This window comes from Biomphalaria glabrata, chromosome 9 (assembly GCF_947242115.1).
Source record: "Biomphalaria glabrata chromosome 9, xgBioGlab47.1, whole genome shotgun sequence".
In the NCBI taxonomy this organism is placed as follows: Eukaryota; Metazoa; Mollusca; class Gastropoda; family Planorbidae; genus Biomphalaria; species Biomphalaria glabrata.
In genome coordinates, this window is record NC_074719.1 from 45,855,744 (window position 1) to 45,927,832 (window position 72,089).

General features: G+C 37.3%; 2 protein-coding genes across 2 annotated transcripts in view; one reads left to right on the forward strand and one right to left on the reverse strand.

The window, feature by feature from the left end:
• Positions 1-1,419: 1,419 nt before the first annotated feature.
• LOC106064203 (acid-sensing ion channel 2-like) lies at positions 1,420-33,722 on the reverse strand. Its single transcript, XM_056040776.1, has 16 exons — positions 33,644-33,722; positions 26,149-26,439; positions 24,868-24,985; positions 23,198-23,256; positions 22,190-22,205; positions 20,833-20,915; positions 17,159-17,236; positions 16,260-16,348; positions 14,446-14,609; positions 13,319-13,414; positions 10,283-10,409; positions 7,340-7,406; positions 6,189-6,246; positions 4,647-4,729; positions 3,003-3,078; positions 1,420-1,643 (listed from the first exon to the last, which is right to left on the reverse strand). The coding sequence occupies exons 2-16, from the start codon at positions 26,424-26,426 to the stop codon at positions 1,500-1,502; spliced, it is 1,536 nt and encodes a 511-aa protein (XP_055896751.1). The 5' UTR covers positions 26,427-26,439; positions 33,644-33,722; the 3' UTR covers positions 1,420-1,499.
• A 36,477-nt stretch (positions 33,723-70,199) lies between these two features.
• The window catches only part of LOC106068328 (mucin-5AC-like), a 19,396-nt gene continuing 17,506 nt past the window's right edge, over positions 70,200-72,089 (forward strand). The window contains exon 1 of the mRNA XM_056040773.1: positions 70,200-70,386. Within this exon, the coding sequence (XP_055896748.1) occupies positions 70,341-70,386 (46 nt within the window). The 5' untranslated portion in view covers positions 70,200-70,340. The remainder of the gene's footprint in view (positions 70,387-72,089) is intronic.

Sequence of the window (72,089 nt, forward strand, 5' to 3'; positions counted from 1 at the left end):
CGGCTTCCTTCGACCGGGCTATCACTGAATGAACTCTGTATGTTGTGTCTGTTCTATTTATGTGTTATGTTTCTGTTGTGTTGTTTTTATATGAGAAGAGAATCATTATAATCACAACAAATTTCCATATGGATCAATAAAGCAGTCTTAGTCTTAGCCTTCTAGATATGTCTTTAATTTCCACTCCGAGTTCGGACACCGGTGCATTCAATCCAGACCCATCGTTACAGTGAGCCGGAACACTGACCTGCGACGTCGCAACATGTGAGCAGCTTAGACCAATAGCTCGTTGCCACGTTACAAGTAGGCAGGTCAGTGTTCAGGCTTACTATAATGCAGGGGTTCTCAACCTGTGGGTCGCGACCCCCCTTTGGGATTGACGATCGCCTAAGACCATCAAAAATAAGGATTGTTATTGTCTATTCTTCTATTGCTGTGTGTGTCTATGGGGTGGGGGGTCGCGGCAGAGTGGTATATGTCGTGCGCATCTGGTAGGGTATTTTCGTTTGAGCACCATAAGGTCTTATTAGTTCTGTTTCTAAGGATGCGCTATATTGGTGTCATTGTTCTTTTGTTGTGCCTTGAGATGAGTCTCTTTGTGTTCTCTTGGTGTGCCTTGAGATTGAGTTATCTGTGTGGTGTTATTCCCCAGTATTGGGGACGCAGGCTTGGGACTCTGCTGGAGTCAAGTCTGAGTTGTAGGCTTGGTAGTTGACTATTGCCCGTGGCGTTGGGTTGGCGTTGTGAGGCCTGATTGACTATGGCACTGAGATTAATGTAATCTGTAATTGCCATTGATATTTATTCATAATGTATGCCTCATAATATCATATATATCATTAACTCATTAAACCTTTGTTGTTATATGCAATATTGTTATTCACTAGTATACGTTAATATTTGGTTTATTCGTTCCTAGATATTTATTGCATAAATTGATTACTAGACTGTTAGGGGTGCCCAGGCAGACGAGCCAAGGCTAAATTATAACCCCGGCATAAAGTTAATAAACACTGCTCAGGTGGGGAGCCCGGCGGAGTACATCATACCCTAGATGAGCGCGAGGACAAAACCCACCTGACAGTATATTGTATAAAGGGGTCGCCGAGCTTAAAAGGTTGAGAACCGCTGCTATAATGATTGGTCTCAATTAAATGCGTGGCTTTTACGCTCCCAGAGCTTAGTCTTGCTGTTCACATCCACTTCTGCTACAGAGCTACTTCAGTTTTAAGAAAAACTCAGTGAGTTCCTTATTAGCAAACATACATTCTTCAGAGACTAGGAGATATTTAGATCTGCACGAGACACTAACATTACATATAATGCGTTTGTACTCATTTTTTTTTGTATGTGTGAATATTAAGAGTTGTACAGTAAAATAATGACAGTATTAATAACATATATAATAAATATAACAGTTTGTATTAAAGACACGTTTAAAAAATATTATTCTATAATTTGTTTTAATGACATTATCGTAAAATGTCCATATTTTAGTGTCATTCTTGTCGACTCAACAGACAAATTCTGCAAAATGCCAAAAACAGTTCTGTTACAAGCTGAACCACCTCAAACACACTTATGATGGAGAGTCCGATCCACAGGCCGATACATCCGCCGAAGTTACACAAGAAATCAGTCAGCTGAAATAGAAGAGGAAACCGTTAAAAAAATATTAGAACTCAATACATGAAGACTGATGACTTGGGAGGATGATTGAATTTTGAATCATTTATATTGAACGTTATTCTTTACAATAAAGCAGTTGCTTATTCACTTTTACTTGACTATCAGTTACATTTTTTTTTTAGGAAAATGGTATCCTAAGAAATATCCCGAGTACTGGATTGAAAGATCTATCTTGAATTCAGTGGGAAGCGTGGTCGAGAGGCCAAGTGCGCTTGAACTTGGCTTGGCTTGGCTAGAAGGGGGCTCGAGGTTCGACACCCGACTCGGACAGAGTTTTGTTTACTGAGCGCCTAAAGGCAGCACGGAAAGCCAACTCCTAGAATAATATGTTTTTTAAATACCCCCCCCCCCACACTCAACTGGTCCACAAATGAGATTGGATCGAAAGTGCTATAAGTACTATGCAAGTAGCGCTGTATAAAAGTTATAATAATATAAAAGCTATAACAATAATCCCCATAACTACATTTTTAAAGTATTTTTTTTCAAATTGATACATACAATATTGTCCATTTTTTTCAGCCGTTTTAAGAGATTTTTTGAAAGGTTTGGATTAGGCGATTGAAAAAAAAAAGTCTACATCAAGCATGTCATAATCATAAGATTCAGCCACGACACAGACTGGGTTTTAAATCTCGGGGTATTTAGGGCTCCCCTGAGTCCACCCAACTCAAATTGGGTACCTGACTATGGGGAAAGTAAAGGCGACTTGTCGTTGCGCTGCTCGTCAACTGTTGATCAAAGAAACAGATGATCTTTAACTCTTTCTCCACGTTATTATTTTCCCACGCTTCGAAGTTCTTCTTTTAGCTCATGACTATTTCACTCCCCTGTTATGATTAAGCTTCAATAGCTTTGTTGCTTGTTATCAGAAAATGTTCTATTTGGTATAGATCTAGAATTAAATGCTCTTTTTTATATAACACAAAGTCCAGTTTATTAATTAAATCACATATCGGTATCGACTATGAATAATAACTCAAAATTTCAACTTGATCCCAGAATGGGAAGTAGGAGAATAACGTGGCAAAAGTATTAGGAGAATTAAATCCATATATACATCCACATCTCTCATTAAATAGCAGTTATTTCCCTTATTTCGATATCAAAAAAAAATAATAATAAGTAATCACCAATAATGAGCTAACTTATTAATTATTTTTTTAATTGATTCGTGTCTTGTCAGGTACTATGAATAATTGTGCAAAGTTTTAACTTGATCCGAGAATGGGAAATGGGAGAAAAAAAAATGTTCAAACTTTTTACCAGACAGACAGAGTGAGTTGATATAAGCTTCGCAAAAAGATACTCACTGTGACCGCAGGGTCCGTAGTGAAACTGTCTACGTAAAATGATTCATAGAAGATGTTGGCTGACACAAAATTCTCTCTGCGAGATGGAAACCATTATTAGCCAAGTATACTAACAAAGTTAATCACAATTCAAAGATGACATTTTCTACATATTAAGTTTAAGGAGTTTGTTTTGGTTTACAGAATAGAGAACTAAAGAACAAGGAATTGTTTGGAAGTAATAGGAATATAGAGTAGTATTTGAGTGAAAAACATTTTTTTTATCGACAATTGACATGTTTCGCCACCTTTGAGGAAGATAAAGCAGATAAACCGTTGTCAGCTGATAGAGTTAATACAAGTTCTCTTTTCGGCCGTCTGCTGGGAGTTGAAGTTAAAATACATTCTTTTTTTCGGCCGTCTTCTGGGAGTTGAAGTTAAAATACTGTTACGATTCTATCTCCTACTCAGGCCTTCTGTAAACACTGCTAAACACAACACATCAAGAACTTGACAACAAGGCTCCAAATAATCTGGTACTTTAATAAGGGTCAAATAAAACAGCCAATACGACACAATTGGCAACAAAATAAACTACTACTACCGTACTGAACTCTACTGTCTCTATTTCTTCCTGGACTCGTACATAACACTTGAGGACTCGACCAGGACCGACTTCATGGCTGACTAACAGTCCCGGTCTCAACTCTCTCCGGTCTTGAACTGCCGCTTTCTTACACACTGTGTCTCTGGTCCACGCCGGCTTATGATCAGATGGCCATAACACGGGCCCTATTCACGTGCAAAGTTCATGCCAGTACTGTCCCTTACCCTTCAATATGGCACACTAAACTGTATTACTGGCTTGTGTCACATATGTCAGCTGAGCCTACATTTAACCATTTCGCGCCGCCAATAGGGTCATAATAATACATTCTCTTTTTGGCCGTCTGCTGGGATTTGAAGTTAAAATACATTCTCTTTTTGATCTATGCGCCTTTCTTCAACTACAAACTTTCATCGAGACTCGAATGTCAATTTTGATCTATTCTGTCTCAATTGACATTCAACGTATTGGGGAGGGGGGGGCCCACCAACATATTCTTGCACCCGGGCCTATGGGTACCTTGCTACGCCACTGCGCATAGGTTGCAGTGACCCTAAAGGCCGGCCCTGAATGCAACATACATCAAGGTCACTCAAATCTTGTATAGAATTTAATTATAAAACGAAATTACCTTCATTGACCACGGGGCCACAGAACATAAACTTTTGACCAACCTTCTCCATTCCCTTGTCTTTCTCCTTGACTTGAATCTTTTGAAAGTCCAGTCCATTCTTTGATGTTGTTTTCAAATCGGTTTCTCGGTCTGCCCCCTTTATCTCTTCACTGGTAGCTTATTGTTCCCTAAAACAATTTATTTGCAAACCCGTTGGCCCTCATGCTATGCCTATACAGTTCAAGCTTACATTGTTTGCCAAAAGTCAGAAGGTCATAATGGGACCCAATAGCCAATGTGATCCTCTTTCGATTTTTTCTCCATTGTGAGAAGATCATGTTAACCTTCTGTAGCATCTCAGTTCCAGTTTCCTCTCTAGTTCTGCAGTTAGCGTCCAAGATTCACAAGCAAACAAAAAAATAAATAAATATAATTTGTTGATTACCTTAGTTCCGATTCAGACTGATTTCTCAGTCGCGCGCACCTGTCTGCAGACATTTTCCCACAGACTTGATCAAGGTAACCTTTCTGAAAATGTTAAAGAGAATTTTTTGTTTTAAGACAACGATTACGGATAGAGATAGGAATGGATAGAAGTTAGTAGAGTCCCCGGGACCAAAGTTTTTGTAGATGTCCCCCCCCCACTTTTTTGAAAGCTTTAATACAATTCCACTTATTATTAAAATTATGGCTTTTATATAGCGCTGCTTTCATGCTTATAGCATGCTCAGAGCGCTTTGGTCCAATCTCAGTTGTGGACCAGTTGGGGGGGGGGGTATCCGTGCTGCTTTTAGGCGCTCAGTAAACACAACTCTGCCCGAGTCGGGTGTCGAACCCCGAGCCCCCTTCATAGGTAGCCAAGCCAAGCCAAGTTCAAGCGCACTTAGCCTCTCGACCACGCTTCCCTAATAATATTAATATCTTAAAGCATACCATATTTGAGAACCATCGTCAGTTTAATCTCATTTTCCTTCTTTAACTCTCTCTCTCTCCTAATTGACGACGCCAATGTTGATCAGACCCCCATTGAACTAAATATAGTTTTGGATTTATAAACTTGAACTTGTGCTGTGTAAAAAAGAGCACACATTCCCCTACAATTCAATACCAAATACAACATTTTCTGATAACAAACAAAAAAGTTATTGAAGTTTAATCATAACAGGAGAGTGAAATACACATGAGCAAAACGAATAGGCTACTACCGAAACGAGCAAAATAATTAAGGAGAGAGAGTTTAAATAGCATTTATTTCTATATTGTAATTTTGGAAGACCTTGATGACCACTTTGTCATCCAGGGGGCTGAGGGGTTTGCACTGGGGTTTTATGCCTCCTCCTGTGGCTGGTAAGACCTATGTGAGCTCGGTATGTTAGGCCGCACACTGTGCAGGTTATTCCAGCTGGAGCTAGTGTCCTTGACCTTGCTTTTCTTCTCTGGCGTTTTTCTTCTGCCAGTGTGGTTCTCTTTTCCTCAGCAACCTGTGCCCCAGTTTTCACAGCGCGACGCCATGATGCTCTGTCATGTGCCTCTGTCTCCCAGGTGCCTGGGTCTATGCTGAACGCCTTCAGAGAAGCTTTGAGGTTGTCCCTGAAGCGCTTTCTTTGACCACCTTGCGAGCGCTTTCCTTCCCTTAGTTACAAGAGTGACAAGTGACATGCGCTGAAATTTGGATTAAAGTGAGGAGGATTCGCGCAACACGTCGACCTCACTCTCTCGCCCTAAAGCCCATCCTTTTCCGGAAGCAAGATTTGGTAGTATACAGTACACTCGAAATGTGTCAAGACCGTGACAACAATGATGTGACTTCATTAATTAACGACAATAATGTCATCTGATTTATTTACGACAAGGATGTCCATAAATTAAGTATTGACCTAAATAAAACAATATACAATGACATCACTGAATTTGATGTCATATTGGACGTTTTGATTAGCCAATTTTTTTGTTTGTTTTACTTTCACAGGCAATAAATAGTACTTACCAGAGCCTTAGAGTTTGGCCAAATGGAGGAGCTGATCTTGTAGTTGTACGTATTGAGGCTGTAGACAGAAATAGAAAGTTCATGTCAGTGAAAAATAATCACAGAAGAGTAAAAACAACAACAGCTCGTCCCATATGCTAGGACAAATTTGTACAAGTGCTCCTTCTTCCCTAGTGCTATCAGAGCATGGAATGGGTTGCCTGAGCCAGCCAGGAAAAACCTGTCATCCCTTCATGGTAGAGTGGAGGAAGCAGGAAGACAGCTGAACTATGAAAAAAAAAATGGACTGGTCTTTCTCTTGATATCTTGATGGATGCTGACCGGGAAAAAAGTGGAGAGATTTGGTGACGCAAACTGTCACAGCTTCCCTTTGTGTGTGCGTAGCAGAACAACACCAGTCCACTACGGGCCTGACTACGGAATGTTGACCCAACTGACCCCTTACCCGGCATCATGGCCTTAGTTATTTTGAAATGTTTTATTTTTTATTGTTATGACAGTTATGGTACAGCGTTTCAACTGTTATTGTTACTTAACTTTTAGTTCAGTCTTCGCCTTTGACTTGTACACATTTAATAATGCTAAAGGTCATGACCTCAACACACCCTTTTCTGCCCTGTTTCAACACTGCAAATATATTTCGACATCCTAAAGCTAAAGACCTCCACGTCCGTCATTTCCGTGTGATTGTTAAAAGAGCTGAGCTGAAGGCTCTTCGAACTCTAGGCGTGTAAAAGCCTGCTTGAACAAACCGTTCTGTCTGGAAGAGGTCCAAGTCAATGCCTATGTTAGACATTGCTATGTCCGACGTATCTGGCACTCCGGGCGCATGGACTAGAATACATGGCCGAAGGTCGAGCACAGCGGGAACCCCCGCCATTTTCCTATGTTGTACCAGGCATTGATATAACGGTCCCTTGAGGAACGTCGTATGGATTATCGACAAGGACGTGGGAGCTCTCTTTCAACTCAAGCTCTCGCATTCCCTTGAACACTCACACAGGAGTTTTGTTTTGCTATTCATTTCTCAAGTAATCGTTTCCACCCGGATGCCACGTTGAGGCAGAATAGCGTACCCGGGTCAGTCATTTCCTACTCGTCATCTAGATATTAAGGAACACGGTTTCGTTATTATAGTAAGCTCCCTTTACCTGCAATCAGACTGACACTCATCACACGGGGGATCACTATTGTCTTCTTTTTTCCAACATTGGTACACTGGAGATAAAGATAGAGATGTTATATTGGTATATTGGAGATAAAGATAGAGATTATGTATTGGTACAATGCAGATAAAGATATAGATTTCAGAATTGGTACATTGATGCACTGGAGATAAAGATTGAGCTTTTTGGAACATAGGTACACTTTATATAAAAATAGAGTTGTTATACTGGTACATTGGTACGCTGTAGATAAAGATAGAGATGTTATATTGTGGTACATTGGTACGCTGTATATAAAGATAGAGATGTTATATTGTGGTACATTGGTACGCTGTAGATAAAGATAGAGATGTCATAGTGGTACATTGGTACGCTGTAGATAAAGATAGAGATGTTGTATTAATACCTTCCAAATTTACCTTCAATTCCTAAGACACAGCTTCGCACGGGTTTGTCAACTACTGATGTATTTTGTTTATAATAGTCTTACCTCAATGAGTGTCCGTTGAGGGTCAAGATTGTGCCTATAGCTGAACTTTGACCAAAGGCCATGGATTAGAGATGATTATTGAAATACATGCGAGACATCGCCTGAGGTATCTTATCTTATCTTATAAAATACAGTCGTTACTTAAAAAAAGAAGATGATTACGTCATATGCGTGTCCCACTAGATCTCCTAGATCAAACTAGTCTCTAATGTTAATCAATGACTTAAACTCCATAACCGAGAGGCCCGGAGATCCCCGCGAGAGAAGCCTGCGTATTCATATATTGTACTGACACTAACCGTGCGAGAGTAACCACCACAATGTATTGCCCCCCCCCCCCAGTGAAAACTGGAGTCAAATTAGGACGGTCTGACGGAGCCTTTTGTTTTCATTTGCCCCGCGTGCAGTGCGCGTGTTTGCTGGAACGAGCTGTGGGAGCCCACTGAAGGAAATGTTTCCTTTTAGCCTTTCTGTCTCCCTTATCAGAAATCTTTTCGGGGGTGGTACGATGAGACCTGGAATGTAACACCGAAATAGTCCCCCCCAAACAGCCTTGACAATACGTCAGTTGTTAAGAATAGATCTGGCTGATTGCATTGCATTGTAAGCGAACAGCCATTTAATCAGATCAAAAATACAACGGACCGCACCTTAAAAAGGGTCCTCCTCACATCAGCCCACACGTTAATAAGGCCACCGGTACATCAGAGCACTAGTTAATAGGGTCACCAGTACACCGTACCTCAAATTAATAGGATGACCAGTATATCAGAGAATTAGTTAACTGGACAACCATAACATCGGACCGTCGGCTAAGAGGACAACCACTACATCAGACCACCCGTTAATGTGACCACTATTCGACCTACTAGTTAAAAGGAACACTGGTACAATGAACCACCAGTTCCCGGTACATGAGACCACTAATCAATGGGGCCACCGGTAAATATGACAATTATTCAATAGGATCATTGGACCATCTGTTAATAGCACTACTGGTACGTTGGACCATCTGTTGATAGCACTACTGGTACATTGGACCATCTGTTGATAGCACTACTGGTACATTGGACCATCTGTTGATAGCACTACTGGTACATTGGACCATCTGTTGATAGCACTACTGGTACATTGGACCATCTGTTGATAGCACTACTGGTACATTGGACCATCTGTTGATAGCACTACTGGTACATTGGACCATCTGTTGATAGCACTACTGGTACATTGGACTATCAGTTAATAAAACAAACGGCAATTCTTCTAATTAACATTAGTACCAGTGTGTCAAACCCTTTTAAAACACATTCTTTTCATATTAATGCTTTTGAAAAAGAGAATTTGTACCATAATATTTGGGGTCGTTTGGGAATATGAGGTAGAATCATAATGTAAGAAAGGGACACCCGGACATTACTCTAATTAAATGATTAGCAATGGTTAACCTTGTGGCTAATTAATATAAACAATACAGGGCCTTTCTGATAGATGAGCACAAACTCTCGTTTTGAGAATAACAATGTATTATTTGAAAAGAGAGTTAATGCTCGCCTGCGTTTTGGATTAGTTTGTAGCGGTTTGGATTAGTTTGTAGCGGTTTGGATTAGTTTGTAGCGGTTTGGATTAGTTTGTAGCGGTTTGGATTAGTTTGTACCAGCTAAGTGAATGTTCTAGTGTTTTCTTAAGTGAATATGTTATATGTGGAATATATCATTATAGCTTATTTATGGATATTAAAGTTTATTAATGGTATCAAATATTTGTAACATATATACAAATTGATCCAATGATCCAATGATTGATTGATTGATCTAGATCTATTGTGCATGGACTTTCATTGTGTTGCTATTCTCTGCAGTAAAATCTCTAGACTCTACTGTTAAGTTGCATACATTGTGTCATTAAAACAAGTTATAAAATATAAATATATGTATAACAGAAACAACAATAATAAGGCTGCTACAATTGTTCCAAACATACTTTTACTAGACAAACATTTTCTATACAAACATTTTGATATTCAAACATTTCCAAGGCATACATTTTCTATACAAACAATTTCCCGATACAAACATTTCCAAGGCATATATTTTTTATAGTGGAAAGTATGGTCGAGAGGCCAAGTGCGCTTGAACTTGGCTTGGCTTGGCTACCTAGAAGGGGGCTCGAGGTTCGACACCCGACTCGGGCAGAGTTGTGTTTACTGAGCGCCTAAAGGCAACATGGAAAAGATACTCCCAGATACCCCCTCCCCCCACTGGTCCACAAAAGGGATTGGACCAAAAGCGCTCTGAGCATGCTATAAGCACGAAAGTAGCGCTATATAAAAGCGATAATTATTATTATACAAACAATCACATTCAAACATTTCCAACGCATACAATTCCTATGCAAACATTTCCTAAACTTTTCCTAGACAAATATTTTGACCTACTTACGTTCATCGTTGTCGCCACAGTAGTCGACCGTTTCAAATCCTTCAGGCAGATCCACATTGTCGTAAAAGGTTGTTTTACAGTGACATTTTTCAAGGGCGTTTCTCGCGGAGCACAAAGCCATGCAAAACTGAAAAAAGGCACCATTACGATACGTGTTTGTGGTATCTACTTTTTGGTAATTAGCCAATACAAGTGAAACTATTTGACAAGTTAAATCACGCAATAAAACCTGAAGACATATTGACCCATTTTCGTGTGACCTTCGACCTAAAGGTATTTAGTAAAGTAAAGTTCCCCTTTCAGACCTTGTGGTCTATTGAGCAGATGATGAAAGGGTCATCTGTTTCTGTGACCGGTTAACAAGGGTGTCATGTGGCCAGCACAACGACCAACCGCCTTTACTTTCCCCCAACTAATGTCAAGTACCCATTAGAGCTGGGTGGACTCAAGAGGCGCCAGAAGATCCCGAAATTAAAAATCCCAGTCTTCACCAGGATTCGAACCCCGGTCTCCGGTTCGGAAGCCAAGCGCTTTACCGCTCAGCCATCGCGCCTCCTCCTCAAGGTATTTAGGCTACGTAAATTTGGTTTATAATTTCCTAGTCATTGAATCAAAAGAGATATGAGTGGCTAAGAGGCAGACACAATTAATTAATTAGTTAATTAGTTAATTCCTGATAATATATTGTTATAAACCTGGTGGTGGCACAGATGGGGGTAGTGGTGTGTGTGTAGTCAGCCGCCGCTAATCGCCCCAGGCCAGCGCTAAACGAGCGGTCAACCGTGACGAGTTACGACGGTCAGCCGAGTCCAGTGATAACAGGACGGTTCGGGAAGGATCGCCGTCGTGAACAGAGCTCAGGAGCGTCACGAGAGTTGTAGTCATCTGACCACCTAGAAACGTCCAGCGGCGTTCTGTCCGGTTCGAGAAGGCCAGTAGGGACCCTATATAAGAGCGGAGGTGTCGCAGTCAAGACGGTCGAGAAAAGGAGCTCAATACAGCAAGGTTCAGAGCCCGGTTCACTACAGTCCGGTCGACTACAGCACAGTTCAGCGGTTAGGTTCTGTACGGAGCATTACGACGGTTCAGTGCGGAGTACTATCAAGTACAGTTGAGACGAACGGCGTCTTGATCTTAGTCTGCGATCGAGTCCGACACAACGAACCTAGTGTGTGAAGTCAGTCCGGAATTGTTGAACCCAGTGCAAGCCCGGAACGAGACGGAGAGGGCAAGTGCAAGAGTTGATACGGCGGAACGGTGTTATCGCAGAGATATTTGTACAGTGTAAGTGTTGCCAATTGTACAGTATTGGCTGTTATTTATCAACTATTAAAGTGTAACGTTACTTTGGAGCCCTGAGTTGTCAAGTTCTTTAAGTTGGTGGTGTATGGTGCAGTTTGCAGAGAGCCTGGATAGTGAGATTCGTAACAATATTATAATGTATCAAATGTTTCTTGGAGTCGGGTTTTTAGTGAACTGGTTTCCCTTTTACACAGATTTATCTTACACCTCTGAACGATCCCAGCGTTTTTACGTCCACAAATGTTCATGTTTTTTCTGCCTGGAAAGCCAACACCATGGGACAGACAAGCTAATCCTAAGCGTATGTGTGTTCCATATTTGTATTTTTTCGTTTGTTTGTTAGCGAAGGAAGGCCGCGTGGCCCAAACGTCCAGTGTTTTTACTGGGCTGGTGAGTTGGCTATGTCTATTGTATCTATATTCATGGATGTTCAGCCCAGCAAAAGTAAATATTTTTTTTTATCTCATGGTTTTGATTATGGACATAGCCAGAGGGGTCGAAGATCAATTCCCCATCCCCCGAAATGAAATACCTCCCCTCCCCCTTCCAAGCAGGGAGTGGTGTTGGAACTTTGAGATTGTTTTTTTTTTCTCTTTAATTTTCTTTTGAAATTTTAACGTTAAACCATCATTTACCTCGGCGCCATGGGCGTAAATAAGTTTGGCACCCCCCCCCCCTGCCCCCAAGTTCTGAAAGGGATACTTTTTTTTTTTTGCTGGCATATTAAATAACGAAGGCGTTTGGTCGTTGTGTTTGTCACATGACACCCTCGTTAATGGTAGGCCATAGAAACAGGCGAACCATGCACCATTTACCGATATAGGTCAAAATGTCTTATAAAGGAACTTTTACTTTTTACTTTACTTTTTACTTTCCTTTTTTACTTTACTTTTTTACTTTACTTTTTACTTTACTTACTTTACTTTATTTACTTTACTTACTTTACTTTTTACTTTACTTTTTTACTTTCCTTTTTAATTTACTTTTAATTTACTTTTTACTTTACTTTTTTACTTTACTTTTTACTTTACTTTTTACTTTACTTTTTACTTTACTTTTTTACTTTACTTACTTTACTTTTTACTTTACTATTTGCTTTACTTTTTACTTTACTTTTTACTTTACTTTTTACTTTACTTTTTACTTTACTTTTTACTTTACTTTTTACTTTACTTTTTACTTTACTTTTTAATTTAATTTTTACCTTACTTGTAGCGTGATTACCTGGAAGCGTGCATATCTGTTTCATTATCTCATTCAATCAAATGAAAGGTGAAATATGGGTTGCCGAGAGAGAAAACCGCTTGGCTACCTTTCATCGGGGCACGAGTTGGAAATCCGACTATAGCTGTGTTGTGTTTACTGAGTGGCTAGAAACAGCACGGAAAACCTTCTCCCCCCCCCCCCCCCACACACACTCCAAAAAAAAAAAAGACTGGACCAGACCACACTGAGCGTGCTATAAGCTGTGTGGGATGCATTGGACGACAGTACGCTTGAACTTGGCTTGGAAAACCTTAAGAACGGGGTTTGAGGTTCGACACCCGACTTGAGCAGAGTTTTCTGAGACTAAAGGCAGCACGGAAAACCTTCTCCCGGATACCCCCCTTCTCCCACTAGTCCACAAATGAGATTTGACCATAGCGCGGTGAGTAAGCTATAAGCATGAAAGTAGTGCGATATAAAAGGCTATAATTATTTAAAGTAATTAGAAGACGAAATGCTCTAACTTACTGTTTCAGTGTAGACGTAGTCGTAATTCTCAAAGTAATCGCTGTTACTGTGGTCGACGCAGTCTCCATAAGGCTGGGGTAAATACTGCGTCTGAAGCTGATTGAAATACGTGGCAACATTTTATTTCTATGAACATTGAAACTGTTTAAATCGACATTCCATTGGGAATTAAAGTTATCTACTCTTTGTTTACACTTTGAAATTATATTATTCAAGATTCTGTTTACCATTTGTAAACAACAAAATACTTGAAAAAATAGCTTGATAAAAAAAAAATAATTACGCGCAAAGTGGGAACTGCATACACACTATAACAACATCTAAATGAGTGGATATTGATCTTCGCATTTAATCCTATTCATTATTATTACTTATCATTCTAATCTAAATAAATGCAAAGTCTTCGGGCGCCTCTGAGTCCGCCCAGCTCTAATGGGTACCTGACATTAGTTGGGGAAACGTAAAGGCGATTGGTCGTTGTGCTGGCCACATGACACCCTCGGCCACTGAAACAGATGACCTTTACATCATCTGCCCTATAGACCACAAGGTCTGAAACGGTAAATTAGTGTTGTTTTTTTTTTTACATAGAGTCGAAGTCGAAATCAAATGCTTCCTCTATATTGAAATTGCTTTGAGCTATAAACTCGAGAGCTTAGAAAATTGTATTTTTTCTGAGCTAAAAAATGGAAACAGGAATGATCATAGATCTTTCAAGACGTACATGTTATAACACTTCCTTTTTTTTTGTACGCCGGATACACCAATAATATAGGTATTTAAAAGTGTTTCCGCCATGCGTGAAAGACATAACGATTTGAGGCCATGAGGTCGCCATAATTAATTGGATTTGAGGCCATGAGGTCGCCATAATTAATTGGATTTGAGGCCATGAGGTCGCCATAATTAATTGGATTTGAGGCCATGTATGTGAACTAATGCTGTGTACTAGATGGTATGTGAACTAATGCTGTGTACTAGATGGTATGTGAACTAATGATGTGTACTAGATGGTATGTGAACTAATGCTGTGTACTAGATGGTATGTGAACTAATGCTGTGTACTAGATGGTATGTGAACTAATGCTGTGTACTAGATGGTATGTGTACTAATGCTGTGTACCTACCAATCTGAGGGCGATGTTTGACTGAGTTCCTGGTAAAATTTGAAATCCTTCAAACTCCGGGTTCGGCATTGAATTCGGATCATGCAATATAATTTTAAATCCGATACTTTCACGTATCTCTTCAATGTATTCATCGATTTCCAAGAAAAACTGGAGAAGAATACCTGCAACAAAGAGACACAATACACATGACTTAAATCTATGACCATAGGAGATAAACTTACAAATACACATGATATAAATATACGGATCCAGGAGATAAATAGACAAATACACATGCTATAAAGATATAGATCATTACATCTGAGACAAAAAATAAATGTACTTGAGACATAAAAATACACCTGAGAAAAATACATAGTTCAATACATATAAATACATCTGGGACAAATAAGTACATCTAAAACATATAAATACATATGAGGCACATCTTTTATTCCATACGCTAGAAGAAATTCGTACAAGTGCTCAATCTTCCTTAGTGCCATTAGAGAATGGAATGGGTTGCCTGAATCAGCCAGGAAAACCAGTGACTTAACAGAGTTTAAGTCATTGATGTACATGTATGACTAGATTGACTAATGCGTAGGACGTAATTATCTCCTTTTTAAAGTAACGTCTGCAGTATATTAGATAAGGAAAGACTGATGCACCTGAGAGAAATTTAATGGAAAGATGTCATAAATAAATTAATGACATTTTGTGTTTCTGACTATGGAAAAATGTGAGAAAACAGAAAGTATTGATCAACAACAACAACAATAACAACACCAAAAGCAACAAAAGCAACAACAGCAGCAACAACAACAGATGCTACAACAACAACAGCCATAGCAACAACAACAACAAAACACAGAGCAACAACAGCAACATCAGCAAATACAAAAGTAACAGCAACAGTACCAACAGCAGCAGCAACAACAACAACAGCAACAACAACAGCAGCAACAACAACAGCATCAGCAACAGCTACAACAGCAACAGCTACACCAACAGCAGCAGCAGCAACAACAACACCTACAACAACAACAACAGCAGTAACAACAACAGCAACATCAACAATAACAACAACAGAAGCAACATCAACAACAACAGCAGCAGCAGCAGCAGCAACAACAACAACAAAACAGCATAAACAACAACAACAACAACAGCAACAACAAAAAATATAAATGTATTTTTCTTAGGAAAGATTTCTTCTGACTCAAAATATTCGCACAAGCGTATAACTAACGGGCATCTTTTTTTTTAGAGACCAATATCTTAGTAAAAGACCAGTCTCCTTTAATTGACTTTTTTACGTTCACCTATCCCTTAGTCTATTGGTCCGTTGGGGCACTATGCAAGACTCATCAACCGTCTTTCTCCATTCCTCTCTTTCTTTCGTCTTAGTAAGAAACCATTTCAATGGCAGGCCCGTCCATTCTTTTATCTTGTCATCCATCTCTTTCTTTGTCTGCCTCTTCTTCTTGTTCCCTGAAGGAAGGTCTTTGCGAGCCCTGAAGATCTTGTAATATGACCATAAATTTTAAGCTTGGCTAGCAATGGCTGATTTTGAACCTTGTGGATGAGCCACAGACCTGGACGACATGGCAACGAGCTGTTGTTCTCCACTGCCCACAGGTCGCAGGTCAGTGTTGGGGCCTTCTAGAACTTATTGTCTTGGCCTCCCCACGCTCCCCCACGTATAGTTAAAGTATACATGGGGTGGTTAGTGCCAGCGCGAGAGTCGCTGTGATAAAATACTCAAACTCGACAATGACGGCTTAATAGTTGTTAAAGTTTTAAAAATAGAGACTATGAATACTCTCTACCTCCTTGGGTCCCATCGTTAATCTCAAACCATGTGGTGTCCAGAGTGTAGCAGTTTCCATAGTAGATATTCTGGAACACCGTAATGTTACTGCAAAAATATTGGCACTCATGCATTAGTTAAACATCTAGCACTAAACCATAATTTTTACACATATTTAATCTTTAATTTCTAGTCTTCCATTTTCTAATCTGCGGGGCACACACAGGAACTATGATAATGCTTAATTTAACAATATTATATATATATATATATATATATATATATATATATATTGTGTTTTTATGTAAAAAAAATATGTGCCGGTACTCAGAGATGGATTGCCTAACTTTTGACTACTAATAAATTAATAATAAACGTTAAAATACAAGAAAAGTCATACTTTTTTCCTCAAATTTTACCGTCACATAAAAGTATATATATATATGTGTGTGTGTGTGTGTTTGTATGTGTCAGTTGTCAGGTAAAAGAAAAAAAATGTAATAAGCCTCGAACGACACTATATAAAGGGGACTAATTCAGCCTAAATGACCACATCAGTCAAGTAGTATTTCTTTCCATTGTTTGAGATACTAAACAAACAAAAAATATTACCAATAGATAAGTTAATTAACTAATTGGTTGTTTTTTTTTAATTGATTGTTGGGTAAAAAAAATATATTTTTGCAAAATTTTAGCTTGATCTTAGAGGCAAAGTGGGTGAACAAGATTTTTACCAGACAAACCAACACATAGACATACAGACAGAGTGAGTTGATATAATCTCTTGCAAACATATGTTTTATAATAAATAACATTCTTAATATTTAAAAAAATATCATTTCCAAAAACTTATTTTAAAAGGTGTATTCTACTAAGTCTATAAAAAAATGTATTTTACCACAATGATACTATACTTACCTTTGGCCACAACCGTTTGTACCGCCACAGTATACAAGTATGTCCTCAAGCTGGTGTCCTACTTTTGCTCGTATCTCACTGTAGATAAAAACATAAAGTAAAGGTCTACCTTTTAGACCAGGGGCGGCCAAACTTTAAACCCTATGCGTCAATTATGTTCACTTCTAATGTAATTGCGGCACACAAACTTGTAATCCATTTCTTTGAAATATGATCATTTTGACATATTTGGCAGTTTCATATACACAGTATAATCGTTTTTATGGAAATCATACATTTATAATAGAATGGGAAGTGGTAGCAGAGAGGTAGCAGAGAGGTAGCAGAGAGGTAGCTATTGTAGAGGAAGGAATTTCAAACACATACACAAAATACAAGATAAATCGTACTTACTATATGGGCATTTCTGTAGGAGTATTGATAATTTTAATTGATCCTTTATGAATATACTACTAATTAATTATGAATACTGTTCGCAGTTTTAAATTTAAACAAATATTTCTTATGCAGGCAAGTTAATTAGCCTAATGAGGTTTAAATTTGTTTTGTTTTGAATAAAAATGAAATAGTATTACTTAAGTTCGCAACTGAAAGCCATTGACACTTCTTCATTTTTGTACCAGACAGTCGCGACCTCAGTTTTGTTTACCATTATTTGCAAGTATGTAATGCAGGGGTTCTCAACCTGTGGCTCGCGACCCCTTTGGGGGGTCGATTGGCGATTTGCCAGGGGTCGCCTAAGACCCTCCGAAAAATGGATAGTTATTATCTACTCTTCTATTGCTGTGTGTGTGTGCGGGAGGGGGGGGGGTCGCGTCAGAGTGGGGGATTGTAAAAAGGGGTCGCCGAGACTAAAAGGTTTGATGTAATGATGTAATGGGTTCGCTTTGTTGATCCAAAGCGACAGGAATAATTTTGGGTTACTGGTTCAAGTACTTCTACCTATCATTGGTGGTGCTCTATGAGTACAGACACTAAAGAGTTTACTAAATTTAATTGATAGTTTTCCAAACATGACTCTGCTTTCTGAAATATGTTGGGTTCTATTATTTTTGTATGAAGTGAATCGAGGTCAATAAGTCCTTTGAAGATGTTTTAATTACTATCCATTTCTCTTATAAAATGCTACTGCTAGGTAATATCACAAATTTCAGAAGAGTCGTCAAGGAGAATTGCTTCTTTCACAACTTTTCCTACCAAAGAGATTTTAAATCCTATTTGTTTCCTATTCTTATCTTATATAATACAGACGTTACTTCAAAAAAAGAAGATGATTACGTCCTAGGCGTCATGCATTTAGTCATGCATGTTAACCAATGACTTAAATTCTGTCAAGTCACTGGTTTTCATGGCTAGCTCAGGCAACCCATTCCATGCTCTAATAGCACTAGGGAAAAAGGAGTATTTGTACCAATATAACAATAATGGTCTTTCGATATCCTGCTAGGGTCAGCTGGTCAGCGTAGAAGGGGGATTTTTTTTTTTACGCAAACCATCACAGCAGCCCTACGATTCACAATAGAGATAACAGATGTCGATGAAAAGGATAATGAGAGAAGGAAGAGGAGGATATATGTGAGATTTATTTCACAATTTGATTGCGATTTAAATTAGAACATGTATAAAAAAAACATCGATATTTAAAGATTTGTAAATTAAAAAAAAATAAGAGAAAGAGAAAGAGAGAGAGAGAGAGAGAGAGAAAGAGAGGGAGAGATAGCAAGAGAGACAGAGAGAGATACAGAGAGGGATGCAGAGAGGGAGAGATATAGAGAAAGAGAGAATTAAAGAGGGAGAGATAGCAAAGAGACAGAGAGAGATACAGAGAGGCAGAGAAAGAGACAGAGATACAGAGAGGGAGATATAAAGAGAGAGACAGAGAGATACAGAGAGGGAGAGATAAAGAGAGAGAGAGAGAGAGGGAGAGATAGCAAGAGACACAGAAAGAGATACAGAGATGGAGAGAAATAGAAAAAGAGAGACAGAGAAGAAGAGTTAGAGAGAGACAGAGAGAGATACACAGAGAGAGAGAGAGTTAAAGACAAAGAGACACAGAGAGAGATAAAGAGAGGGAAAGATAGAAAAAAAAGAGAAATGAAAGAGTTGAAACGCGAGACAGTGATTGTCACGAGACGTAACGCGAGAGAGAAAGAGCGAGAGAAAGACAAATAAACAACTGACACAAACAACAAATGAGACGAAAAAGAGACAGAGAAGAAAAAAAAAACAGGTTACAAAGACAGTCTGTGTAGAAACACAAACTCAAAATCGGCCCCCAAAGTTGTTCACCCAGGCAGGACAAAAAAAGACAGGCTTCAATATTTTCAGAAAGAATATCATAATGAGATTCTATCAAAGGCAAATGACAGAGAAGAATGGAGAAAGAAGTTTGACAGATCCTGTGTGGTGCCCCAAAGTCCAGCAGACCAAGGGATAGGTGAAACTGAATGTGAAGTTAGATGTGAACCTGGCCTAACTGATGTCTTATAATGATTATCTACTTGATCTAATTGTTTTGTAAAGGGTCAATCTCTTATTCAAAGCCTCAAGAAAAACACATTTCCTTGAAAAAATAAATTCCTTTAGTTTTCTGTACTGTGTGGGGTCTGCATTCCTGCAGCTCACGCGATAATATGAAAAAATACTTATTAATTGTTGTTTTAAATTAGGTTCAACTTATTTGCATAGTAAATAGATTTTTTTCCTCTTTAAAAAATGTTAACTAGTTATTTGTAAATGTAGTAGTTTGTATGACAGAACTTACATAACTTAGCAATACAACTGTAAAAAAAACAACAATTTTGTTTACCAAAAGTCTAAAACCATTTGCATAAATGTGTTAATGAATTAGTAGATATATATAGTTTGTGGTATAGAAAAACAACAACTCCAGTATTTGTTACTATTAATAGTGAATAGTTGTAAAAATGGTGTATTTTTATGAAAAAAACTGCTTGCATAATTGATTTAAAAAATTAGATTTTTCGCTTTCAGAAAAAAAAAAAAGTAGCCGTTGCATCAGAACTTGAATGCTCTAAAATACCATGATGTCCAATTTTCATTTTCTCTTCTAGTTTCTGACATTTAAACGTTACGGACACACAAAACTGATAGCGTCTTTCCCCCGCTAAAAAGATGAAAATGAGTCTTGTATTTTATGTGGTACAGTCGGAAGGTTCTGGTTTTTATGTTTGATGAAAATACCGACAATGATTACATATATTGATCTTTGATGAAAATACCAGCAATGATTAGATATATTGATCTTTGATAAAAATACCGACAATGATTACATATATTGATCTTTGATGAAAATACCAGCAATGATTAGATATATTGATCTTTGATAAAAATACCGACAATGATTACATATATTGATCTTTGATGAAAATACCAGCAATGATTAGATATATTGATCTTTGATAAAAAATACCGACAATGATTACATATATTGATCTTTGATGAAAATACCAGCAATGATTAGATATATTGATCTTTGATAAAAATACCGACAATGATTACATATATTGATCTTTGATGAAAATACCAGCAATGATTAGATATATTGATCTTTGATAAAAATACCAGCAATGATTAGATATATTGATCTTTGATAAAAATACCGACAATGTTCAAATGTGTTGATGATTGATGGGCATATAAACATGAACTACCTGCTCAGGTGTTCCAATCCATAATAGACTATATCACCCGTTGTATTGGGAATATTTTCCAAAGCCTTGTATTCTACAACACTCTGCGTACGTAGAACAAGCAATTAGAACAAACAAAGATTATCTAAGGGAAACAACTGCCAATTACTGCCATTTATATGAAAATGGCAAGGTTTAGTTCCCTTAAAATGAAACACAATTCATTAATTAGTACTAAATGATTAAAAAAAATTTTTTCTTGGATTGATTCGTGTATTGTAAATAATTATACACAATTTTAACTTGATCCGAGAATGGGATAAATAAGAGAAAACGTGTCAAAAAAGTAATGATGGTACTAAATCCATATATACATACACATCTCTCATTCCCCTTATTTCGATATCAAACAAAATAATTAATCACCAATAATTAATTTATTAATTGATGAACTATTTTTATTGATTCCTGTCTTGTCAGGTCTAATGAACAATCGTGAAAAGTTTTAGCTTGATCCGAAAATGGCAGGTGTGAGAAAAAAAACATGTTTAAAAGTTTTTACTTGACAGACAGACTGAACGACAGTCAGACTGACAGACTGAGTTGATTTAAGCTTTGTACAAATATTTTCCTATCAAATAAATCAAACTATGTTTTACAAGAGGAGTTATACAGTTGACCAAGGATCTATATCTTTTTGTTCTTGAAGGCTTTAAGCATATCTCAGCTAATGATAGATTGTAAAGTAATAAACTAATGAAAATGGACCTCATTCACCAATCGTAAACAAACAACATTTAGTCACATGATCTTATTGATAAAAGAACGAAAAAAAAAACTGTCACGTGACAACCACATGAATTAAACATGAGATCGTAAATTATAGAGAAGAGATAGAGCACCACGTGGCTAAATGTTGTTTGTTTACGGTTGGTGAATGAGGTCCATTGTAAATTATTATTTTATTAGCTACCGTTGAGAATCCAAACTTTTAAAGTACTTTTATTAGAAACGTATGTTCTTAAAACACATAAAAACTACCGAATCAAAATCTAAACATGTTTAGTCTGCATGACTGTAGTTCTCTCTGTACCAAATGATGGAGCCCCACGTGTCTTAGGTCATCTAAGTTTGTCTTTTCAATGTTTATACTCGGTGACCTAGTGACGTCAATATTACTCTCTAAGCGTTTTCATAATTATTATAGAGCATGTAAAAGATTAGAGATTACTACACAAAATAAAACATAACTATATATTTGGTAGATTCAGTAAATATCAATTGCGTCATTTGTTCGTCTACATTAGCCAGCGCTCTAAGTGAATGAATTTAAAATACAAAGGAACAATAAAAGAGCAGTATTTAAAATGTACATTACCTCAGAAGATGGGTTCCTTGAATAGGATAAAAAAACAACAACCAAGAATATAATATTTATATAAATGTGGGTGGGTGGGGGGGTGAAAGAGAAGAGAGAGGAGGGGGGGGGAGAAAATGAGAAAGACAGAGAGGGAGAGAGGGAGATGGTTGGAGGAAGAAAGAGGGAGAAAAAATGGAGAAAGAGAGGGGAAGAGAGAGTAAGAGAGAGAGAGAAGGAAATAATAGAAAGAGAGAGAAGGGAGAGGGAAAGGGTGGGAGGAAAAAGAGAGGTGAGAGAGAGAGAGAGAGAGAGAGAGAGAGAGAGAGAGGTATATAGAAATATTTATCAATTCGTTTAGCTATACCTAAGACATTAACTTGGTTATGTTTGTGCATATAAAATTAAGTAAATAATTATAAACAAAACAAAGATTCTATCAATGGTAAGTAAAAAAAAAAAGAAAGTACATTAAAGATATCAGATCCGACCTCCCTATCTAAAGGGGTAGATGATGTCACTCTATTCTGTTTCTATTACCGACGGTTAAGTTTCGTGTGACCAGCACAACGACCAACCTCCTTTACTCTCCCATCGTATGCCATGTACCCATAAGAGTTGGGCAGACACTGTGGGATTCCCTTGTGTCTCGAAGCCAAGTGTTTCCCCACGCAGCCTCCTCGTTCCTTTCTTTCTAAAGACTTCAACATTAATGCACTAAGTGAGTGTTTCCCAAACTGTGTTCTTCGGAACCCTGGTGTTCCACGAGGTCTGAATAGGTGTTCCACAAACTACTGGAACAATTATCCATTACCCCCAGACGTGAATTAATCTCTCTAGAAACATTAACACACTATTCCGCTAAATACTCAGAATGGGCGAAGTGTTACGTTTATTAAAAAAAAAGTTTGAGAACCACTGCACCAAGTAATAGAAATATATCTAACAGCATACTTTGTAACGAAAGGACTAAAGAGCCTGCACATTTATTTTCATTTCCCTAATCCCTTACAGTATCAGCTGACTTACCCGTACTTGGCTTGCTCTCTCTGTATATACTCTATTATTATTGAATTCGTCTCGTTCAGCTGGAACGAAGATTTGAACTCAATAAAAACATTGTGCCGGGCTTTTTGTAAATTTTGTTGAAAAACAATAAAATATAATAAATATATATATATGTGCTAAAAGTTCCGTAAAAAAAAGGTTGGGAAGCACTTGTCTAGAGTAACATCATTAGTGAAATCACTACATTAAGAGACACTTCAGGTACAAGGTTGATGTTGATATACAAGATTGGTGATGATATACAAAATTGATGTTAATATAAAAGGTTGATGTTGATATAAAAGATTGGTGATGATATACAAGGTTGATGTTGATATAAAAGAATGGTGATGATATACAAGGTTGATGTTGATATACAAGATTGGTGATGATATACAATGTTGGTGTTGATATACAAGATTGGTGATGATTTACAAGGTTGAGGTTGATATACAAGGATGATGTTGATATTCAAGGTTGATGTCGACATACAAGATTGATGTTGATATACAAGGTTGATGTTAATATACAAGGTTGATGTTGATATACAAGATAGGTGATGATATACAAGGTTGATGTTGATATACAAGATTGGTGATGATATACAAAATTGATGTTAATATACAAGGTTGATGTTGATATACAAGATTGGTGATGATATACAAGGTTGATGTTGATATACACGATTGGTGATGATATACAAGGTTGATGTTGATATACAAGATTGGTGATGATATACAATGTTGATGTCGATGTACAAGATTGGTGATGATATACAAGATTGGTGATGATATACAAGGTTAATGTTGATATACAAGATTGATGTTGATATACAATGTTGGTGTTGATATACAAGATTGGTGATGATTTACAAGGTTGAGGTTGATATACAAGGATGATGTTGATATACAAGATTGGTGATGATATACAAGGTTGATGTTGATATAAAAGAATGGTGATGATATACAAGGTTGATGTTGATATACAAGATTGGTGATGATATACAATGTTGGTGTTGATATACAAGATTGGTGATGATTTACAAGGTTGAGGTTGATATACAAGGATGATGTTGATATTCAAGGTTGATGTCGACATACAAGATTGATGTTGATATACAAGGTTGATGTTAATATACAAGGTTGATGTTGATATACAAGATAGGTGATGATATACAAGGTTGATGTTGATATACAAGATTGGTGATGATATACAAAATTGATGTTAATATACAAGGTTGATGTTGATATACAAGATTGGTGATGATATACAAGGTTGATGTTGATATACAAGATTGGTGATAATATACAAGGTTGATGTTGATATACAATGTTGATGTCGATGTACAAGATTGGTGATGATATACAAGATTGGTGATGATATACAAGGTTGATGTTGATATACAATGTTGATGTCGATGTACAAGATTGGTGATGATATACAAGATTGGTGATGATATACAAGGTTGATGTTGATATACAAGATTTGTGATGATATACACGGTTGATGTTGATATACAATGTTGATGTCGATGTACAAGATTGGTGATGATATACAAGGTTGATGTTGATATACAAGATTGGTGATGATATACAAGGTTGATGTTGATATACAAGGTTGATGTTGATATACAAGGTTGTTAAATGGTTTACCTTTGATTGCCGTATTGGGTTTTCAAGACAAATTGTTATAAAGGGCATCTGGATATTTTGGTCTAAAGTTCGTTGTACAGACGTCGTAGTCTGGTAACTCAAATAGTCCACAACAATGCTAAACCATTGAAAAGCGAAAACAAACATTTTAATCAGTTAAAAAATATAGAAAAAATCGTTTGTCATTCAAACACTTTACAAGCCTTTTTGGAGCGCTAATTTGTTTTCTTAAATCGACGGTCTCCACTCCTTTTAGTTAGAAGCCAAAACACTACACTATCAGAAAAACAAACTGGTTCTTCTCTTTCTCATTGATCTACAGGCTTCTTATATCTATTATGTGAGAGACTTAGTATTATTAGTTATTATTATAGAGACGCACCGTAGTTGATGGACTTTGAACGCGACTTCATTGCGTCACGACTTAGTTGGGTTAGAGATTATTTATGTACATAGAGTCAGTGGGTGCTAGGATTTCATAGGGATAACTTGGTATTATAGACATAGACTCGATTGTGGCCTTTTCAGTATTAAAACATTATATGTATTTTACAACGGTTTGGACTTAAGTCCTTTCTACTTGTTACATGTATGGGCTTTTGTTTTTGTTAGTAAGTTTCATCGAATACACCCGCACAAGCAACTGTGACATCTCCAGAGTAACCTGTCGAAGTCAGACAGGCATCATCAACTACAAGGCAAGGGCTATGCCACTTATTACGGCCACTGCTCTCGAACTGTGATACGCGTATCACTTGTAGTACTTTAAGTCATATTGGTGATGAAGCAGTACTGTGGGAGTACTGGAGTAGTACTCAAGTACTAGTAAAATAATAATCCCCTTTTAGATTTTGCGATCTCTAGGGCAGATGATGTAAATGTCATCAGTTTCTGTGTACCACGGTTAACGCGGGTGTCATGTGGCCAGCACACCGACCAACCGCCCTTTCTTTTCCCCCAACGATACGATACGATACGATAAGATACGATACGATACGATACGATAAGATAAGATAAGATAAGATAAGATACGATACGATAAGATAAGATAAGATAAGATACGATACAAGACGATATGATACTATACGATCCGATACTATACTATATGATATGATACGATACTAGACGACACGATAAAATACGATACGATAAGATACGCTACGATACGAAGCGATAAGATAGCCTGTAGTATGAAAATCTTCATCTGAATAAAAAAAACTAAACTAAAATGTAAACTAAAAAGTGAAACTAAAGAACGAAACAAAACGATTTTGTTTTTACCTATACGAATGAAATGTCAAGGCCCCTACTGCAGCTAAGAACACGACGACCCAGAAGAACCTGGCCCCGAAACTGTTGGACGTCTTGATCATCAGTATACCGTTGAGGGAAGTTTTATCAGCGAACTCTGACACAACAGACAGCATCGTGGCATCTCTTTCTTTGACAAGCGCCTTCTTCTTCTCGCTCCGTGGTTCTTGTTTTGTCGATTTCATTTCCCCTCCAGGTTTGAACCCTAGCGTGGAGCGTGGTTCAGCTGGTTGCACGTCAATTTTCATGATGAGAAATAGTCTGTGAATTTGATAAGTTAAAACAGTAGTGTTTGAAATGGTTTGGATACAACAAGATTACCTGGCCAAGACTTCTATCTTTAAATTTTAGTTCAGAAAAAGAGGCCAGAAAAACTCTCTAAAAAAATACTTATATAATGAAATAGTAAAAAGTTTACAAAGCGGACTTTAATTGAGCGATTCCAGACAACGGTTTTGTCTGCGTTGCATGCTTCAAAATATTTAGATCACTGCTAGAACTGCATTCCTTATTAATGTTTACATACGAAGACAAATATTATAGATTCTTTATCTTACTGCCGTTTCCCAAGGTTGTCGTTGCCGGAAGAGGTAATGACTATAAGCACTCCACTAACTATACAATGCTTCCTAATGGCATGCGTCTCAAATAGCTTCTGATAACCATTCCAACTCCTGGCCTTCACGTGTGGCTCAGATATTGTGTCCGGCGAAACTGTTTTAACTAACTGAAGGGGCGAAGGCGAGCAACTGGCGTCTAAACCAGTAAGCTTCAAGCAGGAGGAGCTCTTTGGCCATGGCTGTCTACTCACCTAGGAGAAGGAAGACTCTGAATTCAAACATCTGCTGCCTTGCAGCTAAACATGGGAAAGGTTTCGTACTTCAACGCTGAGTCAACGCTGCTCAAAGTGCTACACCCTGGCAGAGCCTGCGACGCCGTTGACCCCAAACTGTATCGGCCATTGCCGCTCCCTTGCCGACACCAACTAGAGAGGAGGAAACTGCTGTGTGGGTGGCATCTTTCCGACCATAGGTAATGCCCAGGCATTCATCTAATTCCATGAGATGACCCGTACTTATTTCATGAATGAAGGAGTTCATCTACATATATCTTAATGAAGCATGTAGCCTATGTCCCAAATGGAGGCGCGGTGACTGAGCGGTAAAGCGCTTGGCTATCGAACCGGGGTCCGGGGTTCGAAACCTGGTGAAGACTGGGATTTTTTTATATCAGAATCTTTTGGAGTCCACCCAGCTCTAATGAGTACCTGACGTCGGGGAAAAGTAAAGGCGGTTGGTCGTTGTGCTGGTCACATGACACTCTCGTTAACCGTAGGCCACAGAATCAGATGGCCTTTACATCATATGCCACAAGGTCTGAAAGGGGAACTTTACTTTTTTTTTTTAAGTATGTCACAAATAAGTCTTACAGAAAGTTTTATTGTATCCAGACTACATTGAAAATTATGACACTACCGCACTCTGTTTCGGTCCACTGATTTTCTAAGCTTGTCTTTAAGATTATTCACACTTGTTCATTCTCTTGTCTTATTTGTTCTGTCTGACCTTTCTGACCTGAGTTTGTTCTATACTTGATAGAGATAACTTTAAGACATTGAGTAAATCAAAGTAAAGAGACCCTAGTCGACTCTTTCAAGTGCATATGCAGAATATTTGCTTGAATTTGTACAAATGCTCCTTCTTCCCTAGTGCTATTAGAGCATGGAATGGGTTGCCTGAGCTAGCCAGGAAAACCAGTGACTTGGCAGAATTTAAGTCATTGGTTAATATGCATGAGTGAATGCATGATGCGTAGGACGTAATCATCTTCTTTTTTGAAGTAACGTCATAAGATGAGAATTAGTTTAAGCACAAATCAAGATCAAGTAGAGTATGTGATGTACACTAATCAGACCTTGCGCTCTATTGGGGGGGGGGGGTTGGGCAGATGATGTAAGGCTTATTTATTTCTATGGCCGACGTTTAACGAGGATGTCATGTGGCCAGCACAACGACCAACCATATTTTCTTCATCAACGAATTCTAGGTACATTTTAAAGCCGGGTCAACACATGAGCGCCCTATAGATCCCAAATTTAAAAAAAAATGCCAGTCTTCACTGGGTTTCAAATTCGAGACCGCTCAGCACGGAAGTCAAACTCTTTACCCACTCAGCCAGCACGACTCATTAATGTTGATCTAGGTAAGATATTGAAAGAATAAAATGGCAGACTTAAGGGGAAGTCATTCTAGTTAAAAAGTTGCAGACGATAAGAAGTGGCTATCTAGTTAATAGCTTTTGATAACTTTATAGTGTCCTTCCGAGAATACATTAAAAAAATTAATGTTTAGACTAATGTTAGAGAAAGAAAGATAGCTATCAAGAACATTTAACATTCACCTATCACTAAGTCTGTTGGACTGTCATCATTATTACTTAATACATTAGCCTACATTGCCCTACATATAAAAGTTCAACCTGTGACTTAAAGGCATATATCATTCATTTGCCTAACAAGGGGCTAAACTCCATTAGTGTTCTGCTTGCAAAAAGCTGGAAACGTTCTCACAGATACCCCCCCCCCCACCCTCAACAAGAGATTGGACCAGGCTGTAAAAAACACACTCAACATTTCAAAAGAAAAAAAAATATGAATTAAGTTTGTGAATGTGTTTCATTGACTACATACTTACATTGTTGTCTCCTTTTTTTTATTAGTCACCAATGTTATAGGCTATAGTCACCAATGTTATAGGCTATAGTTACCAATGTTATAGGCCATGGTCACCAGTGTTATAGGCTATAGTCACCAGTGTTATAGGCTATAGTCACCAGTGTTATAGGCTATAGTTGCCAATCTTATAGGCTATAGTAACCAGTGTTATAGGCTATAGTCACCAGAGTTACAGGCTATAGTCACCAGTGTTATAGGCTATAGTCACCAGTGTTATAGGCTATAGTCACCAGTGTTATAGGCCATGGTCACCAGTGTTATAGGCTATAGTTACCAATGTTATAGGCCATGGTCACCAGTGTTATAGGCTATAGTCACCAGTGTTATAGGCTATAGTTGCCAATCTTATAGGCTATAGCAGTGATGCCCAAAATACGGCCCACGGGCCAGATCCGGCCCGCGACCTGATTTCATCCGGCCCGCCGAAACGTCAGCACAAAGTGTAGAAAATACATTACCTCCCCATTTTTTTTAAAGGTTGAAAAATGTATCTTACCTAACGTAAGGCCCTGACTTTTTCTCTGATGGCTTGGTACCATGACATTTAATATTTGTACGTTTACGAAAGTGGAAATGGGAGAGCCGAAGAAACTACAAGTGGACTCTGAATGCTTAATCTACCAGGAAAACTGAACGGATCTTGACTTGTTTGTGGAACATAATAAGACAAGGTATTTGTTTTATAAAGAAAATTTGGCTGTTTAAAAAACACAACAACAATAACATAAAAACGGCATTATAATTCAAATTTGGCGGCATTCTTGGTTTGAACAGCGAATAATATTATTGTTAAACTAAGCTTAGACTTAGAGATTGGAGGATTGATGGGAATATTTACCTAAAAGAGAAAAGAAAATGAGTCTTTGGTAAAGCTAGCTAAAATTTTAATTTTTAATTAGAGAAATGAAGCAGCTTTCTTTCTAGTTAAAAAAAACAACAACTAAAAAACTTCCACAAATATCCCATTTATTAATGTAAACACTAGATCCACAAGTTTCACATAAAATTATTTCAACTCAATTTCATTTCGTTTTTGAACATTTTCGATCATATGGCCCGCGACACGAGTATCGAGACCGAAAATGGCCCGCAGGTCGAATTAGGTTGAGCATCACTGGGCTATAGTAACCAGTGTTATAGGCTATAGTCACCAGAGTTACAGGCTATAGTCACCAGTGTTATAGGCTATAGTCACCAGTGTTACAGGCTATAGTCACCAGTGTTACAGGCTATAGTCACCAATGTTATTGTCTATAGTCACCATTGTTATAGGCTATAGTCACCAATGTTATTGTCTATAGTCACCAATGTTATAGGCTATAGTCACCAGTGTTACAGGCTATAGTCACCAGTGTTACAGGCTATAGTCACCAATGTTATTGTCTATAGTCACCAATGTTATAGGCTATAGTCACCAATGTTATAGGCTATAGTCACCAATGTTATTGTCTATAGTCACCAATGTTATTGTCTATAGTCACCAGTGTTATAGGCTATAGTCACCAATGTTATAGGCTATAGTCACCAATGTTATAGGCTATAGTCACCAATGTTATTGTCTATAGTCACCAATGTTATAGGCTATAGTCACCAATGTTATAGGCTATAGTCACCAATGTTATTGTCTATAGTCACCAATGTTATAGGCTATAGTCACCAGTGTTATAGGCTATGGTCACCAGTGTTACAGGCTATAGTCACCAGTGTTACAGGCTATAGTCACCAATGTTATTGTCTATAGTCACCAATGTTATAGGCTATAGTCACCAGTGTTATAGGCTATGGTCACCAGTGTTACAGGCTATAGTCACCAATGTTATTGTCTATAGTCACCAATGTTATAGGCTATAGTCATCAGTGTTACAGGCTATAGTCACCAGTGTTACAGGCTATAGTCACCAATGTTATTGTCTATAGTCACCAATGTTATAGGCTATCGTCACCAATGTTATAGGTAATAGTCACCAGTGTTATAGGCTATAGTCACCAATGTTATAGGCTATGGTCACCAATGTTATAGGCTATGGTCACCAGTGTTATAGGCTATGGTCACCAGTGTTATAGGCTATGGTCACCAATGTTATAGGATATGGTCACCAGTGTTATAGGCTATGGTCACCAGTGTTATAGGCTATGGTCACCAATGTTATAGGCTATGGTCACCAGTGTTATAGGCTATGGTCACCAGTGTTATAGGCTATGGTCACCAGTGTTATAGGCTGTAGTCACCAATGTTATAGGCCATGGTCACCAGTGTTATAGGCTATGGTCACCAGTGTTATAGGCTATAGTTACCAATGTTATAGGCTATAAATACCAATGTTATAGGCTATATTCACCAAAGTCATAGGCTATTGTCACCAATGTTATAGGTTATAGTTACCAATGTTATAGGCTATAAATACCATTGTTATAGGCTATATTCACCAAAGTCATAGGTCATAGTCACCAATTTTATAGGCTATATTCACCAATGTTATAGGCTATAGTCACCAATGTTATAGGCTATAGTCACCAATGTTATAGGCTATAGTCACCAATGTTATAAGCTATAGTCACCAATGTTACTGGCTAGAGTCCCTTATGTTACAGGCTATCGGAGAAACATAGACTGGCTTTTCCAGATTGTTTTTTTTTCACTCTCGACACTACACCGATACTGTGACGACACAGAAGTCATTTCAAATACAAAATTCCACCCTCCCCCCCCCCCCTCAAAAAAAGGTTTCCTCTTCTTTTGTTCTAAATGTTCCTTTAAATAGAAGATGACATACTTATCGTCTGTAATGTATGCAATAAAGATAAGACCAAACTCGAGACCATGAAGACGAGATCCCAGAGTGCATACCACAGGACCTAGCAGCTATACTTAACGAATATCGAAATGGCATGGCTGGGTAAAGATGGACCTCCAGATGGAAGGTTCATGACGCACGTTGCTGAAAGCTTCATCTGGAAGCCGACAACCCGAAGTCCATTATCAATACCAGGAATAGCAGGTGGGCAAGACGCTGGGACAGTTGGAGAAACTCGCCTTGAACCGGGACGCCTGGAGAAAGTGAAGTGGTGGCCTATGCTCCAGACGGGACCACAGCAGAGATGGGATAGTGAGTTAATTGCCAATAAAAAAAAATAACAGCTTATAATTATTATGCAAAAAACAAAAAGCTATTTAAATAAGCAAAAAATAGAGTCATTAATCGCATTTTATTTACGCTCTATTATTGAAAAAGCATGTTTTTGTTAAATTTACTTGGAATTAACATTAAGAAAAATAATGGACTTTAGGGTAGAGAATTATCTAGTTTGATTTTCCTATACCTGTATAATGCTCATGTAGTTTTTCAGAAATAGGGTGTTGGGGGTCAGGGATATCTGATATTGTGTTGATTGTTCTGGAGTAGAGTATACTTGTATCATTTTTCTGTCTTTAGGGGGTTCATTGGTTAGGTAGTATGTCTTTGATATTAAATAATATTTCTATTACTGTTATTATATTTTTAGGTTAATCACTTTTCAATTGTTTATGATTTAATACTTGTGAATTATGAGAACTTACAAATAAAAACATATTAAAAAAAAAAAAAAAAGAAAAAAAAAAGCCCACAAAAGAGGCAAGATGGCCCATAAAAGAGGCATATAAAGCCCAAAAAGAGGCAAAGAAAAGAGGCATAAGGCCCAAGGATTCCTATGATGATAAAGCTAAAACTGAATAGCGCAAATTCTAAGGTTTCCTTTAAAAAAAAAAAAAAAAAAAACTATAAAAATAGTGTATTTGATCATGATCTAAAAGGGTCCAGAAAACAACTAAGACTTCTTGAGCGCTTCCACCAATGATGCTTGCGCTCCATCATGGGCATATGGTGGAAAGACCGCACTACAAACAGCGATGTCCTTACGAACGCCGGTATGGACAGTATAGAGGGACTTCTTATGGTCTGACAGTTACGCTGGGTAGGGCACTTATCCCGTATGGGAGACGAACGTATGCCAAAGGCAGTCTTTTTTTGGTGAGCTAAAAGGTGGTCGACGTAACAGAGGCGCCCCACGGAAACATTTCAAAGACCTGCTTAGGCGTCAACTTTCCTTGGCTGACATAGACGAGAGCACCTGGTTGCATGCGGCCTCAGAACGAGACAGCTGGAGGTCACTCACGAAGGCCGCGGGATACACATTTGAGACCAAAAGAAAATCTGCTGCCGAGGACAAACGCAGACGGCGAAAAACAATCTCAATCGACCGCCTGCGGACAATGGTTATGCTTGCCCTAGGTGTTGCAAAATATGTAGGTCACAGCTGGGGCTTCGCAGCCACGGGAAATACTGCATTCCTCACTTATCTTCGGACTCGAAGACAAGCCTTATTATTAAAAGGGTCCAACAAAATCATTAACTATGAACATTTTTGAATATTCGCATGAACAAATGATCCTGTTTGAACCACTCGATTATGCTACTAAATCTGCGACTATGACTTAGTTATTGATGAACTCCATCGGGTATATTACAATGAACAGTGTATTTGATCATGACCTATATATACAACTTCTCACTAACCTTGACTGCTCAACAGTATTATATGGTCTGGACGTGGTTGCGTTTAGCTATTTGTCTTGTGTTTTATTATAAGTGAAAGTATAATCTGAATAAACCACACACAAAAAAAAAAGTAAAATAAAATAAATGAAAAGAAAAAAAAGAGAGACAAAGTTAAAGATTGAGTTTAAGATACCTTTCGGGCTCAGGTCCAGGTACATCTATTACACAATATAAACATTTCTCAGAGCCCTCTACGTAACATCCAAACACTAGCAGACGACATAAGCTCAAATGCACAATGATGTCAAACGCATCAATAATATATTCTTTCTTCTTTCCCGTCTTAGTATGCAATGCTGTGAATTGCATTTGTGGACAGACTTGATAAGACCTGCCCAGAAAAAAAATTGAAGAGTACTATTCATAGCTGGATCCACCTTTTGTAGTGTTTATCTTTCAACCTTTTAGAAGTCAATCAACACCATCCGTGAGCTAAATGTATGCGGGAGATGGAGTCTTGTCTTATTGATGCGTTTATTTTATCAAGCTTGAAGTTTTACAAAGCGGGTAGAACCTTTTGTTGTCTCGTCACAATACAGACACCACGAGACAATTCACTTCGCGTATGAATACGACTTTTGTTACAAGTAAATAAATGTATTGGACTTTTACAGTTGGCGTAACGCTTTTGGGTGTTAAGCTGTGTTGGGCAGGTCTGTAAGAGTCATACGCGTAAACATAACAAAACAATACAAAAACAGCATTCTAGTTTAACACTTCTGTAACTGAAAGACCGCATCACAAACCAAGTGATTAGAGACAGGGTTACTGTAGCGACTGAACCCCATGATGACCTGCTAACTATCGTAAAAAAAAATAACGCAAGCTAAAAATGTATGGCAATATTCCAAGATCTTCGGGGCTCGCAAAGATCTTCCTTCATGGAACAGTACCAGGAGAAGAAGAGGCAGACAGAGAAAGCGATGGGAGGGCAACATAAAAGAATGGACGATTGAAAGAGGCTCTAAGGCAGACAGAGAGTAATGGAGAAAAATGATCAGCGAGTCTTGCATGGTGCCCCAACGGTCCAACAGACTAAGTAATAGGTAAAAAAGTTAAACTCAGAATGTAGGTTTAATAACAAACCATATAAACACTTAAACTAGTGCATTTTTATTGAAGTTCATATAAATGGTCACACGAAAGGAATGGACCCCTTCTAATTGAGGTTCATAATTCTTACTGCAACCCTAAGCATATATAATTTTTAGAGTTGGACAATCCAATGCTTTTGAGTTAGACATGAGTGAAATCAGCGCTTTATCCCTACATCTTTTGATGTGGAGTGTTAGAATCTATGACCCACGAACTAATTGTAAAGATTCTTAAATAAAGGTTCCCTTTTAGACATTAAGACCTAAAATAAATTATAGCTTTAATATAGCGCTATAGGCTTATAGCATGCTCAGAGCGCTTTGGTCTAATCTCATTTGTGGACCGATGGGGTTATCTGGGAGAAGGTTTTCCGTGCTGCCTTTAGGCGCTTAGTAAACACAACTCTGCTGTAGTTGGATGTCGAACCTCGAGCCCATTTCATAGGTAGGCAAGCCAAGTTCTCGACCACCTACATGACTGATGATAAAAGTTCATCTGTTTCTATATCCTACTGTTGTCAAGGGTGTCATGTGGTCAGCATAACAACCAACCACCTTTACATCCCCAACTTTTGTCAGGTGTTAGGAGGATTCAGGGAAGTTTCTCGTTGTTCCATATTTTAGTATTCACGGGCAGTCGAGCTTGCGTTTGGAAGCCAAGCGCTCTGCCTACTCGGCCACCATGTCCCCTAATAACTAACATCCTCCAGACAAAATGTTATGCTAAAACACGAGCGCCTAGAATCAAATCCAATGCAGGACCTGTCTAGATACTTGACTAAGTTCTTCTTGTCTGCTTCAATACTGTTATCGTGATTATAGTGTAGGCTTTTTTTTTTCTTGATGACGAGCTGAGTGGGTTCAAATCTTCTACACTTTATCTCTTCGACTTCCCATTCTAGGATCAAATTAAAACACCGCTATTCACTATCAGTGGCAACACATGGTGGCATAGGTTTTAAAACCAATAGAGGTAATTGTTTTACATGACTGCACATTAGGTCAATTGTGTGGTTTGCCTATCAAATCCGCACCAAGTCTGCCAGTGTGGTTTTGCCCACCTAGCCTGGCGCCAAGTCTGCCTGTGTGGTTCAGTCCATCTGGTGTGGCACCAAGTCTGCTTGTGTGGTTCAGTCCATCTGGTGTGGCACCAAGTCTGCTTGTGTGGTTCAGTCCATATGGTGTGACACCGAGTCTGCTTGTGTGGTTCAGTCCATCTGGTGTGGCACCAAGTCTGCTTGTGTGGTTCAGTCCATCTGGTGTGACAACAAGTCTGCTTGTGTGGTTCAGTCCATCTGGTGTGACACCAAGTCTGCTTGTGTGGTTCAGTCCATCTGGTGTGACACCAAGTCTGCTTGTGTGGTTCAGTCCATCTGGTGTGGCACCAAGTCTGCTTGTGTGGTTCAGTCCATATGGTGTGACACCGAGTCTGCTTGTGTGGTTCAGTCCATCTGGTGTGGCACCAAGTCTGCTTGTGTGGTTCAGTCCATATGGTGTGACACCGAGTCTGCTTGTGTGGTTCAGTCCATCTGGTGTGGCACCAAGTCTGCTTGTGTGGTTCAGTCCATCTGGTGTGACACCAAGTCTGCTTGTGTGGTTCAGTCCATCTGGTGTGACACCAAGTCTACTTGTGTGGTTCAGTCCATCTGGTGTGACACCAAGTCTGCTTGTGTGGTTCAGTCCATCTGGTGTGTCACCAAGTCTGCTTGTGTGGTTCAGTCCATCTGGTGTGGCACCAAGTCTGCTTGTGTGGTTCAGTCCATCTGGTGTGACACCAAGTCTGCTTTTGTGTGTGTTTATTTTTCATCATTCAAGGCACCAAGTCTGCTTGTGTGATTTAATCCACATAGCCTGGCGCCAAATTTGCTTGTGTGGTTCGATTCCCCTACTGTATGGCCAAGTCTGCTTGTGTGGTTTTGGCTCATAATAACTTTTTTTTAAAACAACCGTTTGAATCAATCCAAGTTTCATGTTGGATAAATTTATGAATCAGTCTAAGTTTCATGTCAGATCAATTTATGAATCAGTCTAAATGTCATGTTACATCAATTTATGAATCAGTCTAAGTTTCATGTTAGATGAATTTATGAATCAGTCTAAGTTTCATGTTAGATGAATTTATGAATCAGTCTAAGTTTCATGTTAGATGAATTTATGAATCAGTCTAAGTGTCATGTTACATCAATTTATGAATCAGTCTAAATGTCATGTTACATCAATTTATGAATCAGTCTAAGTGTCATGTTACATCAATTTATGAATCAGTCCAAGTGTCATGTTACATCAATTTATGAATCAGTCTAAGTTTCATATTACATCAATTTATGAATCAGTCTAAATGTCATGTTACATCAATTTATGAATCAGTCTAAGTTTCATGTTAGATGAATTTATGAATCAGTCTAAGTTTCATGTTAGATGAATTTATGAATCAGTCTAAGTTTCATGTTAGATGAATTTATGAATCAGTCTAAGTGTCATGTTACATCAATTTATGAATCAGTCTAAATGTCATGTTACATCAATTTATGAATCAGTCTAAGTGTCATGTTACATCAATTTATGAATCAGTCCAAGTGTCATGTTACATCAATTTATGAATCAGTCTAAGTTTCATGTTACATCAATTAATGAATCAGTCTAAGTTTTATGTTACATCAATTTATGAATCAGTCCAAGTTTCATGTTACATCAATTTATGAATCAGTCTAAGTGTCATGTTACATCAATTTATGAATCAGTCTAAGTTATGAATCAGTCTAAGTTATGAATCAGTCTAAGTTATGAATCAGTCTAAGTTATGAATCAGTCTAAGTTATGAATCAGTCTAAGTTATGAATCAGTCTAAGTTTCATGTTAGATCAATTTATGAATCAGTCTAAGTTATGAATCAGTCTAAGTTATGAATCAGTCTAATTTTCATGTTACATTAATTTATGAATCAGTCTAAACTATGAATCAGTCTAAGTTATGAATCAGTCTAAGTTATGAATCAGTCTAAGTTATGAATCAGTCTAAGTTATGAATCAGTCTAAGTTTCATGTTAGATCAATTTATGAATCAGTCTAAGTTATGAATCAGTCTAATTTTCATGTTACATCAATTTATGAATCAGTCTAAGTTATGAATCAGTCTAAGTTATGAATCAGTCTAAGTTATGAATCAGTCTAAGTTATGAATCAGTCTAAGTTATGAATCAGTCTAAGTTATGAATCAGTCTAAGTTTCATGTTAGATCAATTTATGAATCAGTCTAAGTTATGAATCAGTCTAAACTATGAATCAGTCTAAGTTTCATGTTACATCAATTTATGAATCAGTCTAAGTTATGAATCAGTCTAAGTTTCATTTTGGATCAATTTGCCTATATCGTCTCCTACTTGTTTGTATATCTTATTGTGCTTATGTTTATGCAATCCTTAGAAACGAACGAGTTGTCTTTCCTGTGGAGGAAAGTTCTGGTAATGTGTTGAGAATAATATCCCCTATCAATAATAAATCCCCCTTGCTGTAAAACTGACATTGATCTAGTGCTATCGACAACAGTTAGAAGCGTTTAGTACGTACAAGTTTGTGTTTTAAACTTTATTCGTTCAAATGGTAAAAGTGGAGGATGCAAAATTTGCAGATAACAAGAATAACATGAAAAATAATTTTAAAAAACTTATAATAATACTAATAATAATAATCTGTCCGTATGGAAATTTGTCTTACAATTTGTGCATTACACCAAACAAAAAAATATTTTGCGTACTTGTATCAAATAGTTTGAAATCAGTCATGTAATTAAATTTGTAAAAGATCTAGAATTACGATACAAAAGCATTTATAAAAATAGATTAAAAAAAAAGGGGTGGGAAAATGTCTGGACTCTTGTAAGCCTTCGCAGGCCAACGCGGTAACCACGAAAGATTGTATAGTTTGTCTATTGCAGGGGTTCTCAACCTGTGGGTCGCGACCCCTTTGGGGGTCCAATGACCATTTGCCAGGGGTCGCCTAAGACCATTGGGAAATTGGGGGGGAGGAGTTGGCAATTTTAAAAAATCTTTTTGTTTCTAATGTATCGTACAAGCATATATGTACCATAGTGGATATAAATTTACGCAACTATTGACAATCTGGTGGTAAGGGACATTACTAAAAGTACATTATTACCAAATAAATTATGAAACGATCGTCAAGTTTGAATGAAAAAAAAAAATAAAATAAAAAGTGTGGATGACAATTATAAACGCGGACATACTGCCAGAGGATACAGAGGTCACTTTTTAGTCAATGTATCATCCTAGTTGGAAAGTAGACATGATTTTTTTTTAAATTGGTTCTTCTTTGTTTTGTTTGTTTTTTGTTTTTGTTTTTATAATTATCATTCAAAAATAGATGTTACAGATCACATCTCCGTTTTTACAGACCACATCTTCGTTGTTACAGACCACATCTCCGTTGTTACAGACTACATCTCCGTTGTTACAGACCACATCTCCGTTGTTACAGAATACATTTTTCAACAATTGAATTAACTGTCCATCAATGCGTCGAAACCACATTGCAGGATCACTATTTCTTTGGTAAAGATCTAATCACGTCAAGTATAATAGTCGATAGGAACAGAAATCATTATGGAACAACTCATGAACACGGACTTCAAATAAAAGAAAGTGAATAAAAGAAAAGAGAATGACGATCATTTGGCGGTAAAGTTTTACTTCAATAGTTTAAGCAGGGACCACTATGCAGCATTTGTAATGAAGTTCTCTCTGACGTATGTATTGAGGCCGAACAAACGTCCGAGCTTTGCCGATAACGAAATTCAGTAGTTTAGTTTTGAATCCAGGTGAAGTTCAGACTTTACTTAGATGGCAAGTACCATAATTAAAACATATCAGACTACGAAGCTTCTTATTTTGGTGGCTCTCAGAATCGCCATAGTTCTGAAACCTCACTCCATTATCAAGGAGTTATTGTCAGCGGCCATAGACATTGCTGGTTATGATTGGAGACAAATTTATTAATAAATTTAGTGAAATTTCCATACCTAATGACACTATTCACAAGAGATTTTGTTGACATGTCCTCTGATTAGTTGACATGTCCTCTGATTAGTTGACATGTCCTCTGATTAGTTGACATGTCCTCTGATTAGTTGACATGTCCTCTGATTAGTTGACATGTCCTCTGATTAGTTGACATGTCCTCTGATTAGCTGACATGTCCTCTGATTAGTTGACATGTCCTCTGATTAGTTGACATGTCCTCTGATTAGTTGACATGTCCTCTGATTAGTTGACATGTCCTCTGATTAGTTGACATGTCCTCTGATTAGTTGACATGTCCTCTGATTAGTTGACATGTCCTCTGATTAGTTGACATGTCCTCTGATTAGCTGACATGTCCTCTGATTAGTTGACATGTCTTCTGATTAGTTGACATGTCCTCTGATTAGTTGACATGTCCTCTGATTAGTTGACATGTCCTCTGATTAGTTGACATGTCCTCTGATTAGTTGACATGTCCTCTGATTAGTTGACATGTCCTCTGATTAGTTGACATGTCCTCTGATTAGTTGACATGTCTTCTGATTAGTTGACATGTCCTCTGATTAGTTGACATCTCTTCTGATATTAAGGAAATGATGTCTACTTCTTTTACACTATTTAGCACCCAGCCTGATGAACACCACTGGTGTTGTAAATTGTCCAAAATACTAGCTCCTGTATACTTACGATAAATACATAATGGCGATTTTAAAGATCAGTTTCTATGTAAACCTCTATAAACGACCTCTACAGTGCGTGATGTAACTGACAAAGTTGGTTAAATTTGAAAAAGTAAAAGACCTCTTGGAAAAAATATTTGTGGTGTCTGCACAGATGGTGATCTAAGTATGCTTGGATGTAGGTCTGGATGTCAATGTTTGGTACAGAACGAGTCACCATAAGAATTCATCCTAATTCACTGTATGATTCATCGACATATATTAGCAAAGTCAATAGCAATGCATCTAAATATTTCTCTTCAATGTCAGTTACACAATTTTGGATCAATTGTTTGCTGTCATTGTGTTCCATAAGAGATTTTTTCTAGACTTCCTCTTCCATTTCCAACACTGTATCTTTGTGAAACATGTTTTTTTTTTCTGCCTGTCAATGATCAAGTCTAAATACAGAAATAAACTTGATGTGAATTCTTAAACTAGTGAAATAAAAACAAGCTCAACCTTTGTACTTTGACGTGTTTGATTATACTGTCTCAACAGTTTCCATGATTTAATACTTTTTAAATTATAAAATATGTATGTAATGTGAATATTATAAACACGCAATGATAAGTAAATAAATAAAAATCATAAAATCTGCTTTTTAAAAATTAAATCACAAATTTATTTTACATTAAATAAATAGGACAATAGATGTAACAATTAAATTAACATCATGGATATTAGTTCTGTACATTTTAATAACCATATCATTAGCTAAATCACATTTACCTAGACCTATGACACAATGTTTTTATGGTTGGGGGTCGCGCCCTGGTGAAAAATTGTATTAGGGGGTCGCGGAGCTAAAAAGGTTGAGAACCGCTGATCTATTGTTTCTATTTCATGTTTGTGTTCAGTAAACCTCAGACGGCAGCCTAATGAAAAGGGGGCTAATTCAGCGTATACCACCACTTCAGTCAAGTACAAATTATTCAACTTGTTTGAGATATCAAATAAAAAATAATTAATTAATTACCAATATTTAATTAACTAATTGTTTTTTTTTTTAATTGATTCTTCAATATGCATGAATTCAAATACACCAGTATCACGTATCATTGCAATGCATTGTGATCAAATACAACAACATGAAATATGTTAATAAAAAAGTACAGTGATATTAATTAAGCACGCAGATTTCTGTATTTCATAGACATGCCACTAATTGACAATTAGGTATGCTGCTCTTTCATAATAAACAGGCGGAAAATACGAAAGATCGATAATTATTCTTCTACTAGGTTAGTCTAGAATACTCTAGATCTATAGCTTCCAAACAATGGCAGGTGTTCTACTTGTGATGCTTGGGTCCATGCCAGGTGTTGCTCCTACGGTCCTATCTACAAACAGAACACCGTAAACTATTTCATCTTAAACAGCATGTACTCCCAACATAATACATATCTTAAACAGCGTATACTCCCAACATAATAAACAGCATAAACAGCATATACTCCCAACATAATAAACATCTTAAACAGCATATTCTCCCAACATAATAAACATCTTAAGCAGCATATATTCCCAACATAATAAACATCTTAAACAGCATATTCTCCCAACATAATAAACATCTTAAGCAGCATATATTCCCAACATAATAAACATCTTAAACAACGTATACTCCCAACATAATAAATATCTTAAGCAGCATACACTGCCAACATAATAAACATCTTAAACAGCATATACTCCCAACATAATACATATCTTAGACAGCATATACTCCCAACATAATACATATCTTAGACAGCATATACTCCCAACATAATAAACATTTTAAGCAGCATATACTCCCAACATAATACATATCTTAGACAGCATATACTCCCAACATAATACATATCTTAGACAGCATATACTCCCAACATAATAAACATCTTAAACAACGTATACTCCCAACATAATAAATATCTTAAGCAGCATATACTCCCAACATAATAAACATCTTAAACAGCATACACTGCCAACATAATAAACATCTTAAACAGCATATACTCCCAACATAATACATATCTTAGACAGCATATACTCCCAACATAATACATATCTTAGACAGCATATACTCCCAACATAATAAACATCTTAAACAACGTATACTCCCAACATAATAAACATCTTAAGCAGCATATACTCCCAACATAATAAACATTTTAAGCAGCATATACTCCCAACATAATACATATCTTAGACAGCATATACTCCCAACATAATACATATCTTAGACAGCATATACTCCCAACATAATAAACATCTTAAACAACGTATACTCCCAACATAATAAACATCTTAAGCAGCATATACTCCCAACATAATAAACATTTTAAGCAGCATATACTCCCAACATAATAAACATCTTAAACAGCATATACTCCCAACATAATAAACATCTTAAAAAACGTATGCTCCCAACATAATAAACATCTTAAGCAGCATATACTCCCAACATAATAAACATCTTAAGCAGCATATACTCCCAACATAATAAACATTTTAAGCAGCATATACTCCCAACATAATAAACATCTTAAACAGCATATACTCCCAACATAATAAACATCTTAAACAACGTATACTCCCAACATAATAAACATCTTAAGCAGCATATACTCCCAACATAATAAACAATTTAAGCAGCATATACTCCCAACATAATAAACATCTTAAACAGCATATACTCCCAACATAATAAACATCTTAAAAAACGTATACTCCCAACATAATAAACATCTTAAGCAGCATATACTCCCAACATAATAAACATCTTAAGCAGCATATACTCCCAACATAATAAACATTTTAAGCAGCATATACTCCCAACATAATAAACATCTTAAACAGCATATACTCCCAACATAATAAACATCTTAAAAAACGTATACTCCCAACAAAATAAACATCTTAAGCAGCATATACTCCCAACATAATAAACATCTTAAGCAGCATATACTCCCAACATAATAAACATCTTAAGCAGCATATGCTACCAACATAATAAACATATACTGTCTCAAACGCACACTCCTAAACAGGAAAAAAATATTTTAAAGGCTTAAAAAGAAAGGGACAATACCTCCTGAATGTTATATACACTTTTTCAAAAAAGTTGCGTCCCTTTTTCAGACTTTACGACCTATTATACATTGTAAATCAATCTGTTTCTTTGGCCAAAGGTTAACGAGCAGGGTGTCATGTGGCCAACACAACGACCAACCGCCTTAACTTTCCCACAACTAAAGTTGAGTATACAATTAGAGCAGGGTGGAATGCAGGGGAATTACTTAGGTGTAAAATATTTCAAGGTACATAACCTGTTCTTATCTTATCTTATATAATACAGACGTCACTTCAAAAAAAGAAGATGACCACGTCCTACGCGTCATGCATTTAGTCATGCATATTAACCAATGACTTGAATTCTGCCAAGTCACTGGTTTTCCGGGCTGGCTCAGGCAACCCATTCCATGCTCTAATAGCACTAGGGAAGAAGGAGTGTTTATTCAAACTTAGTTGTTGTTTTCTTATGTTTATTCAGTACTGAAGAGATTACATTGCCAACAACACATAAGACACTAACCTAAGTTTACGGTGTACACAACAGTTCACGTTAAAATTGTTCATAAACTGTCCAAACTTGACGATCACTGGGTTGTCTATTGTCCTTTGCTTGAGACGAACGAAGTTATTTGGGATTCTTTCGGAAGGATCTGTCCTTGTTTCCTATGGAAGCCCAAAGTTTCCAAGAAGTATAAATGGTTATTCAGTACTGAAGAGAGTACCTTGCCAATAACACATAAGGAAGGATCTGTCCTAAATTCATGATATGGAAGCCCAAAGGTTCCAAGCAGTAAAAATGTTTTTGTTGGTGCGATTGAATTCCTGAAACTGTTATGTACCACAAAAGGAGCTAGTCAACACAAAAACAATGTTCATGTACATCACTCAGTCATAAGTACTACGCCATTGAATACAGGCTGAACTCTATAAATATGACCTCTTTCCTAAATCACTAGTAGAGAAACCTCCACAAGTTGACAGACCGGTACCGGTTTCCTGATGTTAACTTTTCGTCAACCCAAGAATGAGGCCACACAGCATTGTAGTAAGCTCATGAAAAACTTAGAGGACTAGATATAATCTAAGATTAATTATGCATTCCATTATGTCTGGTATGGCGATAATTTTTTCTCCCATGAAGTCCAGGGACAACTAATCTCCACCAGCTGACACCGAGAAGTCCTGGCGTTCTGTTAGAATCACCACAGACTGAAAAGATAAAAAATAGCATTTGTGAGCAATTTTTATTTATTTATTGATTTTTCTTTTTTTCGAACCAAGATATAGAAAAAGTATCATCTCAAGTAAAAAAAGAAAACAAACAACAACAACGAAAGAGAAATATAATGCAAAAATGATTTTAAAATGGTGAACAATGTAATGTTTAACAAAAAAACTTGAATGAGTGTTTATACATATAAAGAATAATTATAGAATACAGAAATTAGAGAGGATGTAAAAACATGTACATAGTCTACTACTGTGGCCTCCTTCGGCCGTGAAGCGACTATAGATCATCTCATAGAAGTGAGCCTGGGCATTAGCTGTGGTCGGACAATGCGTGACCAGGTGCCCAACGATGTCACCTACACATCAGTTCCCCCCTCTCCAGGCAGCTGATGTATCCAAAGGAACGACAGTACCGACACAGCGGCGTCGTAGGTTCTGCCAGGGTGTAGCACTGTGTGCTGCAAACAGCCTTAGGGTCGCCAGCTCCTGATTTTTCCTCCCGAAGCCTTTCCCATGATAGAGTATAGCTGCAGGGCAGCAGAGATTTGAATTCAGAGTTTTCCTCCTCCTAGGTGGGTAGCCAGCCATGGCTAACGAGCCCCTCCTGCCCGAAGCTTACTGGTTAAAGCGCCAGTTACTCGCTTTTGCCTCTTCTATTGCGAATAGAGGCAATTCCGCCACTCACATAACAACATTCATAGAGCTGATTTTTATTTTAGAAATGGTGTTTGTAGAAATGTTTAGAATAGTGAATTTACAAAAACAACAACGTATAGAAAGAAATATTAAGTTTTAAACACTAGCTTTGGGTCTGAGTACGTTCAATATAAATATTATTTATTGACTTTTAATTTCCCAAATTCTGCGATGCATTTTAATATATATTCTCTTAATAAGTGCATGTGCGTACGATTTGGGATTTCAATAATGAAGAACTGGAAAGTCTGAAAATTGGACATAAGTTCTCCCGTTCTACTGTTCAAGATTAGATTTTAAAACTTGTGCAGATGCTTTAAGGTTTTTCTTGCTTCTTCGTCTCATCAATTTACTAATTGCAATTATAAGGTTTACTAATAAGTGAAGCACTTCAAACAGGCTAATAATAGACAGTCCGATCCAGAGTCCAATACATCCATTGAGATCGCTGAGTAAAATCTGTAATCTGAAAATAAATGGAAGATGTTTTAAGAATTAGTACTGTGTCTGTGTTTAGCATAACAAAGATGATAAAAATATGCAACAAAATTATTATATGAATATTCATGTGGGACAAGTGCTGGAGAGGGTGGGGGGAGGAAAGAAAGGGTTTTTTTTGGCGAGGTTTACGAAAAAAACAACAACAATAGAAGCTTCGTTAACTCTTTCTCGCCGTAATTATTTACCACATTCTAGTGGAATCAACGTTGGTATCGTCAGATAGGAAAGAAAGAGTTAACTCAGGCTCTGTTAATTTTACTATATATAAAATATCATGCCTGCAATGTCTAAAGTAAGTTGTCTCTTTTACTTTCTCTCTATCTCTCTCTCTCTCTCTCCCCCCTCCTCTCTCTCTCTCTCTCTCTGAAGTAACTCTTCGATGTTTAAAGATAACTCTAGTTCTCCTAGTCTCTCTGTATCAATGTCAAGATCTAGTATTGTCAAAGTTACAACTATATACATTGGACATATGTGTGTGTGTGTGCGTGTAAAGAGAAAGAGAGAAACCGAACAAAAAGAGCGAGAGACAAAGTTGTAAAGATAGAGAATGAAAGAGAAAGAGAGCAAGAAGAGAGATGGGGAGAAAGAGAGTGAAAGGATTTAAAGAAAAGAGATTTAAGAAACAAAAAAAAAACATTAGGTATTGGGCGGGGCTTTCAATGGAAAACATTCTAGTTAAAGGGCCAAAGACCGAGAGGAATGGAGATGCAGTCGACAGATCATTTATGGGGAACACAACGGGCCATTAGTAAAAGTAAATTCCCCCTTTCGGATCTTGTGATCTATAGGGCAGATGATGTTAAAGTCATCTGTTTATTTGGCCAATGGTTAACGAGCAGGGTGTTATGTGTCCAGCACAACGACCAACCGCCTTTACTTTCCCCAACTAAAGTCAGGCACCCATAAGAGTTGGATGGACTCAGGAGCGGCCTAAAAAATCCCGGAATTCAAAATCAGATTCGAACCCGGGACCCTAGGTTCGGAAGCCAAGCGATTAACCACTCAGCCATCGCCCCCCTTCCCCATTAAAGTACGACAAAAAATACAGACAAAAACCCAGACTTACTGTCACAGCCGGACGAGCAGTATAGTTCTCTATGTACATCCAGTCGTAGTAGTTTCTCAGACTGACAAAATTCTTTCTGGAAGTGGAGGAGGCAAGTGTCAACATAAAAATTGACCATACGGCAAATGTCACATAAAAGGTTTCGGAAAACTGCCCGAATGTCACGAACTGTTCAAATGTCATGCATAGATGAAGATGTTAAAGATGCCAGAAGCCACTAGGGGTTTCGGGGTGTTGGAGCTCTTCAGTGATTTACAGATGCCAAGCTAGCTGCTCTACCAGTAAAAAGTATTCGAATTACAATCTTTAAGACGTTTCTGAGTTGGGGTCAAAAGCCTTTTCTATAGATTGTATGCCGGAGGATTAATTCGTGCGAAAAGCAGTCTTTTTGGTGAGCTGAAAAGTGGTCGACGCAACAGAGGCGCCCAACGGAAACGCTTTAGAGACCAGCTTGGGCGCCAACTTCCTTTAACTGACTTAGAAGAGAGCACCTGGTTGTATGCGGCTTCAGAACGAGACAGCTGGAGGTCACACACAAAGGCTGCGGGATACATATTTCAGACCAAAATAAAATCCGCTGCCGAGGACAGACGTAGACGGCGATAAGATGACCTTAATCGACCACCGGTGGCTAATGGTTATGCCTGCACAGGTTGTGGCAAAATATGTAGGTCACAGCTGGGGCTGCGTAGCCACGAAAAAATAATGCATTTCTCATTATTCTTTGGACTTGAAGACAAGCCTTATTATTATTATTATTATTATTATATGATCTTTTCTTGTCATGCGGGTTTCATGAGGACTGTTCAGCTGCTTTGTTGTGCGAGGGTTGTGGCCGCCTGCGTGCAAAATTTTTAAATACCGCCCCGCCCCCCTTTTTTTTTCTTCTAAAAACATCAATAAGTCTGAGCTGGACATTGTTCCAAAAGTGGCATTGGATTAAAATCCATTTTTATAGGCCATTCTATTTTTCCCTTTTATATTCGCACAGTTGTTGTACCCCCCTATTACAACTATGAATCATAAATCATGCACTAGGAACAATTTCGGACATACAGAAATCTGACATCTTGTTGTTTTTTTTTGTGTGATAAACTTACAAAACTTATCTCGTTCAGACTACTAGCTTATGCTCCTGTATTTGCGACGATAAATTTATAATTGATGAGCTGCGGCAGGTATATTACAATGAACAGCGGAAATGATCATGATCTATATACCATTTCTCGATAACTTGACTACTCAACAGTGTTATATGGTCAGGACTCTGATATGTTCACTTGTTTGTTATTGTAAAATAAAGCATAATCCGAAAAAAAAGCTCGAAATACAAAAGCCATTAACAGTGGCACTTTTTCAACGTTCTGTACACTTTCATGATAATCATCACGATTGTATTTTGGAGAGATATAAATTGTATCCACAATCATCTGACATACACGGATTCAGAGTTGCCTACAAATGTATCCAACAAATGAATCAACTCAGCGCTGAAATATTTTTCTTGAGTTTAAAGTAAATAATCCTAAGTACAAGTCACTTAAACAATGACTTGTAAAAAAACAGAGTAAGGCAGTGTTTCTCACATTCCCAGGTGGCGACTCCCTAGATAACCTTTTCGTTTAAGCCCACAGGGTTAGGGAAGAAATTAGAGTCCGGAGGAGCGATGTAGGCCTCGACAGTGAGGCCCTAGTGTTCTTAAAGAGTGTAATAAAAAAGAAAAGAAACTTAGTCATAATTTTGTAGGTTTTATTTTTCATTTATATTAATTTAACACTGTGTATAGAATCCAAAGTTATGCCATGAAAGTTTACTAAAATGGTTTTTTTTTTTTCTTCGGAAATTGTGTTGCCTACACAATTTTTAAGTGTTGTAAAAAGTTATTCCTGGAGATAGAATTGTAGTTGCGGCAGGTTTCCGCTCAAGTAGGCAACGGGTCTGAACCTTATTTTTGCCGCCATACCCCCCCCCTCCTCCTTGTTGTTGGTCGGTTGTTGGCTTGTAGCCCCAAACAGCCAGTACAACTGAACAGATGAAGACGTTTTATATTTCTTGATAAATAAACTTTGAATAACTTCCACTCACTTTTTTATGAACTAAAAACTCAATTTATAACTGTTATTAGTCACCATTCAACTTGAGATATAGATCTAATGAATATTTAAACAAAATCTAGCTCACAACAAAACAAAAAGTCTTTACTCTTGATTGTCTTAAGATCGTCTCACATTTGCACTAGGTATATTAATTTCATCGTCACTGTGAAACCACCAATCAATCGCTTCACCTCTTCATACAGACGCTTAGGAAACACACACATACTCCATAACACACTTCAAAACACCCGTGACAGTGATATGTGACAGTGATATGTGACAGTGATATGTGATAGTGATACGTGAAATTGATATGTGATAGTGATATATGATAGTGATATATGATAGTGATATGTGACAGTGATATGTGATAGTGATATGTGATAGTGATATGTGATATATGATAGTGATATGTGACAGTGATATGTGATAGTGATATGTGATAGTGATATGTGATATGTGATATGTGATAGTGATATATGATAGTGATATGTGACAGTGATATGTGATAGTGATATGTGATATATGTGACAGTGATATGTGACAGTAATATGTGACAGTGATATGTGACAGTGATATGTGATAGTGATAGTGATATGTGACAGTGATATGTGATAGTGATATGTGATAGTGATATGTGATAGTGATATGTGACAGTAATATGTGACAGTGATATGTGACAGTGATATGTGATAGTGATATGTGATAGTGATATGTGATAGTGATTTGTGATAGTGATATATGATAGAGATATATGATAGTGATATATGATGTATGTGATATGTGATAGTGATATATGTGATATGTGATATTGATATGTGATATATGTGATATGTGACAGTGATATGTGACAGTGATATGTGATATATGTGATATGTGATATATGTGATATGTGAGATGTGATAGTGATATGTGACAGTGATATGTGATAGTGATATGTGACAGTGATATGTGATAGTGATATGTGATAGTGATATGTGACAGTGATATGTGATAGTGATATGTGATAGTGAGATATGTGATATGTGATAATGATATGTGTTAAGTGATATGTGATATGTGATAGTGAGATATGTGATATGTGATAGTGATGATGTGGTACCCAAAGAAAACACTTTCAAGACCAGCTTAAGTGCCAACTTGCCTTAGCTGATATAGAAAAGAGCATCTGGTTGCATGACGAGGACGAGACATCTGGAGGTCATACAGAATATGTGATAATGATAATGTGATAATGAAAGATGAATGTGAAAGATGACCGCTTCAATACTGATGCCTGTATTGATGCCGACTAGTTAACATTTGCCCAAACAAAACATACGTTAGAACCCTTACCAATCATCACTCTGGATGTTGAAAAAGTAGAAACCACTTAATACTACGAGGAAACGAAAGGAGATCTAGTTCTGTCCTACTGTTAGACATGACCCAAAAACTTAAGGGAGGGTTGTGCAATGAAAAGCTGACTGGAGATCCTAAAAGAATGGATCGGCCTCACTCTCCATATTTTTGCTAAGGACAGCTGCTGACAGGAAAGGGCTGAGAGATTATGTGTGTAGAGTACTTTGGATACAAGAAATAGATGTTGGTGAGGATGAATCAATCTAGTTTTATTTAGTTCAAAGAAGTATTTAGCTTCTGCCCCAAGAGTAGAGATTTGACATCAGCAGTTCTCCTCTGATTATCTCAGAACTAGGCTCCACTGATTACCACAGACCTAGGCTACATTGATTATCAAAGACCTAGGCTACACTGATTATCTCAGACCTAGGCTCCACTGATTATCACAGGCGTGAGTTCCACTGATTATTACAGACGTGAGCTGCACTGATTATCACAGACATGAGCTCCACTGATTATCACAGACCTAGGCTACACTGATTATCTCAGATCTAGGCTCCACTGATTATCTCAGACCTAGGCTCCACTGATTATCAAAGACCTAGGCTCCACTGATTATCTCATACCTAGGCTCCACTGATTATCACAGACGTGAGCTCCACTGATTATCACAGACGTGAGCTCTACGGATTATCACAGACCTAGGCTCCACTGATTATCACAGACGTGAGCTCCACTGATTATCACAGACGTGAGCTCCACTGATTATCACAGACGTGAGCTCCACTGATTATCACAGACGTGAGCTCCACTGATTATCACAGACGTGAGCTCCACTGATTATCACAGACGTGAGCTCCACTGATTATCACAGACGTGAGCTCCACTGATTATCACAGACGTGAGCTCCACTGATTATCACAGACGTGAGCTCTACGGATTATCACAGACCTAGGCTACACTGATTATCTCAGACCTAGGCTACACTGATTATCTCAGACCTAGGCTACACTGATTATCACAGACCTAGGCTACACTGATTATCTCAGACCTAGGCTCCACTGATTATCTCAGACCTAGGCTTCACTGATTATCACAAACGTGAGCTTCACTGATTATCACAAACATGGACTTCACTGATTATCTCAGGCCTAGGCTTCACTGATTATCACAGACGTGAGCTCCACTGATTGTCAAAGACCTAGGCTTCACTGATTATCTCAGACCTAGGCTCCACTGATTAACACAGACCTTTGTTCCACTGATTATCTCAGACCTAGGCTCCACTGATTAACACAGACCTTTGTTCCACTGATTATCTCAGACCTAGGCTCCACTGATTAACACATACCTTGGTTACAATGATTATCTCAGACATTGTGCTTAACAATTTAAACAGACGTGGGCTCCACTGATTATCTCAGACCTAGTCTACACTGATTAACACAGACCTTGGTTACACTGATAATCTCAGACCTAGGCTCCATTGATTATCTCAGACCTACTCTCCACTGATTCTCTCAAACCTAGGCTCCACTGATTATCTCAGACATGAGCTCCACTGATTATCACAACCTAATATTAAACTCTAGATAGATTAAGATAAAAGTTTAACAAACTTCAAGAAAGTAACAAAAATGTAACGAAAATGTAACAAAAATGTAACAAAAATGTGACAATAACGTTATAACAAATCTTTGTAAGATACAAAGAACCAATGAAAATATAATATTAAAAAAATGTGAAATAGATAACGAATTGGTCAGTGTCAATTGTGTCTTTATACGTAGGTCAAAGATGAGTCTTTAGGGCACATAATCACTGCATTCATTGTTGATCTTGGATCTCTAATGTATTATTATCAGTGGTAGAAATATTTATATAAAAATTTGCTTTTAATACATATATAGTTTATTACCTGCACGATCGCTTGCAATTACAATTCTCTGGCTGTTCTTTCAAGGCACATTGATAACCTGTCCGAGAAATTTAATAATTTATATAATCTAACCTTTTGATATTGTTCCCACTTTTAAATTCTAATTACATTCTCGATTTGTTAGTTTTGGGAAGGGTAGAGAAGATGGAGAATATCTGTAATCCTATGAAAGAAGACTTACAGAATTGTTATCTCATTGAAGGTATTTGCAAACTTGTGATAATTTAGAAAAAATTGATGCCAGAAAATACATACTTATAGTGGACCAAAACATGACATATGGTGAACATAGGGTTGTAGTTATAGTATACCAGGGGTTCTCAACCTGTGGGACGCGCCCCCCTTGGGGGGTCGATTGACGATTTGCCAAGGGTCGCCTAAGACCATCGAAAATATGAATTTTTTTTTCTATTCTTCTATTGCTGTGTGTGTGTGGGTGGGTCGCGGCAGAGTTGGGGATTCTAAAAAGGGGGTCGCCGAGCTTAAAAGGTTGAGAACCGCTGTAGTATACCAATACTATACTGTGCAGTACAAACGTTGAAACAGGAAACAGAGTCACCATGGAAACAGGGTCACATGACGACTAGTTGACCTCTGAGCAAAAAAAAATTTTAGACATCAATGAGACCTTCGAGGCTAGCGAACACGTTTCTGCAAAGAACAGTACCAGGAAAAGATAAGAGAGGCAGAGAGAGGAAGTGATGGGATGACAACGTGAAGGAGTAGACGGGTCTTTTTATGGAAGAGACTCTAATCCTGGCTAAATACAAAGAGGAATGGAGATACAGTCCACGGATCACATGTGGTGTCCCAATCACAATCATAAGCGTACACATGTTCAATATCATGCTACCAAATCAGCAGATAAAAAGTGTTGTGTTGTTGTTTTTGGAGAAAGAGATTTTCTACACTTTGTGGTAACGCTTCGGAGGGCCTTATGGAACCACGTCGTGGGCCGAATCTGACCCGCGGGCCGTATTTCGGGCATCACTGGTTTAGCGCATACCGCACGTTTTAGCACTGCAGACCCAAATCTTCTAATTTCTTCATTGTTTTGCGCAAAATAATTCTCATATGGAGAAAGCGTTAGATTTTTAATCTAACAAGTGGCTAACAAGCGACTAACAAGCGGTAATTAACTATTTAGTTCTGTATTGAAATGAAAAGGAAATATATGCTACATATTGAAAGATGTGGCTGTATATGTGGAGTTATTGTCTTTTTACTTTTTGTACACTTGTTTTCTCGGATGAAGTGGAAATTAGTTTTTTTTTTAAATATTTTCGCGAAAATGTTCTATTTTGAGGCCAATTTCTCTTTGGTATTAACATACATGTGTTGCATGCGAAAACGTTTCTAAAAATCTCTAACATTCAGGGGCGGTCTGGCTATATGTGCATTTGGGCAAATGTCCGGTGGGCCGGTACTCGAAAGGGCCAGTAGAGCCACCGAAATGGCCTGATCGAAGTCACTATGGCACATATCAAGTTGTTAAAGGTTTATAATATTCTTATTATGTTATTATTATTATTTTTATAAAAGGCCATCTGAGCGTCGTGTTTAAACAAATCTTTCACAGACATTACAGTGTAATACTCTTTTAATCAAACACATTTTCCGAAAATAAAATGTAGAATGTAGACAGTGCTACTAGTAGGCTTTATCTTTTTATGGTCTACATAATTGCTGATTTAAAAAGACGCTATACTGCTTATTAAGATATAGAGTTCACTGTATGCATGCATATCGATACATTATCAAACTTAACAATGATTTTTAAGGACCGATATACCTAGAAATGGATGCCCATCACATGATAGAGAAATAGTGGGCCGAATTTTATAGAAATACCAGGGCCGATTTTGACAACCAGTCCGCCTCTGCTAACATTATATGTGCTATTTAGTTACCTGTAGGAATGAAACATTATATGTGCTATTTAGTTACCTGTAGGAATGAAACATTATATGTGCTATTTAGTTACCTGTAGGAATGAAACATTATATGTGCTATTTAGTTACCTGTAGGAATGAAACATTATATGTGCTATTTAGTTACCTGTAGGAATGAAACATTGTATGTGCTATTTAGTTACCTGTAGGAATGAAACATTATATGTGCTATTTAGTTACCTGTAGGAATGAAACACTAAAGCCCCGACTGCTGCTGTAAACAAAAAACACCAAAGAATTTTGGCGCCAAAACTGGTCTACGTCTTGATCATCAGAAGTCCATTGATGGAAGTTCTCTCAGCGAAAAGAGAGATGACGCTTAAGGTGGTTGACTCTCGTCGTGTGGTCGTCTCTGCCACGCTGTCGCCAATGTCAATGGTTTCTGTCACATTAGGTTCGCAGTCGTAGGTTCTGTCATTGGTAGGTTCACGCTCATAGGCTCTGTTTATGTACGACACAGATGCCATGATGGCACTGTCTGAAACAAACCACAGCAACAAATGACTCACTATAATATACATTGGGTTAGAGCAGTGATGCTCAAAATACGGATCGCGGGCCAGATCCGGCCCGTGACGAGGTTCCATCCGGCCCGCCGAAACGTCGGTATAAAGTGTAGAAAATCTTTATTGGTCACGTGGCCGCGACACGAGTGTCGGAAATTAAAATGGCCCGCAGGTTGAATTAGGTTGGGCATCACTGGGTTAGAGAGTCCTGAACACTGGGCTAGAGAGTAGAAATACAGTTTGTTTTAAGAGTATGACGTCATTCGCACACTAAAACTCTATATTTTTGAAAAAGCTTATATCAACTGTGTCTATACGGTAAAAATAATTTGTACACATTATTTGTCACACAGCTAATTTCGGATCAAGCTGAAATTTTAGCAATAATTTCTTTTGCATGTCAACACAAGAATAAATAAATAAAAAACTAGTTAATTAATTATTGGTAATTAATTACTTCGTTTTGTATCTCAAACAAGGGAAACAAATTTTCTTTGACTGATAAAGTGGTATAAGTTGAATTAGTCCCCTTTATTATTTGTAGGGGAAAAAATGTAAATAAATACTAATAACTATAAAAACTATTTTCATAAGCAGATCTCTGGAACAGAGGTTGTTACCGTATTGGCTCGAGAAGGCTGAGGAGACCTTAGCCCTCGAGTTCCAATTCAGGTCCCTCACTTTTTTTGTGTTTATAAATACATTTAAAAAGCGATCACCCAGATACTCACTTCTTTCTCCATCCCATCCCTTTCCAACTGGTCTAGGCAAGTGATAGGATCATACGGCATTGAGAAAGCTAAAAGCATGAAATTTTGTTAAACAAAAACAATTGGTTAATATATTTCTATTTGCACAAATGGCTAGGCTTGATGTATTACAAATTTAATGACATGACTGATCAAAACTAATTGATGCAATTACGCTTAATATAAGCTTTGTTGTTTACAGTATTTCTTTGTATTTTGCTTGTTTAAAAATTACTATTCCTACTATTAGCTTATGTTCTCTGTATGGGTTCAAAAAGTTGGAAATTGGAAACTGGAAACTCTGCGGACGGGTATTTCGTAAACGGCTCTAACAATTTTTCTGGAAGTTTTCACTGTTTATGTAGATCTTTGGGAAAATAAAATGAAATACCTAATTGACCACACAGAGAAAACTCTTGTTTGACTGGAATAATGTTTCAAAATTTCATCTTAAAATTAGATTCGGCTTACCACTTTTAAAACACAGAATCATCGGGAATTCCCCCACTCGACTTAAATGTTCCTTTGTATTAAAGAAAGAGGTGAACAAATAGATAGGCTTACACGAAAATTTTGCGCGTGCTCGTATATAGAAGTACCAGTCCAAATGCCCTGGTCAAATCATTGCTCTTTTTTATATTTGCACAAGTTGCTTTGTTCATTTGGAAACATCAGCTGCCTGGAATTGGGGGGGGGGGGGAAGGGGAGAACTGCTGTTTGGGTGAGATTGTTTCGACCATATCTCTACATTTTATGAGATGATTCAAGTTTCAAACAAGTATAATACCTGACTTTTAAACTGACGCATTAATCAAATACAAAATACTGTATTCCCTCCAAAGATGGGTGCGCTCCATCATGGACACACACTGACAAGGCCGTTCTACCAACAACGATATCTCTTTGCCAACGCCGGTATGGACAGTAAAGATGGACTTCTTATACTCGGACATGAACGCTGGGCAGGGCATGTATCGGGCCCCGTATAAGGGACGAACCTATCCCAAAAGCAGTCTTTTTTGTGAGCTAAAAGGGGAGTCGACGTTACAGATGTGCCGCACGGAAACGCTTTAAAGCCCGTAGAGATGTCCACTTCTGGTTCGAGATGACCGCATCCCTTTTATGAACCATGTGACCTGGGAAAAGATTTTATCCCGTGGCCAGGAATCAGCCCTTCACCAATCCCTCTGTCTGGAGTTCCCATGCGACTAGATGATCATTTAATCACATCCGTCTGGTTGTGGGACACGGTCTATTCAGCCAATGACACGGGTTCTCCCGACCCATGCGAGGCCGGAGGCCGAGCCCACGAGGGGCCCTCCATATGCCTATATGTTTTAAAGACCAGCTTGCTTCAACTGACATAGAAAAGAGCAAATATCTGCTGGCGGCTTTGAAACGAGACAGGTGGAGATCACTTTCAAAGATACACATTTGAAACCAAAAAAAAATACCACTGCCGAGGATAGACGTAGACGGCGACCACCGGCAGAAAATGGTTATGTCTGCGCTGGATGTGAAAAAATATGTAGGTCGCAGCTTGGGCTGCGTAGCCATGGAAAATACTGTATTTCTCATTAATCTTCGGACTCGAACGCAAGCCTTATTAGTCAAATTCAACATCGATAATAAGTTTCGCCACCAAAAAAATATCTATAATCAACAACATAAAGATCTTTTCTCCAACTAATTTATAGATCTGTATACATCTCAAAAAAATTGTTTCACTAATTAAGGAATCATTGATAGCGTCTCACCACTACCCCATTTTTTTTCACCTACATGATTTAGTGTAGATGAAATTTGCATCGCATAATTAAATACAGAAAAATCATTAAATAAAACTAAAGTTAATACTCCTCTCTGATAAAAGAAATCAAATATAGACATCACAGTAAATAAGTTCTCAGGGAAGGCTCACAAAATTAACAAATACAACGCAAGCCTCCATAGATCGATACCATTGGCTGCTCAATAATACATAATCTATCCTTTCCATTTGCATCGAAGCTCACAGTCAAAAGAATTGATCTATTTGTCTTTTGCTTTTGAAAGCGTCAGTCTCAAATGTCTCAAATGCTAAAATATTTTTAGAAAAAAAACATAAACATATGAGATCGTTGTTAGATCACGTCTGACAACCGACGCTACGAAAGAGACTTTGGAAAACTATTGGCCGTAGCAAAATGTATTCAGCTCCTGTATAATATCATCAATAATACAAAGTCCAAAAATTTAAAAAAAAATGTCATTGTTTCACTTCGATACCCTAACCCAGTTGTGACAGACATATTCGGCCACATCCAATAAACTGATGAGCAAAAAATTATACTACTAAATAAAGTTTCCCTTTCAGACCTTGGGAACCTGAAGTGGCCTACAGTTATCGAGGGTGTCATGTGGTCAGCACAACGACTTTACTTTTCCCAAACTTACTTCAGATATCCATTATAGCTGAGTGAACTCGAAGTCGCTACAACATAATCCTAATCTTCGCCAGGATTCGAGCCCGGGAGACCTCAAATCAGAATCCAATTGCTTCACCACTCAGAAACCAAGCTTTCTTTATATATAATTCTAAATACTATTAAATAAGTAATAAATAACCCGTGTGGTCATGCTAGACATTTTCAATACTAGATATGTCAATACTAGATATGTCAATACTAGATATGTCAATACTAGATATGTCAATACTAGATATGTCAATACTAGATATGTCATTGATAGCATTGTAAATACAAGATAGGTCAATACTAGAGATGTCTATGCTAGCCTTTTCAATACTAGATATGTCTATGCTAGCCTTGGCAATACTAGATGTGTCTATGCTAGCCTTTTTAATACTAGATATGTCAATGATAGCCTTGTTAATATTATCTATGTCAATGATAGCCTTGTTAATGCTAGATATGTTAATGATAGCCTTGTTAATACTAGATATGTTAATGATAGCCTTGTTAATACTAACATGTCAATGATAGCCTTGTTAATACTAGATATGTTAATGATAGCCTTGTTAATACTAGACATGTCAATGATAGCCTTGTCAATACTAGATATGTTAATGATAGCCTTGTTAATAGTAGACATGTCAATGATAGCCTTGTTAATACTAAATATGTCTATGCTAGTCTTGTCAATACTAGATATGTCAATGATAGCCTTGTCAATACTAGATATGTCTATGCTAGTCTTGTCAATACTAGATATGTCAATGATAGCCTTGTCAATACTAGATATGTCTATGCTAGTCTTGTCAATACTAGATATGTTAATGATAGCCTTGTTAATACTAATATGTCAATGATAGCCTTGTTAATGCTAGATATGTCAATGATAGCCTTGTTAATACTAACATGTCAATGATAGCCTTGTTAATACTAGATATGTTAATGATAGCCTTGTTAATACTAACATGTCAATGATAGCCTTATTAATACTAACATGTCAATGATAGCCTTGTTAATACTAGATATGTTAATGATAGCCTTGTTAATACTAGACATGTCAATGATAGCCTTGTCAATACTAGATATGTTAATGATAGCTTTGTTAATAGTAGACATGTCAATGATAGCCTTGTTAATTCTAAATATGTCTATGCTAGTCTTGTCAATACTAGTTATGTCAATGATAGCCTTGTTAATACTAAATATGTCTATGCTAGTCTTGTCAATACTAGATATGTCAATGATAGCCTTGTTAATACTAAATATGCCTATGCTAGTCTTGTCAATACTAGATATGTCAATGATAGCTTTATTAATATTATCTTTGTATATGCTAGTCTTGTCAATACTAGATATGTCAATGATAGCTTTATTAATATTATCTTTGTCTATTCTAGCCTTGTCAATACTAGATATGTCTATGCTAGCCTTGTCAATACTATATATGTCAATGATAGCTTTATTAATATTATCTTTGTCTATGCTATGCTAGCCTTGTCAATACTAGATATGTCTATGCTAGCCTTGTCAATACTAGATGTGTCTATGCTGGCCTTGTCAATGCGATTATTTTCACTATTGACATCCAGGAAGCTGAAGGGCTTTGCACTGTGTTCTAGTGCTTCCACATGTTGCTGGTGGCTGGCTGCAACTGGTTATTCGTAGCCATGTGAAGCACTGCGCTCATCTTTGCGATAAATATGCGGGCCCAGGTTGTCCGGGGGACCTCTTTCAGAACATGGACCAAATTTGGAACTCGCTTCCCCATGGAGCTCAGATGAGACAAACTTGCAGCTAGAGAAGCATTAGACATTACGAAAGGACAAAATGATTATTAACAATGAACTTTATTTAGTAAATGTTGTCTCCTGCAGCACTCTGATGTTCTCTGACCACCCCCCCCCAACATAGTCATACTTTACACACTTTAATTGATACTCACTCAACTAAGTACTAACACTAAAGGGCAACTAGTTTGTCCATACAATCATACACAATACAAGTCACTAAGAAAAAAAACACTTAGGATTTCTTATTACTTTAAGATAGTTTCCCTTTTTGTTTTTTTTCTCTCTAATACATTCTCAAAGCAACCATGGGGAAAAAGTTACCTTTTTCATATCTTACGAATTTAAGAGAGAATTTGATGTCAACTTATATGTTTCTATGACCGATGGTTTACAAGGACGTCATGTAGCCCGCTCAACAACCTTTACATTCCCATGTAAGTCAGATACCCATTAGGGTTAAGTGAAAATAACAAAATAGGAATCTATAATACAAACGTTAAGTCTGTCCTTCTATACGGTTCAGAAAGTTAGAGAGTCACTAAAACAAATATTGAAAAGCTCCAGACTTTTGCTAACAGATGCCTACGCCGGATATTAGGAATTAGGTGACCAGAAAAGATAACTGCTATCGATTTCTGGGAGAGAACTAGACAAATGCCCAAGACATCACAAAACGAAAATAGAGCTGGATAGGACACACCCTTCGAAAACCAGCTACCAATGTTGCAAGGCAGGCACTTGACTGGAACCCACAAGGAAAGAGGAAAGTGGGGCAGACCCAAGCAAACCTGGAAGAGGTCAGTCATCAGTGAAGCTGAGCGTACTGGAATGACATGGGAGCAGATGAAGAAAGCTGCTCAGAACCGAGTTCGGTGGAGAGGTGTGGTTGCGGCCCTATGCTCCCCCTGGGAGTGCACAGGATTAAAGAAAGAAAGAAGAAGAACTCTGGGAAATCTTTAAAAAAAAAAAAAAAGCTCAAAGCCTCAGTCTTCACCGGGACTCGAACTGGAGCCACCTCGGTTTGAAAGCCAAGCCTTTTACCACTCAGCCACCACCCAACATAAAACACCCTCAGCCTTACAACTTATTGAACGAGGCTATAAAACAATAAGTGTTATTAAATTAATCAATTATTAAATTATCACTATCACCAATAGAACACAAGTGTTAGAATAGTCCTTAGTAGATTTTAGCATTGCTGGTAATGGATAATCGGAGACCCCAGGCGAAATGAATCTCCGTATTAGAAACAGAGTTATACTATAATCTTCTAATACAAAAACAAAATTTAATAAAAAACTCAGAAAGACACAAAGATAAAGGCGCATTCCTCATCCCATATGCTAGGACAAATTTGTACAAATACTCCTTCTTCCCTAGTGCTATTAGAGCATGGAATGGGTTGCCTGAGCTAGCCAGGAAAACCAGTGACTTGGCAGAATTTAAGTCATTGGTTAATATGCATGACTTTTTGAAGTAACGTCTGTATTATATAAGATAAGATAAGTAAACATAGTGCTCTACTATGTTTGAGATCTAATCCTAGTTTCGCAATTTTCTCTCTCTCTCTCTTTTTAGTTTAATATTGTACGAGGCCACCACCATTTGGAGGCCAATGGCGGCTGCCTACTTTGCCTATGCTTAAAGCCGGCCCTGCTTTTAGAAAAGAATAAACATGATCAAAAGAACACTGACATAGGCATTACAAAACTTATGAGAAGAATAACTCTGCACAAATGTAAAAAAAAAATTAAAAAAAATCATTTACCTCTCTTGTGTCAAAGGAAGTTCGAACTTCAGAAAAGTCACAAATCAACTATACCAGCAAACGTAGAGTTCATCAAATAGCTTTAGATAAGAAACATAATTAATGCAATGAATATTTTCAGGGGTCGAAACGCATTTTGACTTCTCATGAATAGTATCTCATGTATCTGTCTTGTGTCACGTGTGAACTTGGGTTGAAAATATAAAATGGGATGGGGGGGGGGGGACAGAATTGTACTCGTTCGGTTAGTACTCAGAGGGTAACAAATCGATTATTGGTATTCTTTTCATTACTGAAACTATTTGAGAAATTAATTATGCAACAGTTGAACTGTACAGAGTGTAAAAAGACAGAAAGACACAGACTGCTAATACATAGAGATCTTCAAAGACAAAAACATTTCAACAGAGTAGTGTACAACAATGACAAATCTAGAACATTGGAGGGAGGGATTTATTTTAGTAAAAAAAAAAGGGAAAGGGGTGAGATTTCATTTCATTGACTGAAGCATGAAATACAGAGTACAGAGGAGAGTTTCATGTCACAACTTTTGATCGGGAGGAGTTTTAAATTATTATGTGTGTGCACTGTGCTGTATCTTATAAGTGGGAAGGATGCTGTACCTTTAGATTCCAGTCATTTCATCCCCTGGTCATTTCATCTCATGGTTATTTCATCTCCTGGTCATTTCACTCCTGGTCACTTCATCCCTCGTCTTTCGTCCCGTAGTTATTTTATCCCCAGGTCATTTCATCTCCTGGTCATTTCATCTTCTGGTCATTTTATCCCCAGGTCATTTCATCTCCTGGTCATTTCATCTTCTGGTCATTTTATCCCCAGGTCATTTCATCTCCTGGTCATTTCATCTTCTGGTCATTTTATCCCCAGGTCATTTCATCTCCTGGTCATTTCATCTTCTGGTCATTTTATTCTCTAATCCAACTACTAATTCTAGAAAAAAGTCTGAAATAAACAATATTTCATAAATTTATATTTATTTACATAACAAAAAGTATGGCTCATTGTTTGATTGAATAAAAAAATAATTTAATGTCATTAAAGATATAACAATGTATCAACTAGAGATATTATTTTTAGATATAAAGCTAATGTAAAAAAAGGGTTTCTGCGTGTTTGTCCAAATCAACGAGATAAATATGCAATAGATAGTAGTCAAAATCAACGAGATAAATAGGCTATAGCTAGTAGTCAAAATCAACGAGATAAATAGGCAATAGATAGTAGTCAAAATCAATGAGATAAATAGGCAATAGATAGTAGTCAAAATCAACGAGATAAATAGGCAATAGATAGTAGTCAAAACCAATGAGATAAGTAGGCAATAGATAGTAGTCAAAATCAATGAGATAAATAGGCAATAGATAGTAGTCAAAACCAATGAGATAAATAGGCAATAGATAGTAGTCAAAATCAATGAGATAAATAGGCGATAGATAGTAGTCAAAATCAACGAGATAAATAGGCAATAGATAGTAGTCAAAACCAATGAGATAAATAGGCAATAGATAGTAGTCAAAATCAATGAGATAAATAGGCAATAGATAGTAGTCAAAACCAATGAGATAAATAGGCAATAGATAGTAGTCAAAATCAATGAGATAAATAGGCGATAGATAGTAGTCAAAATCAATGAGATAAATAGGCGATAGATAGTAGTCAAAATCAATGAGATAAATAGGCAATAGATAGTAGTCAAAATCAATGAGATAAATAGGCGATAGATAGTAGTCAAAATCAACGAGATAAATAGGCAATAGATAGTAGTCAAAACCAATGAGATAAATAGGCAATAGATAGTAGTCAAAATCAATGAGATAAATAGGCAATAGATAGTAGTCAAAACCAATGAGATAAATAGGCAATAGATAGTAGTCAAAACCAATGAGATAAATAGGCAATAGATAGTAGTCAAAACCAATGAGATAAATAGGCAATAGATAGTAGTCAAAATCAATGAGATAAATAGGCAATAGATAGTAGTCAAAATCAATGAGATAAATAGGCAATAGATAGTAGTCAAAACCAATGAGATAAATAGGCAATAGATAGTAGTCAAAATCAATGAGATAAATAGGCGATAGATAGTAGTCAAAATCAATGAGATAAATAGGCAATAGATAGTAGTCAAAATCAATGAGATAAATAGGCAATAGATAGTAGTCAAAATCAATGAGATAAATAGGCGATAGATAGTAGTCAAAATCAATGAGATAAATAGGCAATAGATAGTAGTCAAAATCAATGAGATAAATAGGCAATAGATAGTAGTCAAAATCAATGAGATAAATAGGCAATAGATAGTAGTCAAAACCAATGAGATAAATAGGCAATAAATAGTAGTCAAAATCAATGAGATAAATAGGCAATATATAGTAGACGTAGGAGCCAATATATTAATTCCTATTACTGTACATCGTTTGTAACTTCCTGTAACTTCCTGTAACTTCCTGTAACTTCCTGTAACTTCCTGTAACTTCCTGTAATTTCTTGTAATTTCTTGGCCAGTGTTGCATATTTCCTCCTAGGACGTTCTTCTATACCGCTTTTTTGGGAAGTTAAATGCATTTAGTCATTGTGATGGCCATAGGACATCCTCGTTAATTGTCAGAGAAGGGGAGCACCATTATACATTTTTAACCAGGGCCCATAGGTACCTTGGTAGGCAACTCATGCAGATGAAGACTGGAAATACAATTCGTATATATCACAATGACGCATTCGGATTTTAAAAAAAATAGTATTGCGAAATTAATTAAGAAATCAGAGAAGGAGTCAGTGTTTTGACCTGCATAGTTTTTACATTGTCATCACCTGGGCTATACCGAAGCCTATATAGTCGATATGAATGGGTGCTATGTGTCGGCGTCAGAGGAGCGTTTACTAGTTAGCGTTTATTATAGGAAATGAAACTGAATATCAAGGTAAAAAAGACTCGCCCGTAGTCAAGAAAGAACGATGGACAAATAAAGATAAAGATGGCCGTCAGGAGATACAGTTATCAGCGGCATGACCATTAGTATTCTAATCGTTCTCATGTCTTAAAAAGATGTCCTCTACTTCCACCACACCTGGGCCTTTGATTACTACATCATGCAATATGCGCAGGGATAATATTGACATCCCTACATCAAAAAAGAAACAATATAACTAAATACAAACCCCCGCATTACAATATATCTAGTCATTTCGTATATTATTAGTTTGTTCATTTAGAACAATGTTTCCCAAACCTTTTCCTTAACGGAACACATCGCACATTTGGAGTATTTAGCGGAACACATCGCACATTTGGAGTATTTAGCGGAACACATCGCACATTTGGAGTATTTAGCGGAACACATCGCACATTTGGAGTATTTAGCGGAACACATCGCACATTTGGAGTATTTAGCGGAACACATCGCACATTTGGAGTATTTAGCGGAACACATCGCACATTTGGAGTATTCAGCGGAACACATCGCACATTTGGAGTATTTAGCGGAACACATCGCACATTTGGAGTATTTAGCGGAACACATCGCACATTTGGAGTATTTAGCGGAACACATCGCACATTTGGAGTATTTAGCGGAACACATCGCACATTTGGAGTATTTAGCGGAACACATCGCACATTTGGAGTATTTAGCGGAACACATCGCACATTTGGAGTATTTAGCGGAACACTTTGCTTATTTTTGTTCGAGAGATTAATTCACGTGGTGGCCAATTATTTAATTATTCCAGTAGTTTGTGGGACACCTATTCAGGCCTCGCGGAACACTAGGGTTCCGCGGATCACAGTTTGGGAAACACTGATTTAGAATGAAGAGAGTAGAGGGAACACTATAATCACTTTAATAACATGTCCAAAAATATCAAAAAGCATTCTAAATAAACATATTAATATATTAGATGAAATGATGGCGTAAAGACAAAGCCTTAACCACACTGAACAAGTACTTAATGACTAAGAAAAAACAAATTAATTGGGTTGAAATGACCGGGGATGAAGTGACCAAGGATAAACTGACCAAATGTTAAATGACCAGGGGTGATACTTTAGGTCACATGGATATTATATCACACAAGTCGTTTTGTTTCTGTATCATAAAATTCACAAGGTTTCTGTATCATATAACTGCCTTGGTTTCTGTATCATACAAGTCACAATGATTCTGTATCATACAAATCACAAGGATTCTGTATCAAACAAGTCACAAGGATTCTGTATCATACAAGTCACAAGGTTAATGTATCATACAAGTCATAAGGTTTCTGTATCATACAAGTCACATGGTTTCTGTATCATAAGTGCCTTGGCTTCTGTATCATACAAGTCACAAGGTTAATGTATCATACAAGTCACAAGGTTTCTGTATCATACAAGTCACATGATTTCTGTATCATAAAAGTCACAAGGTTTCTGTATCATACAAGTGCCATGTTTTTTTTTGTATCATACAAGTCACAAGGATTCTGTATCATACAGGTCACATGGCTTCTGTATCATACAAGTCACATGGTTTCTGTATCATACAAGTCACATGGCTTCTGTATCATACAAGTCACATGGTTTCTGTATCGTACAAGTCACATGGTTTCTGTATCATACAAGTCACATGGTTTCTGTATCATACAAGTCACATGGTTTCTGTATCATACAAGTTACATGGTTTCTGTATCATACAAGTCACATGGCTTCTGTATCATAAAAGTCACATGGTTTCTGTATCATACAAGTCACATGGTTTCCAATGGTTGTGTCTCTTACGTTCCCGCCACATTAGAAAGTAAAACTCCTTCCTCAACCGTTAAAGAGTTACTCATATGGGAAGTAATTATAACCTGTCAATGGTCCCAACTTGCAATACCATATCATACCAATAAAAGGTCTTCGTCAAGATAGTGCAAATATATTTTTTTAAATGGATATTTTTTATGAAACAAAGTTATCTTTCTAATGTTAAATTTATTTGTAAATTTAAATAAGTGACACAAAATTGTTGTGTTTTTTTTAATGTAGACAATAAACATTTTCTTTATATCTCCTATAATTATTCTTTACATGTATAAACACTCATTACGTTTATTTGTAATTCATTATGTGGTTTACCATTTTAAAATCATTTTTGCATCATATTTCTCTTTCGTTGATTTAATTTCTTTAGTCACAGTATATGTGCTTGAATCAAAAGAAAAATTCGAAATTTCATTTCGAAAAAATCCCAATATCAATATCAGTGTAAATTATCAAGAACTCTATACAATTTCTTAGTAACCTTGAGTGCTCAACAGTCTTATACGGTCTGGGCGTGGATGCGTTAACCTGTTTGTCTTGTGTGTAACGGTAAGTGAAAGTATAATCTAAATAAACCACAAAAACAAAAACTTACCTGGTACAGGACAAACAGATCAACAAGGTCATGTTCTCCTTAGCCAAGGGATAGAGCAAAAACCAAAAACTAATCAAATATATTTGCAGCCTTTACTTCCAAAGGCAGTTTTTTAAAAAGGGCTTAAAAATAAGTAATATATCATTTTGTTTTCAAATAGATCTTTTTATGTTGTTGCTATTGACAGTAGCACTATGTTGAAGTTGCGGGTACTGAGTGATAAAGTGCGTGGCTTCCAAACAGTGCGTTCCGGGCTCGAATCCTGATGAAGCCTGGGATTTTTGTGGCATCTTTAGTGACCCCCCAGCGCCAAAACGTAGCAAAAAAAACTGCTTTTGAAAAAAAAAATATCATGAGATGTTCACGCTGCGAGACGCAGCCGCCTTCAATATGGAATTTCATGCAATTTCAATTTAAATTTTAAGTTAATTAAATTAAAGCGTAATTTTTTTCCGCTTTAAAGGCTGCTGGCTTCCCCCTATAAATGAATAATTATCATAAAAAAATGAAGGGGCCGTTGGTCAAGTCAGGATGGGACCCGACGTAAGCTGTAATGTGATACATATTTGCAGTGTGCAAGATGAGAGTACTTTTGTTGTCTACTTGTAAAATGCCTACGTCACTTGAATTGTATGGTATGGGGGGGGGGGCTTCTTTCATTGTTAATATATAGTGTCCATGGGAACGAATCTCACTTGTTATAGTTTTTTTTTTTTTTTGTTATTGTTAAAGTCTGTTACTTTTTTAATTTACATTTAATTTTTTTTTATTTTTTTTTAAATATTCAAGTTATTTTTTTTTTTGTGTTTTAAAAATATTTATGACGAAATGTGTGTTCTCTAAGACATGGACAGAATTCCTTTGCGCCAAAACGGCCATCACCAAAACGGAGTCGCCTAATTGTCGCGTATCGACTTGACAGACAGACAGACAGACTACACAAAAAAAAATAGCAACTCTTTTTAGAAGGGTAGCAAGAAATCAGGTAACTCTCAACTAATATTACTTAAAACAGTTGTAGGTTTCGTTAAACGAATCTAGTCACTATTCACTCCATTACAGCCTTATAATACCAATGCATAATGTGCACATATTCTCAGTTACTTGTTAGAGTTTTACCTGATGTATTTACCTGTTGTATTCAAGGTGTTTAAAAACAGGAATTCATTATGCAAAAGCCTCGCTCTTTTTCTGAAATGTCACCAGGTTCAGGTCAAAAGTTCAACAGTCTACTTTTCTCATGTTATACAAGTATTTTCCACAAGATCTGTGTTATTGAAGTTATCAACCATAGATTACGGTAGCAATAATAAAAAGGCTTCACTAAATTTAGAAAGCCTTCAGGACAGAAGGCTCAAAAGTAAAGTAGCAATCATACATAAAACACTGAACCTTAATCTTCAAATACAAAAACAAAATTTAATAAAATACTCTGAAAGACACAAAGATAAAGGCACATTCCTCGTCCCATATGCTAGGACAAATTTGTACAAATGCTCCTTCTTCCCTAGTGCTATTAGAGCATGGAATGGGTTGCCTGAGCTAGCCAGGAAAACCAGTGACTTGGCAGAATTGGAGTCATTGGTTAATATGCATGACTAAATGCATGACGCGTAAGACGTAATCATCTTCTTTTTTGAAGTAACGTCTGGATTATATAAGATAAGAAGATAAGGCTTTTCTTCGGGTCCGGAGAGTAATGAAGATTGCAGTATTTTACGTGACTAAAAAAATCCTAGCCTCGACCTACATATTTTGCCACAAAGGGCGCAGACATAACCGTTGTCCGCCGATGGTCGACTTTGATTCTCTTTTCGCCGTTTACATCTACTGTTATCTGCCCTCGGCTGTGGATTTTATTTCGGTCTTAAGCGTGTATCCAGAGGTCCTCAAAAGAAATTTCCAGCTTTCACTATCAGAACTGAATCTTTGTTGAGCATGCTATCCCGCGATGTAGCGACCATTTTGCAAAGAGATCCATTGCGCCTGGGCCATTGACCTATAGGGGACACATGGGGCATTGACATATAGGGGACACAGTGGGCATTGACCTATAGGGGACACAGTGGGCATTGACCTATAGGGGACACAGTGGGCATTGACATATAGGCGTTTAGTACTTCTAAGAAGATGTGCAAGCGATGAGAGTCATGAGACTGTTGCTTGTGAAGGACGAAATGACGTTTAGTAAATACACTAAGACAAATAGTAAAAATACATTTCTTCTTTAGTCATACTAATCCTTCGAGGGTATGGAGATCTGACCGAGTGATAAAGAGCGTAACTTTCGAGTCTAGAAGTCCTGAGTTCTTATCTTTGTGGACTCTGGAACAAGTGGAACTATAAATTATTTTTTACTAACAAATATTGAGGTGAACATGAGGAGTGATGGTTGAGTAGAAAATCACTAGACTTCCGACTATGAGGTGTCGAGTTCAAATCCAGGCGAAGAATGAAATTTTAAAAGAATTAATAGGACGCCCCTGAGTCACCCAACCAAAATGGGTACCTGCTAGTGTCGGGGAATTAAATAAATTTGGTCATTGTCATTTGGTCATTGTCATTTGATCATGGTCATTTGGTCATTGTCATTTGGTCATAGTCATTTGGTCATGGTCATTTGGTCATTGTCATTTGGTCATTGTCATTTGGTCATTGTCATTTGGTCATTGTCATTAGGTCAATGTCATTTGGTCATGGTCATTTGGTCATAGTCATTTGTTCATGGTCATTTGGTCATTGTCATTTGGTCATAGTCATTTGGTCATTGTCATTTGGTCATTGTCATTTGGTCATTGTCATTTGGTCATTGTCATTTGGTCATTGTCATTTGGTCATTGTCATTTGGTCATTGTCATCAGGTCATGGTCATTTGGTCATGGTCATTTGGTCATGGTCATTTGGTCATGGTCATTTGGCCATTGTCATTTGGTCATGGGCATTTGATCATGGTCATTTAATCATTGTCATTCGGTCATTACCATTTGGTCATTGTGCTGGCAACTCGACACCCTCGGAGAAGGGGAGCACCGTTATATGTTTTTAACCAGGACCTATCAGTATCTTGGTACACCTCTGATGCAAATAAAGACTGTAAAAAGCAATTCGTATATATATATATATATATATCATAATGACGCATTCCGTTACAAATAATTTAGTATTGCGCAAATAATTTTAAAAATTAAGGAAGAAATCTGTGTTTTGACCTACATAGGTATAAAAATGTTCAAGATTCATTGCTGTCAGATCTCAACAACATATCCACACCAGCCAGACTACCTGCCAGCCTACCTGCCTGATTACCTACGTGGGGACAGTCCCAGGTTGTCTGCAAGTTTATTTATAGTTCACTTTCAGTGCAATAAAAAGACGAATAACTAATTGTATCCCTTAAGAAAGAAAACGAAACTTTTTCTTTTGTTTTGGACTAAAGATGTTCTCTGTTCGAGTAGCATTACTTCTGACCATCCTGTCAGTGAGTAAGTATAGCTTATCACTTGCCTCGTTTGGTCACGTACGAGTAGGATTCTGTTTTGTTTTCTATGAGCAGCTGTCCAAGATTGTAAGTAGCACTCAGAGGCGTAGCTTGCAATGTGCGTGTAGTGAGGGGAGCATCAAACGCTCCTCCAGTATAAATTAAATGAATTAAGTTTCTATTCTCCTAAGCTTTTTTTTAGTAAAAAATGAGACTTTTTAGGCTTACATAATGGAACAAACAAAATACATTGAAACAGTACTTAATAGGCAAATTAAACAGAAGCGAGGACCGAGATTATTACTATTAAAATGATCCAATCGTATAAACAGGATTTTTGTGAAGAAGTAATTTTAGTTGTATACAAATATCATCTTTCTTCTCTCTGACCCCCAGGCGTCCGCGGACCACAGTTTGAGAACCACTGGTATAGTGCACTGACGTGATCCACATTTAGTTTATATATATATATAAATAAATAAATATACCTGTGGATACTGATACTTGATATTGGCCAGCACGATGACCAACCACCTTTACTTTCCACAACGAATTTAAAGTAGCCATTAAAGTTAGATGGACTCAGTGGTATTTGAACAAGTACCAGAGTCTAGAGGCCAAAGGTTCTTTTTTGTTCAATTTTATTTTTTATTAATTTGAAAAAACTAAAAAAAGGGTATTGAAGAAAGCAAATGTAAAAGTGTCCTACACGTTTTTAAAATCGCTGTTTGGATTCTACCTTGTCATGTGGTACGTGATTCTGACTACCATCACGATGGTCCGGAGTTCAAGACCTGCACGCTGCCATCCCCCCTGACGTCATGCAGGACGTTTTTGGCTAAGACGTAATTATTCTTATTTCTTAAAGGAACGTCCGAAATGTATAAATCAAACATGACGTCAATGACTAACGGTGTTGTACAGATGTGTCGACATCTAGCTCAGTCAGTGAGCGATAACTCCGTTTGAAACAACTCATCTCGTTCCAGTCTGATACGTGTAGCTATGCTCAGCGCAACGTGGCTCAATCTCATTTGTAGACCAGCTTTGTAAAATGTTTTGTAAAATGTTTTACACGTTTCGGATGTTTCTTCAGAGTTGAAGATAATTTACTTCCTAGTTAAAACCTTCCTCAGGACGACGGGGGATGGGAACGGGCAGGGGTTTGAACCCGGGACCATCGATAAATCTGAACGACAGTCCAGCGCACAAACCGCACGACCAGGCAGCCATCCATCCTGCGAGGAAGAGGGGGGGGGCAAGGAGTATTCTGGGAGATGGTTTCCGTACTGCCTTTGAGGGCTCAGTAAACGTCAATGGACCTCATTCACCAATCGTAAACAAACAACATTTAGCCACGTGATAATATTGATAAAACAATAATAAAAAAAACGTATCACGTGACAGCCTTTATGGGTTGCGTAATTGTCTGAAAACAAACTTTTAATTCAATGGAAATCTGTCAGTGATTATCTATTTTGCAAGACAGTAATCTAATGACTCATTGTCTGTTAGTACTATTTTCTGTTGTTTTTTTTTAAATAGAATTTTCGATATAGGATTAGTCTTATTCGCTTTTGCAGACCCCTGTGTGAGGGGGGAGGGGGGATCTGGGAGAAGGTTTGATTGCTGCCTTTCTAAGGACTTTATTTTTTTTTTAAATGTTGCTCCAGTCTGAATTCAAGCTTGAGGTCTCGAGACTCCATG

What these genes read in the sequence shown, in the direction of transcription:
- LOC106064203 (XM_056040776.1), bottom strand. Translation starts at nt 26,426, where the DNA reads ATGAAAATTGACGTGCAACCAGCTGAACCACGCTCCACGCTAGGGTTC. An exon ending in ACCCAATACGGCAATCAAAG is followed by an intron (nt 23,257 to 24,867) that starts GTAAACCATTTA and finishes TCTTCGTTCCAG; the next exon opens with CTGAACGAGACGAATTCAAT. An exon ending in TAACGATGGGACCCAAGGAG is followed by an intron (nt 14,610 to 16,259) that starts GTAGAGAGTATT and finishes TCTTTGTTGCAG; the next exon opens with GTATTCTTCTCCAGTTTTTC.